The 72089-nt window shown below is 44.8% G+C and overlaps 1 protein-coding gene across 1 annotated transcript; it reads left to right on the plus strand.

Moving 5' to 3' along the window:
* Positions 1-9195: 9195 nt before the first annotated feature.
* Positions 9196-56348, plus strand: MEX3C (mex-3 RNA binding family member C). The gene is made up of 2 exons (XM_069219397.1): positions 9196-9700; positions 53436-56348. The coding sequence occupies exons 1-2, from the start codon at positions 9307-9309 to the stop codon at positions 54662-54664; spliced, it is 1623 nt and encodes a 540-aa protein (XP_069075498.1). The 5' UTR covers positions 9196-9306; the 3' UTR covers positions 54665-56348.
* The last annotated feature ends 15741 nt before the right edge of the window (positions 56349-72089 follow it).

Consider the following 72089-nt stretch of genomic DNA (forward strand, 5'->3'; position numbering starts at 1 on the left):
GGGTCCCTGATCGTACTGGGTTTGTGTGGTTGCCTGGGGTCCCTGTAGTGGTGGACACACTGCTGATTGACGTGTCCGTGGGACAGTGGCAAGGGCCCGCTGGGTGGGTGCTGTGCTGGGGTTTTTCTAAGGGGGGAGGCTCTGTGGTGGGTTGGGAGTGTGGCAGGGGAACCTACTGTCCAGAGGTCCCTGATGGATCAGGTTGGTCATCGTGATCCAGGCGTGCAGAGCTGCTGTTGTCACTGTGAGCCTCCTCTGTGAGAGGACTGGATGTAGCTGGCACCTCCTCTCTGGTGACATTGAGTAGATGTCCTGTGGGGATGCAAATGCAGTGTTAGTGTAGTTGCATGGGCCATATTGTGCATGGGTGTGTTTCCCTCTATGATTGTGATTTCCCTGTCGGCTTGGCCTTGTGGGAGTGGTGATTTACAGGGCATGCTGTGATGATGGGTATCCAAGCAGGTCTGTGATAGAGGTCCATGCATTGGTGTTGCATGCAGGGCATGATATTGGGATGGGTGGGGTGTGATGGGAGTATATGTGAGGTGATTGAGTGATGGGAGTGTGGCTAAGAGTGGGGATATGTAATGGCATGCAGGTAGGGTGGGGGATATAATAGTAAAGATATGACTTACCAGAGTCCAGTCCGCCTGCTACTCCTGCGAGGCCCTCAGGATGCATGATCACCAAGTCTTGCTCCTCCCATGTTGTTAGTTGTGGGGGAGGAGGTGGGGGTCCACCACCACTCCTCTGTACTGCTACCTGGTGTCTTGCTACCACGAACACACCTTCCCCCGTAGGTCGTTCCACCTCTTCCTGATGTCATCGCTGGTTCTTGGGTGCTGTCCCACGGTGTTGGCCCTGTCCACTATTCTCCGCCATAGCTCCATCTTCCTAGCTATGGATGTCTGCTGCACCTGTGATCCGAAAAGCTGTGGCTCTACCCGGATGATTTCCTCTAACATTACCCTTAGCTCCTCCTCAGAAAACCTGGGGTTTCTTTGGGGTGCCATGGATGTGGTGCGAGTGATATGTGTGAGGATGTATGGGGTGATGTGTTGCGTGATATGTTGTGGTGTATGTTGTGATGTGCGTGGATGGTGTAAGTGTGATTCTGTGCCTCTGATTGATTGGGTGCGCTTGCCTTGTCTCTCTTTGTGTGCTATCTTTTTTTTCGCTGTAAAGGGTTGTGGGTAATGTGGGGGTGTGTTTTATAGTGGTGTGAGTGTGTGGTGTGTGTATTTGTGTCAGGTGTCTGTAGTTTGAATTGTCCAATGTGGTGTAGTTTTGTAAATGTGTGTGTATTTTGAGCGTGGCGGTGTGTACCGCCAATGGTTTTACGCGTTTGAAAGACCACTGCAGTGATTCCTGGGTCGTGATACTGTGGGCATATTCCTGTTGGCGTAACAGTGTGGGTTTGGCTATCGCCAGTTTATCACTGACCTTTGGTCTGGCGGAATTGTGTAGGTGTCTGTATAGTGGCAGATTTCTCAGTGTGGGTCAGCACGGCGGTAGGCGGCATTTACTGCCACAGTTGTAATGAGGGCCATAAGGTGGTGCCCCAGGGACCTTAAGTATTGGAGGCATCTGATGTAAAGGAGTGGTGGTACATTGGGGATGATGCTGTCTGGCGTATTGCTGCCATATGGGCAGACATTTCCTCATGTAAGGGTAGTCCCAATCAGGGTCACCCTCACCATACAGAATGCAGTCTTCAGCATTTGCCATATCGTGTGGGTCACAGGACCCCTCTTCTGGCAGGGGCTCATCTGTGGAGCTAACTGCTCAGTCCAGGTTAGTAAGTTTTCTACAAATGGCACAACAAAATGTCAGCTATGTTCTTCAGCAATGGTCTCACTGGCAGTGAGGCCTGTGCTATGTTAATTTGCTCATTTGCTGGGTGGGTCTGTTGTGGAGAGCCATCCGTCCCCTTACCTTGCTTGATCCCATTCGGGGGTCCGGCTGGCCATTGGTGCTTTGGCATTGTAGCCGCTCAAGCTCTGTAGCTTGGGGCTTCCTGTTCCTAGGGGGCACATCTCATTCTCTTCTCTTTGTATCAATTGGGTTAGGCAGTCTCAATGTGCCCCTTGTGCAACTAAGATCAATGAGTGATCTTTCTTCGAGACCGTAACTATAGTGACTTGCTGCTTGGGTTTGGAGGAGTTCACGCATGCTTTTCACATTCTGGCATATGGATTCTATTCTGTCTCCTAATTTCCCAAAGCTCCTCTGAGTTTGCTCTGTACAGTCATCATCATGCTCTTCTCTCCATACTTTACTTTGGATGCAAGTTGTCCTGCCGTCTCTACAGTACCACGCACATGGTCGCTTCAGCCTGCATTCCCTGCATCTCTTCATTGTAGGGTGGATGCTTATTTCCTGAGTATCCTCCCTGAAGTGTCCCTTTTCTGAAGCAACTGTGACATTGTTGATTAAATATGTGACTGGTCATTGCTATCCTGTAAATTCTGCTCTCTGCTTTTCTCCTCTTGGGTAAAGGTAGGGTCCAGATACAGTATGAACAGTGCCTCTAATTGCCCTGAAAATTGTAGATCCCCTATCCGGGTTTGCTGTCTAGTAGTGCTTGCCCTCTTTGGTCTTAGTATTTGTGGGGTCACCTTGGGGGTCACTTTAAGTGAGTGTGAAGGGATTTCAATTTTAGGGTTTTCAAATCCTACTGTAGCTTCTTGGAGCTGCACTAATGGGTAGATGTTGGGCGCGGTGGGTGTAGTGCTCGTAAGATCATATGGGGGTGGAAGTACAGAAAGGGTACTCTAAGAATCTTTTGAATTTTCACAAAATAATTTCCATAACGCTAAGGCTTTTCTTTTCCTCCTGCATATTTACTTCGAAAGTGTGTGAGAACATGCAAATTGCTCTATCATTGAACGTTCATTCTTTTGGCCAAGGATATGTATGATTTTGAGTGGCTTTAAACCTCTCCTGGTTTATACTTTTGTAATTTATTTCTGTCGCTGGGGCATACCTTCTGCATATGTTGTAAGGGGGTCTCAATCTTCAGGTGTTCTTAATATTTTACCTCTTACCTTTTCTGCTACCAGGTTTCCATAAGTTTAAAGTGAACGCACACGACCTTTCTGGTGGGAAACAATGTCATCTACTATTTTAACTGTACCGTTTGTACAATAGGTTTTAAAAAAAAAATTTTTTGTTCTACCTACCCAGTCTCATGGGACACATTACATTTCAATTTTCCATTAAATGTAATGTACATTAAAAAAACACAGTTTGCATATTTATACAATATCTCACAAAACATCACACTGTGGTCACACTTCATTCTACTGCACACTGTCGCCTTCAGTCACTCAACAAACCAAAACTTCAATAAAAACAGTTTGCATGTGTTACCCTTACGGCCCTCCTGATTCACAAGGATATAAATCTGTTGACTGCACAACATATCCACGCAATCCTTCAACAATAAAAAACACACATCGAACGCAAATCGCATCTATTACGATTAAGGCCCTGCTGATTCACAAAGACATATTTCTGTTTACTGCGCAACACATGTATGCCATCCTTCAACAATAAAAAACACATATTGCATGCATTACACTTGTAGCCTTACTGATTCACAAAGAAAAAAGCACAAATTGCATACAAGTCACATGTGTTACCCTTATGACCTTACTGACTCACAAAGAAAAAAAATTAAATTGCACGCAAGTTGCATGCGTTACTCTTGCGGTCTCACTGTTTCACACAGAAAAAACACAAATCGCACACAAGTCGCACGCGTTACCCTTACGGCCTCACTGAGTCACACAGACAGAACACGAATCTCACACAAGTTGCATGTGTAACCCTTACAGCCTTACTGAGTAACAAATAAAAACACAAATTGCATGCAAGTGGCATGCGTTACCCTTATGGGCCTACTGATTCACAAAGAAAAGCATGAATCACACAAAAGTCGCATGTGTTACCCTTAAGGCCTTACTGATTCAAAAAGAAAAACACAAATTGGACGCAAGTCGCATGCATTACCCTTACAGCCTTATTGATTCACTAAGAAAAAAACCTGCAAATCTTACGTAAGTCACATGCGTTACCCTTACAGCCTTACTGATTCACAAAGAAAAAACACAAATCACACTAAAGTTGCATGTGTTATCCTTACAGCCTTTCTGATTCACAAAGAAAAAAACACACATTGCACACAAGTAACATGCAGTACCCTTGCGGCCTTACTGTGTCACAAAGAAAGACATAAACTGCATGCAAGTCACTTGCATTAACCTTACTGATTCACAAAGAAAAAACACAGATTGCATGTAAGTCATATGCTTTACCCTTACAGCCTCACTGATTCACAAAGAAAAAAACACAAATTGCATGCAAGTCACATGCGTTACCCTTATGCCCTCACTGATTCACAAAGAAAAGAAAAGCACAAATCACATGCAAGTCGCATGTGTTACTCTTAAGGCCTTACTGATTCAGTTCACAAAGGAAAAAAACACAAATAGCACGCACGTCACATGCATTATCCTTACGGCCTTACTGGTTCACAAAGAAAAAAACAGAAATTGCATGCAAGTCGCATGCGTTACACTTATGGCCTTACTGATTCACAAAGAAAAAAACACAAATGGAACGCAACTTGCATGCGCTACCCTTACGGTCCGGCCTCACTGATTCACAAAGAAAAAACCCACAGGCTACACGCAAGATGCAACCTTTACCCTTACAGCCTTACTGAATCACAAAGAAGAAAACACAAATTGCACGCAAGTTGCATGCGTTACCCTTATGGCCTTACTGATTCACAAAGAACAAACAAAAATCGCATGCAAGTCGTATGCCTTCCCCTTACGGCCTTACTGATTCACGAAGAAAAATACACAAATCGCATATATGTCACATGTCTTAGCCTTACTGATTCACAAAGAAAAATCACAAATTGCATGCAAGTCGCATGCGTTACCCTTACAGCCGTAGTGATTCACAAAGAAAAAAACTCAAATCGTACGCAACGCCCATGCATTACCCTTATGGCCTTACTGATTCACAAAGAAAACAAAAAACACATATAGCACGCAAGTCGCCTGTGTTACCTATACAGCCTTACTGATTCACAAAGAAAAAACACAAGTCACATGCAAGTTGCCTGTGTTTCCCTTATGGACTTACTGATTCACAGAGAAAAAAACACAAATCACACGCAAGTTGCATACATTAAAGTTCCATGTGTTACCCCTATGGCCTTAGTGATTCACAAAGAAAAAAACTCAAATCACATGCATGTCCCATGTGTTACCCTTATGGCCTTAATGATTCACAAAGAAGAAAAAAAACAAATCGCATGCAAGTCGCATGCATTACACCTACGGCTTTACTGATTCACAAAGAAAAAACACAAGTTGCATGCATGTCGCATGTGTTACCCTTACGGCCTTACTGATTCACAAAGAAAAAAACACAAATTGAGCACAAGTTGCATGCGTTACCCTTACAGCCTTACTGATTCAAAAGAAAAAACACAAATCACACGCAAGTTGCATGCATTACCCTTACTGCCTTAATGATTCACAAAGCGAAAAACACAAATCGCATTTACTTTGCATGCGTTACCCTTACGACCTTACTGATTTACAAAGAAAAAACACAAATTGCCCGCAAGTCGCATGCGTTACCCTGGTGGCTTTACTGATTCACAAAGAAAAAAAACACATTGCACTCAAGTCGCATGAGTTACTATTACGGCCTTACTGATTCATTAAGAAAAAACACAAATCGCACGCAAGTATCATACATTACCCTCACGTCCTTACTGATTCACAAAAAAAAAAACTACACAAATTTCATGCGCTTACATTACAGTTACTTCTGCATTTAGGGGGTCATTCTAACTCTGGCGGGCGGCGGAGGCCGCCCGCCAGAGTTCCCCCCTCCGAAATACCGCACCGCGGTCAGTAGACCGCAGAGGGTATTCTAAGTTTTTCCCTGGGCTGGCGGGCGGTCGCCAAAAGACCGCCCGCCAGCCCAGGGAAAAACTCCCTTCCCACGAGGATGCCGGCTCGTAATCGAGCCGGCGGAGTGGGAAGGTGCGACGGGTGCTGTTGCACCCGTCGCGTATTTCACTGTCTGCCAAGCAGACAGTGAAATACTTGTAGGGGCCCTCTTACGGGGGCCCCACGACCCCCCTACCGCCATCCGGTTCCCGGCGGGCGGACCGCCGGGAACTGGATGGCGGTAGGGGGGGTCGGAATCCCCTCGGCGGCGCAGCTAGCTGCGCCGCCTTGGAGGATTCCAAAGGGCGGCGGTACACTGGCGGGAGACCGCCAGTGTTGCCGGTCCGACCGCGGCTTTACCGCCGCGGTCGGAATGCCCTTGGGAGCACCGCCGGCCTGTCGGCGGTGCTCCCGCCGACCCTGGCCCCGGCGGTCTTAGACCGCCGGGGTCAGAATGACCCCCTTAGTATTGCCAAGAAGAGCGTGCTTATTTAAAAGGAGGATCGTGGTTCACTTTGTCCTCACCATAAGGGGACAGCTGTTCAGGAGCCTTTCCAACCTCCCGTGCCCAGGCAGAACTTCAATTAACTCAGCTTCTGAACACCTCATCAAGTTTGTGTGTAAGGGTCTCTCTGCAGCGGGAGGCAGGCGGTCTTCCAGTGCCTGCCGTCAGGTGGGGGCACAGAGGAACCTCCTGGGGTGGCTCACCAACTGTTGCGAGGTGAACAAATACGCTCTCTTGACTCAGAAATTACCACACAGACTCTTCGTGGCAGTTTCAAATACAGTATTTAGTAGCTGTCGTGACAGGGAGAAAAACGCTGCAGACTACACCTCAGCCCTGCACAACCTGCCTTTACGTTTTTTTCTCAAAATTCTGTTCACACACAGGCTTCTATATACAAATCAGTACAATACTTTATTACACATGATTAACAATTGATAACTTGCCCGTTTACAGATTAAGATGGAAAACACTCAAAACCATGTGACCCCTATAACTCTGAATTTCTAGGTTAAGACATTACTGGATCTTTATTAAACATTCAACGAAGGTTTTTGACCGAGCATTCTTTGACCTATTAATGTGTATGTGCTCTTCTGTGAATGTTATTCAATTGAAGTATGTGCTGAGAGCATTGTGGTGTCCAAGACTCCTGAACGGCTGGAAGTTGGTTTCTTCCCTGCACCCACTATAAATCGTGCACCTGTGTGCTTTGGGCTAATTCAATTATGTGCCCAATATCTAATCAGTCCACGATCTGTTTATAGGCACGGATAGTGTGTCGGGGACTCGTGTGCTAATGTTGTAAATACCTGCAGGTTGGCCAGACATGAGATGGCCTTTAACAGATGACCTTTTCATGTTTCTTACTCCGCTTCATCCTTGAGTGAACCTTTCACTTTGCTTATGTCAGTGTTGGGGTTTGGCTTAAACTGCTTTTTGATTGGGAACAGCGGTGTAGCCTCTCTTGATGCTTAATGTTGTGCAATGTTTTCACATTTCGTATTTGCGGTAATGTTTTGTTTTTCACATATCCTACAATAGATCGATGAGTATTTCTGCATGTCAGGTCTTCTGTAAACAGGAGTTTTCTGAGTGCTAAGGTGACATATCACTTGGATTACTGAGACCTGGACAATGTTAACTCCTTTTTGTAGCCAAGTGGACTACTGTGTAAGCAACCCTATTCAGTGACAAGATTCAATCATTTAGCTAGGGCTCCAAATTGAGATTGGGTCTTGATAGTGAGTGGATGTGTAAAGATAACGCCATTCAGACATAGGGAGTGTGGGTTCTTTATTAGTAGCACCTCATGTCCACCAGTTTCAAGATCAATGTTTAACTTTCAACCTAGAATCTTACATACATCACCGCACAGGACCTGGAATGCCTCAACATTCTATTCCAGCATTCCAGGAAACCACCTAGATACCACAGGGAGTGCCTTGGTCCAAATAGCATCTAGCAGATCTACTTATGTTCAGTAATGTTAAGTTAATCAAGGTATTCCTGTCCCCTGGAGATAAGTGTTATGGGCTGTGCAAGGGTCCACTTATTGTCAGTTTCCTGGGGTTGAAGTATTGGGGCACTAAGTTATAGCACCAAGAGGCATCATGTACTAAACAATGTCTCTAGTGTGTGGTTGCCTTCTGCAAACATGTTATATTATGTTAGATTGATTTTTGTAGTGTACTAATCACCCACAAAAGTATCCAGATGCATGGGCAGCTGTGTAGGTTTGTGGCCCTCAAGGTGCTTATGCCAAGAGACATGATCCCTGTTGAAGACTTAGGTACTGTAGTGCTGTGCGCACTGGGCATACGTGCTAAGTAAATAATTGACACAGAGACATAGTAGGGATACTTGCAATTGGCCATGAGCACATGTGCTTGGACCCTTTTTCATTTGCAGACACAACGTCACTTGTGATGTCCGTGTTGGGTGTGTGTTGGTGAGTGAGGAAGCCAGCCCTCAAGGAGTGGCTGGTGGAAACACTAGTATGTGTCCAGCAGCTCACTACAGGTACCACTAGTGGCATGGGGGACTACCAAAATGCGCTCGAGGTCAAATGCTAGCATGTGCCAATCCGCTGCCATCAGGCACTCATACCATCTCCATCTTTGATAGAGGTGTGGGTTATAGTTGAACAGTTATGCCACAGTAGGAAAGAATCTCAAGAGGATTTTCAATTTCGCCCCCTCATTTTAAATATCTCACAAAGGATCCTGACAATAGTATCAGTTTCGATGTGTGAAATATGTCAATGAAATATAAAAATGTATTCAATTTGTTACCATTTCAAAAATATTTGCTTAACATACCTCTCGGGTTCTCTAGGTCGATGCTGAGTAGCGCATTCCCACCCTATTATTAACATGTATTATGGACCTGTATGCGTAGTCAACTAATTATTGAACTAGGACTACAAGTCCCACAATCCAAAGTGAAATCTAGACTGGATGTGTCCGGCAGAAACGTGTAAACTACTCGGCCACATGTCTTTGGCTGAATCTGTGTGAATGTGTTAAATAGTATTCTGATGGTGTTTCTATTCATGGTTATAAATTCAAAATCGTTTCTAAATGGATTTGCATACGCATTTTCTGAGGATGTACACTTTCCCCCGTTTGCGTGGATTGTAGAGGGGTCTCAAAGAAGCAGTTTTCGCTTGATATCTTTGTTGCCATATCCACGTCTTCTTGTGGGCCAGGCTTGTTTCGGGCATCTTTCCCCGGTGGTTGCGCATGTCCCCCTCCCGGCCTGGCAGCGCCGGTTCCGTCCGAGAAGAAGTCCTAGGCCGCACTGTAAGCCCCGGCGGGGATGCCGAGCGGTGCCGGGCCGCTGCTGCCCGAGGAGGGGGGCCACGGCCTAGACATGGAAGCGGCACTGCTCCGGGAGCGCCTTGTTGGACTCAGCCTGGACGAAGGGGGCGGCCAGCCGGAGCCACCCCGGGCACCAGAGGAAGCCGAGTCGGGGGAGGAAGAAGATGAGGACGGGCCGGTACTGCTGCTGCTGCCCGGGGAGAGCCTGGGCCAACCAGAGACCCCGCTGCTTTACCCGGACGGGCGCCGCGGGGGTATGGTTGCCGCGCTAGCCCAGGCTTACTGCGGGGAGCAGGCCTCGCTCATCCGCAGTAGCCGGCGGAGCGTCAACACAAACGAGTTCGTCCCTGTGCCTACCTCGGAGCACGTCGCCGAGATCGTGGGCCGCCAGGGTGAGTGTGCTGTTGATTGAGAGTGGGACATCCACCAAGAAGGATCTTTTGATGTGCTTCTGAATAGTGGGTTAGTTGCTTGAGGAGGCTGGGAGGGTCGAGAAGGATGGACGAGTGGCTGAGATCAAGAGAGGTGGTGGTGATTTTGGTGTAAGATTGTGGGGTTATAGAGCCATATGTATGAGCACGTTTTCCCATAGACACAGAATGGGCAAAACTGCTTGATACATCTGGCCAATAGTTCGTAAAATTGTGAAGGATTGTAGATTAAAGAACAAAAGGTGGGAGAGGCAGAGGTGTTAGAGCAGTGGTTGTCAACCTTTTGACTTCTTTTGATCCCCACTTTAACATTACTGGAACCTGGGGACCCCCACTGAATCATTATTGGAATCCGGGGACCCCCCTCCCCCACTGAGTCATTACTGAAAGCTGGGGACCTAACATGTTACTGTTAGTTAATTTTCCAAGCAGCAGTGGACCACCTTAGGAGGCTTCGCAGACCCCCAGGGGTCCCTGGACCACAGGTTGGGAACCACTGTTAGAGGATGGAGACTAGTGGAAAGGTCTGACCTGGAAGAAAGGAGTACAATAGTACTCCTTCATTGAGAAAAGGTGTGGTTAATGGATGACCTGGAACAGGGAGAGGATCTGCTGGACTGTAGTATGCAGTAATTGTTTGTTTATGGATCTTAACTCGCATGCTTATTTGACACCTCTATTCCCTTTATTTTGGTAGTGTTACCTTCCTTTTACATTGCTTATGGTAATTACATGTACTCATTTTTAGGGTCGAGCACACAAAACACTCTGTCCTAGTTGTAATCTCTCCATGGGCTTGTAACCACAACCATCAGTTTGGTTGGTTTGTTGGCTTGCTTTTTAAAATTCACTTGATTTCATTAGTGAGAGGCATGCATACGTCATGCCTTTTCCCGTGTTTAGCCCTCCTCGAGCACACCGGCCAACTACTGAAAACATGAGGATCCATGTTTTCTGTATGGTTTCTGGACTACTTTTTATCTTTATTTCGTAGGCAGCGCAATCTCGCTGGGCAGTAGTAGAGCGCTTTCCATGACGTCGACCCTGTTACATGGATAACTGCACTTTAGGTGATATATTTCACTTCAAGCGAACTTCCGTTTTCTTTTATGGGTCTGCTTCGCGCTCATGGCTGCTGTTTTACTTTTTATTTTCAGTTTATGTGGCAAGAAAAGTCCTGTTAGGAGTTTACAACACTAATCGCTCTAACTCGAGAAAACACAAGACCCATTGCATTGCAAATGCCTGTTTTTTTATGTATACTTGGCAGCTGAAGATGGGTTCTGGAATTCTCGGGTAAAAGCTGTTACCTGTGGATTGAGAGCCTGCTAGACGCCCCATAAGTTGTGGGTCTGGTGTAGCAATAAACTAGTTATCACAGTCTGGACTTCTCAGCATTTGGTGTGCTTTGACTGTGACCCCCCTACTACGTTTGTTATCAGAAGTGGGGTGTTACGTTATCTACAGACCCAGTAACGAGAACAGACTCTGGCCTCTGATGGACAATCGTGTCCTGGAAGATCAGTTTGGCCTTCAAAGCATATCGCTGCCCTGGTTTAGGGGCATTTCATCAAAGTGTATTTTGGTGATTGTCGGTGACTTTGGCCCTTTCGGACGTGCATAGCTCCACAAGCCCATCTGTGTGGTGAGTGGAACCCTGACCATGGAGCAGCACACAGCTGTCCTTGTGGCACAGTAATCATGGTGGCGGCTGCCTTCAACTTACCGCCTCGCTTAGAAGGTATTTCTCTCTCTTTCAAGGCCATTGTGAAGACCAGCAAATCAATTGCAGTGGCATTCCATATGCTTGCGAAAGCAGGAGGAGCCGCACTGAAACTTGTTGCCCAAGAACCCAGTGCGGTCTTGCATGCCACGCAATCCACTGCAATTTCACTGTTGCCGAGGGAGAACTCCATTTTGGATTGGTTTAGGTTTAGTCTTTCAGCCTGAACTGCGCACCATTGACATTATTTGAAAACGTTGCCATTTTGGATTGGAACTCTTTTACCCAAAGAGCTTTCTTTGTTTCTATCTTAGATTGGACCGGACAGTCTTAAGCCCATTGTACTTGTGTCTTTGAGGTGTGAGTATTTTGCACAGTCTGACAGGATACCTTGCAGACTACCGAACACACCTGTTTATCTACCTGTTCCTGGAATCAGGTGGGTGCATACATGGGCACTAGAGTTAAGATGTGACTGTGGATGGAGAGGTTTGAATTGAGGTACAGGGAACACGTGACCAATTGATGATCAAATGAGTTGTGACAGTGGACATCAGGATAGAAGTATCAGTGAAATAGGACGAACAAGAACAATCAGGAATTATGTTGAGGGAGAGAGTAGAAGTATCTATCAAGAGAATTTGTTTCATGAAGAACTGGTTATAGACAAATAGTAGAGTTAGGTGAGTAGGTGGGACAAGGAGAACATTGAGGAATTGTAGATAGAATAATCTGAATTAACAGGGTGGTAAGCTGTACAAAAATGTGAGATTCTAAAACGAGTAAATATGAAACAAATAAAATGGTGTGCGGCAAGTGATAATATATTAAAGGCTCTATTAGAAGGACCGCTGCATAAAAAGGTTGTCCTAAAGAAGGAGTAGTTAACATGAGATAGATGAATAGAGACAAGGTTTGGATCTAGACAGATGAATTTGCGGTCCAGTTTTTGATAAGTTAATATTTTGTTACAGCTAGAAAATGTGATAGGGATCTAATAGTAGTGTATACTGAATCCAAGTAAATACAGGCACTTCCAATCAGTAGTCAGTCTCGCCATCCTGTTTTCCCACACTTCTCTCAATAAAAATGCTTCCTCCTCCATGCCTGGATGGACCCAATACATGTCATAATAATGGATCAAAACTAGAGTCATGTGAAGACCACATTCACACTATATTGACTTCACACATTCAAAGTTTTGACCGGTTCCTGTTGTTGGCAGTAGGCCTTTTCACACAAACGTGGTAACATTTTTCTCCAGAGAAGCGTGGAAATGCTTGCCGGTAGGACCTTAGTTAATCTAAGAAAATTCCAAAATCTTCACCCAGAAAAACATGAGAAAATTCTGTGATGTTAGCCAAAGTTTAGTATTTGCAGGGCATTCGGGTAGGACAAACTTGGAGTACTTACATAAGCCCCACCAATCCAGACTCATGTGGGTAGCTTTCACAAATGTCTGAGGTTGATAGGTGTGTCTAGATGGTTGCTGATGATGGACCCATATACCACAGCTACCCACATCCCAAAAAAGATAGAAATTTCAAGGAAGAATCTTACTGTCTCTGTATTGCATTTTGGTGCATTAGCAGTCGCAAGTTTTATGCCCACCTACACAAGTGGGAGATTCTGTTTTTATCCAAGGAGACAACATAATGCTGTGTGGTAGGACCATTGATGGTCCTGCTGATTTTGGAACTTTTCCTCTTTGATAAGTGCAGAAAATCTGTGATTTTTGCTAACGTTTTCTTTACAGGACATTCTGGCTTATTAGATGTAAGAGTAGCTGCATAAGCCACACTACTCCAGACTCTACCAGTTATCTAGCTTTCAGAAATGACTGAGGACCAGCAAAATCCCCCAAAATATTGAATTTTGGGTCTTCAGTGGCTGGTGATAGACCCACACACACAAGGGTAGTTTTTATCTATTTATTTTTTGGTTGAGCCTGTCACGCTGTCTGTTTGGCAAAAACCTATTGTGAACTTAAAGTTGGCTTACAACTTGCCCATTGCTTAACATTTGTTGATTTTATTGTCACTCGTTTGCTTTCTTATTTTTCAGTGGCTTGCCTTTTTAGGATCAAGCCTGTGAGTGCATGCGTCTCGCTTGCGAGACACTGTTGTGTACAGTAAAGGTACTGTCGCTTTCCATTTGTTGGCTTGCATGGCACTCTTCTGTAAAGCCTCATAACTTCTCACTGCAGGACAAGTATAATTTCCGTTCTCCTCTGTGGAGCAGACACCAAGCACTGATTGAATCAATTTAATCAATGCCCATCCCCTACTCCCAACGTGATGGAGGTACTATTTTGTTCTTAAAGTGTCCTGCAAACAGAAGGCTTGTGACTGGCAAAAACACGCCCAGTAGGACAAAACAAATTGCAGAGTTTTATTTTTTATAGTTCACTTTCCTTTATTTTGCCAAGTTGTCCTTTCTCACTTTGTACTCATATTTTTTTTGTTTTTACTTTTGGGCGTTGTTCTCAAACAATGAGGATTATCTTGTTCTAAATATTGCAAGTGACCTTGTTTCTATATTATGTGTAATTTCCAAAATGATGTTCGTGCAGTACACTTCACTACAATCCACCCCACATCAATCTAAACCTCTCACCCCAATCCACTCCTCCCAACCTACCCCAGTTTAATCTGCCCCACTCCAGTTTGTCCCAATCCACAACAAGCTGCACTACTCCAAAACAATCTGCCCCACTCCAGTTCAAAACAGTCTGTCCCATTCCAGTCTGCCTCACTTTAATCTAAAACAATCTGCCAGGCTGCAGTCAGCCCCACCCCAATCCAAAACAGTCTGTCCCACTCAGATCTGCCCCACTCCAATCCAAAACAGTACACCCCTGTCAAATCCAAATCACCTCACCCTAGTCCAATCCACCGCTCTTCATTCCACCCTTATATAATCTGCCCCACTCCAAATCCTGTCCACCTCATCCCAGTCCAATCCATCACACTCAATACAATCCACTTTAATCCACCCCAGCCAATCCAGTCCACATTAATCCACCATACTCCACTCCAAACCACCTCCATCTACCCCATTCCAGTTAATCCACCCCACAGCGATTCAGCCCACCACAATCCACTCTACTCCAATGAACCCCATTCCAGTCCATCCCACCACAATCAACTCCAGTCCAGTCTACCACACTCAGTCTAATCCACCCCACCTACTCAGTCCAGTCCACTCCACTTACTCCAGTCCACCGCACTTACTCCAATCTACCCCGCTCCAATCAGTCCGCCCCACTCCAATCCATTTCACCCCAGGCCATTCCACCTCACCTCAGTGCAATCCACTCCAATCCACTAGTATGGGAACAGGGAATGTAGAACATTTGTAATTATTTCTTTCTATTTATGACATCTAAATATAAGTCTGTGTGATATAAAGAACATCTTTTGCAGTTGCCCTCTGATTCACTTGGGTAAATCATATTGGTAACACTCAGTCATACGAATAACCAGTGGTCCTGAACACACATTCTTGGACTTATTTCTGAAAAGCACACCTTTTCTTCATATTTATTTGTCCTTCAGTAGAATTGTATCTTGTGAATTGATGCACTCTTAGTACACAGTGCAAAATCATAAGCTGTAGCTTGGTAGATTTAATGTAATGCGTAATGTAAAAGGATTTGTGGAGCATGAGATAATCACCTGTGAGGGTCTCTAGGCACTGAGTAGGAAGGTTTGGGGCACTAGACAAAGAGCCACGTCTTATGTTTCGTGTGAAATGTTTTGAGCATGGTAGCATTTCTGATGTTCTGGGGGAGGGCGTTCCAGGTCTTTGCTGCTGGATAGGTGAATGAGCGGCCTCCTGCCCTGCTTCTGCAAATGTGGGTAATGTGTGCAAGTGACAGTGATGCCGATCGGAGGTTGGGGTTGGCTGCTGTAAATACAGATGTGATTAAGGTAGATGGGTCTAGTCTGATGTGCTGCTTTTTAGGCGAGGGTCAGTATATTGAAGTGGCAGGGTTTTCTGGATGGGGAGCCAGTGATGTGGGTGCGGTGGGGTAGGCTGAGAAAATGTCTTGCAGCGTTTTGGATGATTTGGAGCTTGTGTTTGAGACAGACGGGTATTCCGTAGTAGAGGGCGTTGCTATAGTCTAACCTGCTTGTTATCAAAGCTTGGGTGATGTTTTTTCTGGTGTCCGGGCGAGCCATTTTAAGATTTTTCTGAGCATGCGGAGGATGATGAAGCAGGTGGATGACGTTACCGACTTAACTTCATGGGCCTGGTGGGCAGTAAGCAAGGATTCCCTTGATGGGTGAATTGTTGTCTGTTTGGCCCTTAAAGTGAATGTGCTCGGTGAAGGTGTTACGCAGGTCATTCATGGCAATTTGCTGTATGTTGTCTTTGTGGACTATTGCGTCGCCGGGTTTTGAAATTCTGTGTTAGTGCTGGATCTTGTGGCCTGCTGGGGTGGCGTTGGCGATGTCTGGGGTGGATGACAGGTAGAATCATGTTTCTATGAGGAAGGCAAGGTCAGGTGGTGTGTGGGTGAAGTCCTGAACCTCTGTGGTGTGTTTGTGGAGGGAGCAGGTGTTTAGTAGTATGCATGCCAGTGTTTGGATATTGGGTGCATGGATGTGATGGTCAGGAGTGGAGCTGAGTGCTTGGGTGCGGCTGGAACATGGATGAGATAAGAAGTGGCAGTGTGAGCATGGGGAAAGACCCTGGTGTGGAAGCAGTGGTCAACTCTACATCCAGAGTTCAGGTGATGGAGTTCTGTGGTTATGTGAAGGAGCAACTGTGGGTGGTCGGGGGACCAGTGTTTTTGGTGCTGGGCGTGGTCTGGGTGCAGATAGGCTTGCCTTAAGCTCTCCCGCTGAGTGGTTGCACTGCGGCCGCCTTTAAGTAGGTCCTGGTGGGGGGCAGAGCTTAGGAGGTAGGGTGAAAAATGTCAGGAAGCAGCATTGACAAGGACGCAGCACCTGACTCCAAAAGTGCAATAGTTAAATAAAATAAAATACAGCAAAATCAATGAAGCTTCAAGCGCAAAAGCGCTAAGAGGCAGGCAGACCGAGCGGGTGGCAGGCGAGTGTCCCTGAGTTGGCTGGAGCCCCAAACACCTACTTAATGGCTCTTGGTACTATTACATGTTTTTGGACAGCCAGCAAGCACTATGTACATTTGTGGCTGGAGGAGTCTGTTGGATGTAACATTATATATAACTTTTGTAGAATGGGGCAAAAAAGTTCAGCTTAAAACACAGGGGTGTGGAATTCCTATAGTCCAACACCCAAGACATATTGTTTGGGGTCAACAACAACAATTTTTCATATTTATTTTGTCCTTTGGACAACTAGGCCCAACCACCTGCAGAACAAATCCTTTGGCTGCCATTTTACTGTAACACATTATGGATCAGGGAAGGGCATTGTCTATAGTGAAGATGACATTTGTGTCCACATGTCAGTGCTGTTTGAACTTGTAGGTATGATTCATTAATGCAAAGCGTTTATTATTAGGGTGATTGCGCTTTGAGGAAATGTACGTTCGGACAGCACTACTGACGGTAGTTTCAGTATAAAAAATGTGCACAGATGTTTGCAAAGTTGAACAATATGAGGCTACTTAAAATGTTTCCAGAATGCTCTCTGATTAAATGCATATACTTGCAGGAACTTGAAAGCAATATTGAGGATTCTGAGATTTCAAAATCAAAACGTTCATGGAACAAAAATGCAATGAGGGGGGAAAAACCTTTTGCTAAGCTGCTGTGAAGATTAGGCACCATTTCTTTGAAGCATCATTTAGTGTAATGTTAATGTGTGCTAGTATTTCTAAAAATATATCCATAATGGAAAAATCAGTGTGACCAGTTTCAACAAGATTATAGGAAACATGAAAATAAACAAGCACTGTCAAAGTCGGGAGATTCGACATGGATTGTCAGCACTCACTATTATAATAAACATTGGCAAAATAAAAAATATTTTTTGTTCTCAAAAGGCACACATTGCCACAGTAGTTCCTGGCATTGAACAAAACTACTTTGTGTGCCTATATGCTCCTTGTGAAAGATCACAATGCTGTCACTCATATTGAAGCCAGTCAGTAGAAAGACAGAACAGTAATAAAAACAAAAGTTCTTGGACATCACCAGACCTAATTAGGGGCCCAAGAGCTGGTAAACACTCCTAAAACATGTGCGTTTGTAGGTTTGCACAGCCTCAGCAGGGCATACCGAACCTGGAACTATATCTTACTGCAGCCTACAGCCTCAGTATGTGCATTTGTGGAAAGAAAGGTGGCAAAATAAGGGATTTGCTAGTATTCAAACCCTGCTATAGTATGAGCCCTGGCATAATCAGAGAGGCTATTATCAGAGCTCTTATATAGGGAGATTGCTGCCCTGCCATAATTTGATGCAGCACTGAATGGCACCAAAAGGACAAGTGGATTTTGTTACAGGACAAGTAGATATTTGAAGCAACCTGTCCCATGGACAAGTAGATATTTTATTAAATTCCACACCCCTGAAACATCACCTATATATATTTTCCCTTTTCATTTCATTATTTCTTGATTTAAACAACTCTTTGATGTGGAAGAACTGTGACCAATCCACTTCAATAGCACCTTTCTGTAATCTGAAATATATCTACGGTTCAGAAATATACAGCTTTCTGGGTTCGATTGGTTCTCACCTTTCCGTTACAACTGCAAGTATTAAAAAAAAGCTGCAAAGTTAAGAAATAAGAGTACCACTGTTTTGGATTTTCTTTTTCTCCAAACTTTGCCTACCCTAGAGAGTCGCAAAGAGGGCGATCTTAGCACATCAAACCTTTTGTTGAGGCAATTAAAAACACATACACTGCTTCCACAGCGCTTCTTCCAGTTTTTCTTTAAAAATACATACATTTTGCCACATGTTGGCTATTTTCTTGGTTCTCTTTAGAGCAGCGTCTGCTTTCTGTAATAAGAACTACCTATCAATTGAAAATCATGGCAAGCTACTTATATTGTTAGTGTTGTAACAGGACCACATCACACGATTATATTAGTGGCTACCCCATTCATGCCTGCCACTGGTGATTACCTCTGATTCAGGTAGGGTTGCCAGTAGTAATGCAAAAAAAGGTTTTATCATCTTGGAATGCCTCTGCAAAACCCCTATGTACAATGTCTCTTCCACTAAGATTGTAATACGGGTAATAAGCCTCCCCTGCGTCACAGGATTTATCACTCAAATGTCCGCTTTAGATTTATTTTGGAGCTTCAGCTATTGTCTTCAGACATCAGCTTATGAGTCCTGAAAATACACGTTTCTTTCATCGTGAATGCACAATTTTTAATGTTGGTATACTTATTTTAATCCATCCAAGCAAAAGCCTCTAATTAGCAGATGGGCTGTACACTAGAGAGCTACTTACAAGTAGCTGGAGAGGTACCAGTAGCTCACGAGTTTCTCGATGGTGAAGCCCAAAGAATCCACCAACCCTGGGTATCTTTAGACTGCCCAACACACGGGGAAGAAAAAGTAAGTGAATTGGGTTAAGCTATCTTTTACGGAAAGAAAATAATACAGACTGAAGCATGAACTGCTCCAGTTATGTAAAACGGCGCTCACCACAGGAGGCGAAAAGCCTCCTCATTGAAGGGGTTAAATCGTCAAGAGGGAGGGGATGTTGAGGCAGAGTTATGGAAATGTTTTGGGAGGAAAGTTAATGAGGGAATTAGAAGTACAGAAATTGATTACTGGTAGAGGACTATGGACCAGGCTAGAAATGGAGAGTTGACAGAGAGGCTGCATGAGCTTAGGGGAGGCCCGTGCAAAACTGTTATTTTTTTGTTTGCTTTACATTGTAAGTAAGAGGGTCAGTAGAAAGTCAGGAACATTTTTATAATAGAATAATTTTGACGAAGTATATTACATGAGGCAAATTTGAGGTTTTGCGAAATACATTCTGTACTAAGATATGGATTCATGGATGTGGTGCCTCTGGAGATTCGTTTGCACAAAAAAAAAAAGGTAATCTGCAGTCCAGTATTTTATTTTTTGTTGTCTTGGGTTAAATGCAAAATTGGTGCTTCGTTAAATAAACACAGTGCATTTTTTTCTTCAGTTGCACTTTGGCAAAGTGTTCCCTTTGAATGAATATCAAATATCGGCATGTTGAAAAACGAATGTCAACGTTGCCATACAATTACTAGTAGGGAATGATTATTGAAAGTGCTCTACTCGACTCAGTCTGTTGGATGGCTTTGAAAGTGTACCATTTTCATCTGCCATATTGTCTGGCTGGCTGGTGGTATTTAAGACGAGTTGTGAAGCCCTAAATATATGCTTACATACCGTGCTCTCTTTGGTGCAGGGACTACTTGGGAGTTCGCCATACCACCATTATTTAAATGACTAGGCTCTAGTGAACATGTAGTGCAGGCCATCCTCTGTTAACATCGCGCTGTTATGTTTTTACCAGTTCATCAAAGAAACTTGTCAGCAAACTCCATTGAAGTAATTTGGCCAGCAACTATTTTGATCTTTTCACCCATCTAAGTTCTGTCCCTTGGATTCATACCGTAGCCAGCAGGGCATTTCAGAGGGTTCCTCGGAGGTCCTCGCCAATATTTCAAAGCCATAAAAATCTGAATTCCTTTGATATTTGGCCCTCAACAAAACAGTCATATCGTATACTTGTCCCCCACATTGAAGGAATTAGTCATCACCCAATTTTTGGGTACTGTATCCCCTAGGTTTCTTAATACCATGATTACGTCACTATTAAAAAATACTAATATTAAATGTCCTAATTGTTTTTCCAGGCTGTTTTCTGGCAATGGACTGTCACTTTCCAAATCTGGTGTTTGTATGGTGACACTTTTTTAAAAACGTACCGAAATAATGTATTTAAACACTTGATTGACCTACATTTGTCATTAATAACCAACGTGTCAGACAGCAGGTGAAGTCTGCTATCTGATGTTGTCTAAAGTTTTCTTGAGATAGATTGTGCTATTGCTCCTCTCCCCTACTTTCAAACCCCAGCCATGAAACTTGTTGGCTGGAGTTCTTATCTGCTAAATTCTGGTCTTCGCAGTGTCTGCATACAAACTCAATCTGGTGTTGTGCATATGGTGGATAGCAGACCTTAAAAAAGCATTTGCAATGCAATAGGTCTCGCATTTGTGAGTTAGAGCTATTGGCGTTGTAAATGATAATATCCTTTACCTATGTGTTTTGGTTTGGAGTGTAGTGGATGTATGCTTGGTGCCACAGCATCCTTCCCAGGCCTGTCGCTGCAGGAGAGAGTACACAACAAGGCCTCCATCTTAGGAGTGTTTTTGCCTCATTCCTACGGACTGGCTGTCATATTATACACAGGAGTCCAGAGGGTGAATGTGAAGCTCTCTGCGTCTGTGACAGCAACTGTGGAGGGTATTGGAGGTGGGACCTCTTCAAAAGGGAAGCAATGCTTTTCAAGTGCTTCCGGAAGTGGCATCTGCAAGATTGCAGTAGTGGGTGGGGGGGGGGGAAGGGGGAAGGAGATTGTCAAAGTCATGAAACCAGTGAATTCTGAGAGGATGAAGTGATGGAGTTTGCTCCACATTTGTGCCCTATGATACACTGCTCCTCTCACTATGGCACCCTCGTGTTAGCTTCTTTGCGCTATAGGGTTAGCAAAATGGCTGCCTCTACTAACTGAGCTCGGTTTGAAGAGGCCCAATTTACACCCAAAAGCGAGATGTTTTTTGCTATCAAGCTTGAGGTTGTGAAGTGCTTGGGTTTGGAATCATGACTTCTTTTACACTTTTTGCCATAATCTTGCCTAGAACTAACCTATGTACTTGGTTAGTGACCCTCCGGAGGTTATCAAGAGCACGTGCTATCGCCTACTCAAGCTCTATTCAAGTCAGTTGGTTTATGCACCCACTGCAGTGGTCTTAACAGAACGAGAATGTCACAGATTACAATCCCGAAATAGCTTTTTTACCTCTTCATCTCTGCAAAGTTGATACAAATGAATTATAGCGATTTTGTTAAGAATGGCTCCTGCTTTGCAGCGCTGTGAAATGGCAGAACCTGTATTTCCAAGCGCTATATAAAAAAAAAAAAAAAAAGTTATTCCCAGACTGCCGTAACACACACCAGGCAAAGAACTCTAGGGTAGAGGATGTGGCGGAAGGGTCAGAGCTACTGACCTTGGAGCTGGGGAACACGGTTCGAGACTCTGCGCCGGCTGAACATCCTGTGATTCTGGGCAAATCACTTGACCTCCCCTTGCTACCAAAAATTAATGTGTTCTTGTGTAATGTAACCGGTGCTCATGTGAAGCGCTGTAATACTTTTGTATTGAATCCGCGCTAACTGAACTCTATTTGAAGAGGCCCAATTTACATCCAAAGGCTAAATGTTTTTTTTTCTATCAATCTTGAGGCCGTGAAGTACTTGGGTCTGGAGTCACAACTCCTTTTCCACCATTTTGGAGACACCTTTTGCCGCCATCTTTCCTAGAACTAACCTATGCCTGGTTGGTGACCCTCCGGGGGTTATCAAGAGCACGTGCCATTGCCTAGTGTTAAGCTCTACTCAAGTCAGTTGGTTAATGCAACCACTGCAGATGTCTTGATGGAACGAGAATGTCACAGATTACAACCCTAACATAGCTTTTTCACCTCATCTCTGCAAGGTCAATGCAAATGAATAACAGCTATTTATTTATTTATTTTTTGCTCTCTCGACCTAAAAAGATCTACGACATCCACTGCCATTATTCCGTGACTGCGTGTGTGAGCTTAAATAAAGAAGTCGAGAGAACAGGTCATTGTTTAGCAGGATATTAGCCCCTTCGCTGCCAGGCCTTTTCCTCCTCAGGTGCCAGGCCTTTTTTTGGCAATTTCGAGCAATTCGCGCTTAGGCCCTCATAACGTTTTGTCCACATAAGCTACCCATGCCAAATTTGTGTCCTTTTTTTTTTTTTTTTCAACATCCTAGGAATTCTAGAGGTACCCAGAGTTTGTGGGTTCCCCTGAAGGAGCCCAAGAAATTAGCCAAAATACAGCTAAAATGGTGTTGTTTTAAAAACAGGAAAAAAGTGCTGCAGAAGAACGCACATGGTTTTTCCCCTGAAAATGGCATCAACAAAGGGTTTGTGGTGCTATAATCACCATCTTCCCAGCATTCAGGGACAGGCAGACTTAAATCAGAAAAACACATTTTTCAACACAATTTTGGCATTTTACTGGGACATACCCCATTTTTACTATTTTTTGTGCTTTTAGCCTCCTTCCAGTTAGTGACAGAAATGGGTATGAAACCAATGATGGATCCCGGAAAGCTAAACATGTCTGAAAAGTAGACAAAATGCTGAATTCACCAAGGGGTCATTTGTGTAGATCCTACAAGGTTTTCCTACAGAAAATAACAGCTGAAATAAAAATAATATTGAAATTGAGGTGAAAAAAAACAGCCATTTTTCCCCATGTTTTACTCTGTAACTTTTTCATGTGAAGTCAGATTTTTTTAAAGGCATATACTGTTACGTCTGCTGGACTCTTGTGGTTGCGGGGATATATAGGGCTTGTAGGTTTATCAAGAAGCCTGGGTACCCAGGGCCAGTAAATGAACTGCACCTTGCAATGGGTTTTCACTGTGTACCAGGTTTACAGCTATTCATTTGGTGAAATATAAAGACTGAAAAATAGGTACCAAGGAAACCTTTGTATTTCCAAAATGGGCACAAGATAAGGTGTTGAGAAGCAGTGGTTATTTGCATATCTCTGAATTCCGGGATCCCCATACTAGCATGTGAATTACAGGGCATTTCTGAAATAGACGTCTTTTTTACACACTGTCTTACATTTGGAAGGAAACAATGCAGCGAAAGACAAGGGGCAATAACACTTGTTCTGCTATTCTGTGTTCCCCCAAGTCTCCAGATAAAAATGGTACCTCACTTGTGTGGGTAGGCTTAGTGCCCGCGAAAGGAAATGCCCCAAAACACTATGTAGAAACATAAAAATGATCAAATACAAAACTACTGTTTTTCGCAGGGGGGAGGGGCACCTGCGTTTTTGGTCCTGGGCTCAGCAGCCGTATAGGGAATCTTACCAAACCCAAATATTTCTGAAAACTAGACACCCAAGGGAGTCCAGGGAGGTGTGACTGACTTGCGTGGATCCCCCTGTGTTTTTCTTACCCAAAATGTGGCCCAAAAAATATATTTTTCCTCGCATTTCAGTAACAGAAAGTTCTGGAACCTGAGAGGAGCCACAAATTTCTTTCCACCCAGCGTTCCTCCAAGTCTCCCGATAAAAATGATGCCTCACTTGTGTGGGTGACCCAGGTGCCTGCAACAGAATGGCGAAAAACCTGTAGAGATTGAGGGGATAGCACAGCGAGTTGATAAGCACATATTTTTCTTTTATACATCTTTAGGCTGACTCTGTTTTGGGGACCCACACAAGTGAGGTATCATTTTACTTGTGAGACTGAGGGGAATGCTGGGTGGTAGTAAATTTGTACCGGAGCGATGATCCTACCGAGAAAAGTGAGGAAAATATGCTTTTTTAAGCAAATGTTGAGGTTTGTGGAGGAGTCTGGGTAAGAAAATGTTGGGGGATCCATGCGGGCCACACCTCCCTGGACTCATTGGGGTGTCTAGTTTAAAAAAAATGTCTGGATTTGGTAGGTTTCCCTAGATGAAGGCTGCTCCCAGGACCAAAAACAAGGGTGCCCCCTCCCCAAAAACACAGGTAGTTTTGTAATAGATCATTTTGATGTGTCCACTTACTTCTGTGATGTTCCAAACACTAAAATTGTGAAAAGAAACGCACCTCGGTTATGTTAAAAAGACCCCTCACCCACCCACCAAGTTGGTGCCATGCTTCATCATTGGGGTCCCACCCGAGACACCTAGCATGTCACGGGTGTGCTGCGACACCTGATTACAGCAGAGTAGGTTTTGAAGTTTTTACCACACATACTGGTTGGATTTGGCACAAGGGTGAGTGATGGTTCAGTAGATCAAATTTTATAAACAAGAGATTTCACAAAAATGAAATGCACTGTTAATAACTGAAAGGCCAAAAAACTGAACCTGTGACTCACAACTTGTGAGCTGTAAAGCCACGACAAGGCACCAACCGCTTTACAGTCCATTCACACACCCTTCATACATGACATGCACAAGAACATTCACGCTGCCAGCCACGGGCCCAGCACATTACAACATTCGCATTGACAGACAACGCCACTCAAGGGCCCACCACTTACATACGCCCACATGCCTGATACAGCAGTCACACCAGCTGATGGGAGTGTGTGGGCTGACGTATGGCTGGCACCGCCAGCCAAGCCCACCCCATGCACACCGCCAGCCAAGCACCACCCCTCGCACACCACCAGCCAAGCGCCACTCCATGCACACCGCATCACTTTTTTTTGTTTTTAAACAACCAAGAAACCACTAACTAATTATAAATAAGCACAAAACTACAAAGACAAAAGCTCTAACTGAATACATGACAGAAATGCTAACTGTGAAACTAAACATATGAAAATATAAAACAGGCAGTTTACGCTCACGATATTACCCAGAAATTGTTTTTGGGCACAGACTACATTTCTTAGTGGGCTAGTCTTTTTTGGGAGCAGGAGGAATGTGATCAGGAAAGTGGCGATCTTTTAATCAAGCCACATCCTCCACCACTGCTACTCTAGGAACTCTTTCCTGTTCCACCACAACAAGGCTCTCTATCACTGACTCCTGAAATTTAACAAATTTCATCCTTGACTCAGGGGAACAATCCTTGAACACAATAAAAGCATTAAAAGTTGCAAAATGAAATAAATGTATGGCCAACTTTTTATACCACACGTAAGACTTAGGAAGAGCAGTGTAAGGTTCCAACCTCGTGCTCTACCCTATCAACACTACCCATGTGCTTATTGTAGTCCAAAATGCACACAGGTTTGCACACTTTGGCAACCTGACCCCAAACAGTCACAGGGGAAGTAATCTCATCATGAATGGTAGTTAGCATGTACACATCCCTCCTGTTTGAAAATGTCAGAGCTAGCAGCTCATCATTCTGCAAGGCACTGCACTGTCCCCTCTCAAGTTTTTTAGAGACAAGCTCCCTTGGATAGCCTTTCCGGTTAGAGCGGATTGTGCCACAAGCAACAGTGTCCACTCTGAACAACTGCATTCCAGTGTAGAAATTATCTACGTACAAATGGTGACCTTCTGTTAGTCATCTACCAAGTTCCCACACAATTTTTTCACTAAATCCAAAAGTGGGTGGACAACCAGGGGGGTCAATACTGGAATCCCTTCCCGTGTAGACCTGGAAATTATACACGTATCCTGTATTACTTTCTGACAGCATATACAATTTACTTCCATACCGTGCCTCTTGCTAGGAATGTTCAGATTAAAAACCAAATGCCCCTCGAACAGGATCAATGACTTGTCCACTATTATTTCTGTCCCTGGAACATACACCTCTGAAAACTGATCTACAAAAAGATCATGGACTGGCCTAACCTTAAAAAGACTAACACAATCAGGGTGATCTTGTGGCAAGGCTAAAGTATTGTACACAAAATGCAGCATCCGAAAAAAGAAGCAAATAGTGATTACGAGTCATGGTTGTAGGAAATATAGCTGTTGCCATCAAGGGGCTAGTAGACCAATAAGAAGCCAGTGACAGCTTGCTTATCAACCCCATCAAAAAAGTCAAACCTAAGAACTTTTTAATGTCTTCCAGACTTGTGGGAACCCACTGGGTAGCTCTAGACTGAGCCCTTAGTCTGGGAGCATTGTCCCTCAAATACTGCTCCGCATACAAATTAGTCTGCTCAACAATCTCTTCCAAAAATACATTGTCCATAAACAACTCAAAGAAATTGACAGGCAAAACGTTTTCTGTATTTACTCTACACCCTGGGAGACCAGTAAAGGCAGGCAACTGTGGCTGCTCCATGTTTGGGGCAACCCAGGTGTCTGGTCTTCCGAAGGGAAGCCCCAGGCTGCTGCACTACTGGCACATCAGTGCCCTCCTCTAAAGCAGGCCCTTCATCTGCTCTGAGTGGCTTCCTCCTCAGAAGATTCCTCTCGGACAGAAAACTCACTGACAGAATCTCTCACTTCCTCCTCTGCCTCAGATGCAGAGTCAGTCTCATAATCATGGTCAGAAGACGACTCAAAAAGCATGCCAACAACCTGCTGAGTGGTCCTCTGCGGCTAGTCATGATCCTTTCTAATAACAAATGGATTGCCAACAACCACCAGCACTGTCTAAAACAAGTAATAAACAAAAGTGTGGCTTTATCACAAAGTTATGTACTAAAACACTATATTGTATTGTATTGTAATCATATTTATATAGTGCTTACTACCCCTGATGAGGCGTCGGAAGCGCTTTTCGATGAGTAGCACGCTACTCCGGAACCCAACAAGAATTAGTGATGGATTAGTATCGTTAAATAATGAGTATAGTTTTAGTATTATTATGAGTTAATTTGAGCTGCGGATATGAGAGTTTGTTAGTTAGATTGACTGGAGTAATGGAGGGGTGGAGGAGGAAAGAAATCCAGAAGTGTTAATTGGGAGTATATCCTTCATTTACTCAACCCAAAGGCTTGGGATGAGTAAAGGGGGGCGGAGGGGGAAGAGTATGTGGAAGGGTTAGGGAGAGCATAGTAGCAGGGTGAGATGAATGCAGGAGAATTTAGTAGGGTTGTGTGGGAGGTCACAGAGGTAGAGTGAGGTTTGGTGAGTTAGATGTGGAAGTGGAGGGAAGAGCTTAGGCAGAGATATTTAGGAGATGAAAGTGGTATAAGGGATTTGGGATGAGTCAGAGTGAGAATGGAGGATAGTTTGATAGACATGACATAAGAGTGATGAGTAGATAAGTGTGATAAGATGAGAGCAGGAATTCATAGATATCTAGTATAACAACCCACCCAGGAGCCATGCAATTATCCACAAACATGCCAAGCACAGAAACATATATATATATATATATATATATATATATATATATATATATATATATGCACATACAATACATAATTAGAATCATGGGTAAAAAATACTTAGACAGGTTTAAAGAGTGTGTGTGTATTTTATTGTGATGACATAGTAGCAATACATATTTTCCAAAGAAACTATAAATAAATAGAAATATACATATAATATGAAAGAAAAAAAATTATCCACATAGGCATATGCAGTTCATAGTTGTTTGAAAAAGGTGGTTATGAAGGAAAGAGCCAACTCTTGAGTAGTTTTCTGAAGACAAGAAAGTTATCTGTGGCTCTTATAGTTGGGGGTAATGAATTCCATAGTTTGGCTGCTTGGACGGAGAAGAATGTACCACCTATAGTCTTTTTCTTGTATGGTGGTGTTCTAAGGCGGGGTGCCAATCTTGAGCGGAGGGTTCTTTGTTGGATGTATTTGGTAATTTTCTTTCTGATAAAAAGCGGTCCTGTTCCATGTATAGCTTTGTGGGTGATACAAAGCAGCTTGAAAGTGCATCTTCTGGCACCGGGTAACCAGTGTAGTGCTCTCAAGGCAGGGGAGATGTGGGCTTGCGGCTTTATATGTAGTAGTAGCCTGGCTGCGGCATTGTGGATACGTTGTAGTTTTTTCATAACAGATAGAGATGATCCATGGTAGAGGCTATTGGCATAATCCAGTTTGGATAGTACAAGCAAGATAGTAGCTTGCACCTTGTTTGGAAATCCGAAGTGGGGGAAGATGTGTCGTAAAGTCTTTAAGGTGATGAAGCTTGTGCGTGCTAATTTGTCTACTTGGGCATTCATAGTTAACTTGGGATCCATGGTGATTCCTAGGTTTTTAACTTCCTTGGATAATTGAGGAGGTGGTCCGAGATCGTCAGGCCAGACGCACAGAGGGTCATAATTTTTCCAGTCACCACATATGAGTATTTCTGTTTTGGAGGTATTTAGTTTGAGATGGCTCCAGGTCATCCACTGATCAACGGCTCTGAGGCAACTGAAGATTTGTGAGTTTTCAATGTTTTTGGGGCCTTCTAATTTAAGTAGTATTTGTGTGTCATCTGCATAGTTGTAGCATGTGAGATGGAAATCATTGATCAGTTCTGGTAAAGATATCATGTAGATGTTGAAAAGCAGAGGTGAGATGATTGACCCTTGGGGGACCCCTGCTTTTGTGAGGTAGGGTTCGGACGAGAAGGGGGGCGAGTGGATGATATTCGCTCTTTTTTGAAGATAGCAAGTAATCCAGTCGAGAGCAATCCCTTGTATGCCGGCTTCGTGGAGTCTTTGAGTTAGGGTGTCATGGTCAACCGTATCAAAGGCAGCTGAGCGGTCCAAGAGAAGTAGTGCAGCAACTCCATTTTGGTCGACTGTGTTTTTAAGATCGTCCCAGATTGCCATGAGTGCCGATTCAGTGCTTCTTCATGGGCAGAATCCAGTTTGGAAGTCTGAAAGTATAGAATTGTCTTTAATGAATTGTGACATCTGGTCGAATGCTGCTCTTTCTATCAATTTGCCCAGGAAAGGTCCATTTGAGATTGGTCTGTAGTTGTAGGGGTCTTGCTGGTCTAGGTTTGTTTTCTTTAATAAAGGTCGTATGTATGCCTTTTTCAGGTCTGCAGGAAAAGTTCCTGAAGCTAAAGAGTTGTTGATGATTCTTCTTACAGGTGTGGCAGCAGAAGTAGATAGCAGGATGTTCTTGAAGATTTGTGGTGGGCAAGGGTAAAAAGGGCAACCAGAAGGTCTGCTTGCTTTGACCAACTCCATAAATTCATCCTGGGATATTTGTTTGAAGGACTGTAGAGGTTGGGATGGTTTATTCTTAAAGGGTATTTTAGGAAAGGGGTTGGTGCTGATGGTTTTCTTCTGTTTTAAATAGGAGTCCAATGTGTCTGCCTTGGTTGTGTAGTGAGTTGCCAATTTGTTTGTGAAATCTTGAGTGGTGGGATAACTTCCTTCCATGCATGTAGGTTTTCGAAATTCATTGAGAATTTTATAAAATTCCTTGGTTGTAGATTGAGCATTTTGAATTCTGTCTGAGTAGTATCTTTTTTTTGCTTTTTTGATTGATGATTTGTATATCCTGTTAAGTTTGTGTAGCTGCAGTTTGTCTTGACTGTTGTTTGTTTTGAGCCAGGTCGGCTGCAACTTTCTGATTTGTTGCTTTATCTTTTTAAGTTCTGTGTTTCTCCAAGGTGTTGGTTTTCTTTTGTTGTGTTTAGTTTTTCTGAGTGGTATTAGGACATCAAAAGCTTCCTGTAGCCACTCATAAAGTTTTGGTACAGAATTCATTGTATCTAGATCTGTGTTTGCTGTTAGTTGTGTTTCTAAGTCATCCAAATTGAGTTTGCTCCATGGTTGATAGGTGTATGTATGTAAGTAGTTGTGGGGTGTGTTGATTTCTGGAGTTGTATGTCGGAAAGTTATCATATGGTGGTCTGACCAGGTGGTTGGTGTGATGCTATGAATAGTAACGAGTTCAGGCTTAGCAAAAATGACATCGAGGATGTGACCAGCGATGTGTGTGGGATTGTGTACAATCTGATGTAGGTTCAATGCGAGTAGGCCAGTGGGGATAGCTTTTGGATGGGGCATATTGGGTTTGTTCAGCCAAATGTTTAGATCCCCAAGAATGCATAGATTGGAGTATAGTGTAATAAGGTTTGAGACTGTGTCAAGAAAAGCATCTGGGAAAGTGGAGTTGTTAGGTGGAGGTCTGTAAAGGAGGAGAAAGTTACAGGAGGAAGTTGGAGTAGGGTGGCATCTGGTAAGGAGGGCTTCACAACCTTGTATGGAGATGTTGTCTGTTTTACTGAGGTTCATTGCCTGTTTGAATATAATAGCTAGTCCACCGCCTCTCTTGCCTATACGGTTTTGTGTGATGGTTTGATAGCCTGGAGGAACGGCTTCGTGCAACACTGGTGCCATGTCATCTCCCAACCAGGATTCAGTAATGAATAGTAAGTCAGGTTGTGTGTCTGTTAGCAGGTCGTAGATGTGGTGCTTGTTTTTTGAGAGTGATCAAGCATTTATGAGCTGGCAGTTTAGAAAAGGTGTGTTAGTGGTAGTGTTGTTTTGTTTAGTAGAAGGGTAAGTAGTGTAATGTGAGCTTGAAGCAGGAGTGTTACTAGTTGTGATAACTGTTTGAGGCTCACAATAGTCTTGCTTTTCAATATAGTGTTCCTCGTCCAGCAGGTTAAGGAGGCATTTTGTTGGGTCTGTGTGTGTGGGTGGTGGACTTGGTGGCTGAGAGAGCCATGAGGAGTGTAGTGTTTTTTTGTAGGGTAGTTTTATTATGTAACAGACAAGGATGCGAGGCTGCTATGAGTGGCATGTTTATTATTTTGTTTGCGTTTGTTTAGTGTGGATGGAGTATGGGTTAGGGGTGGTGGAGGAGCATGTGGATCATGATGTAAGGCTCTAAATTGTGCAATGGAGGAGAGGCGAGTGAATGAAAGTTGCTGGGTTGGGGTGTTTGTGGTAGGTGTTTGTGAAGAATGGGGGGTAGGGGTGGAGATAGGATGGAATTTGTATTCTTTGTGTAGTCCTGGGGGTGGGAGTGGGTATGATGATGAGTGTAATGTAAGTTTGTGTTGCTTTGATGTGCTGATGTTTGTGGTTGGTATTGTTTTTGTGGAATAATGAGGGGATATTGGTGTAGTTGTTTTTGGTGAGGGATTTGTATGTGAGTTAGTGCTGCTAAGTGGAATTTGAGTGTTAGATGGGGTATTGATGTGTTTTGGAGATGAATGTATGAGGTGTGTAAGAGGTGATGGGTGTGTGTCAGGGAAGTAAGTATTAGTTGTGATGACCGGAAGAGGTAAAATGTGTGGTGGAGTGAAATGTGGAGATTGTATGGCTCTGTGTAATTGGTGAAGAGAGGGGAAGAGTGTTTGTAGATGATGTGTTTGAAGGCAGGGTTTGGGCATTGTTATGATGACAGGTGGTCTGTGTGGAGCGAACAGTGGATAGTGTTGTTGGTTAGTATGAGCAGAGAGTGTGTATCTGGGAAACTGAAACTGAGATAAATGTATGTTGTAGTTTTGTATTGTGTGGGTGGTGGCAGGTTGTGTTAGTGGGAGTGGACAGAGTAGTGTTTGCTGTGAGAATGAAGGTGTTTGACTGTAGTAGTTGTGGTGGGTATGTGTATATGTGTTGTATGTAGGGTATTGTGTTGGGTAATGTGGCAATGCAATCTGTCTGTGGTCAGTTTGTGATGCATGGTTTGGATGCCTTTGTAGAATATGTGGTTGCATGTTGAGGGATGTGTAGGGGCTGACACCATTCATGGTCATATGTGAATTGGGCAGCATTTTTGGCCCTAGTCCCTAGTCCCTTCCTGTCCCGAACAGGCCCAAACAGACAACTGCCCTTGTCCTCTCCGCCCAAACAGACAACTGCCCTTGTCCTCTCCGCCCAAACAGACAACTGCCCTTGTCCTCTCTGCCCTTGTCCTCTCCGCCCGGGCTGAGACACCCTGAATCCTAGCCTTTTACAGCCCTACTGGCCAATACGAAGCTGGTCCTAACCCTAGCCAATCCAATTTCAAACCCTGATTTAGCCAACTAATGGGAGACCCAGCCCTAATCACCAGTCATAGCCCTATTACTGACCACCAATCACAGCCCCAGCCCTAAAACCAGCAACCAATCAGAATCCCAGCCCTAGCCACCAATCACAGCCCTAAAACCAACAGCCAATCAGAATCTCAGCCCTATCCACCAATCACAGCCCTAGAACCAACAGCCAATCAGAATCTCAGCCCTATCCACCAATCACAGCCCTAGAACCAACAGCCAATCAGAATCTCAGCCCTATCCACCAATCATAACTGCATCCCTAGAGCTAGTAACCAATGAAACACCGTCTCCCAACAACCTATCACAACAGCATATGCAACAACCAAAAGGAACTTTTATAAGGAGCAAGTTAACTAAACTCCAGTCCCTGTGGGCAGGGGGAAAGGCAACGGCTGCTCTATTCAGAATCTCCTTGGATACAGACAGGCTGAATCCACACTTCCAAGCTAGCAGAGTCTACTTCCCAGGTATGGGGGAGATTGTTTAAGAGACAAACACTGCAATAGTGCTGGGCGCACACTCTAAAATCGGGCTTTTTTAAAGGCAAAAATACAGGGGGGCAGACAGTTTTTAAGCACAATTTAAATCACACAAACAGATTAAAACAGTCTCCTAAAACCACACTCTGCAAGATGTATGGAGCCTTTTTACTTAGAAGAGGGTGGATGAAGGGGGGGGTGGAGGAGGGTGCCACAAACTAGCAAGGGAATTCACACAGTCATGGCAAAAACGATTTAAAAAAAAAACACCACTTTAAAAGAGGCCAGGCTGCCTGAAACACAGAGAGTCCACAGTAAAACAAACACTTGTGAACAAATAATACTATTTACCCAGAAAAATCTTTGGGCTCCTTACCTAGGTCTTTTTGCAATCCTTGAAAACTGGGCTGTATCAGGACACAGGGGAGATGCACAGAGGAACACAAAATGGAGGTGCCTGTCTTGGCCTTCCCTCCACAAACTTAAGGAGCCAGAGCAGGTGGGGGGGGGGGGGGGGGTGCGGATCTCAGGTGCAGCAGAGACTCAGGGAGCCAATCAGCTAAGTCCAGTCCCTGTGGGCAGGGGTAAAGGCAACTGCTGCTCTATTCAGAATCTCCTTGGATACAGACAGGCTGAATCCACACTTCCAAGCTAGCAGAGTCTACTTTCCAGGTAAGGGGGAGATTGTTTAAGAGACAAACACTGCAATAGTGCTGGGCGCACATTCTAAAATCGGGCTTTTTTAAAGGCAGAAATACAGGGGAGCAGACAGTTTTTAAGCACAATTTAAATCACACAAACCGATTAAAACAGTCTCCTACAACCACACTCTGCAAGATGTACGTAGCCTCCGAATGCCACGTCCACCCCCTCAAAAAGCATCACCAATGAGTTCACCTACAACTGTGTGCCACCAAGTATAGACTGCAATACAGTGCTGCATCATTAATGGAACGCAGCATCTGCACTTAGGCAAGCTCGTCACTCATGCAATAGCATAACAAACGGTAAGGTGAAGATGGCAGGACCAGCAGTACATACCACTCCCGCGCTTCGCACTCTTCTCTCCTGTGTAGTCTAGAAGAATTGACCGCCCATCAACTTCAGCCCCTTGCTTCTCCTCTATAACTTTATCTGCCTCGGCTTCAGTTTTGAATTCTAAGTAAGCAATTCCCCTGCTGCTGCCATATCTCTCACTTGCTTGAAAAAGCCAGACACACCAGCAACTACTCTGCACAGACACAACAATTATCAATGATATCCCAATAAAAAAAAAAGCTAATTAGACATAAGACAATATCATTGTGCACAGATTTAAGGACAATATCACACACAATCCTGCATTTAGTACACCACCTACAAACATGTCATTCATGCATGTCAACAATACTCCTTTGGAGTAAATTGCTTTTACGCAAACAGCGGGTCAACTACTGCCAAAAAGGCAAGAATACACAGCAAAGGAAGCAAAAGCTTTGAACTAGAACAAAAAGAAGAAATAAACTGTTATAATCACAAATACAAATACTTCACCATTTGACAAACACCTGCCACCAAGAATTTACAAATTTTCTCTGCTACTTAAGTGGGGCAGATGAGCCTAAAAAAAAAAACATAAGCCGATCTTTCCCCAAGGGGGCAGAAATGGCCATCAGTAATGTTTCCCCTTTGGGGGCCGCTCCCCCTCCCCACCTCCACCCCCACACACACATATACCATGATCCCTGGTGCCTAAGTGGATTCTGCCCCCCGTGGGGGCAGATGGGCTTAAAAAAATAGGCCGATCTTCCCCCAAGGGGGGGGGGGAGGCAGAAATGGCCAACAGTTCTGTGCCCCCTTTGGGGGGGGGGAACCCTTGCCAAAGGGGGCACCCCCAGCACAAAAAAACCAAAGGGGGAACAAGAAAGAGATTCCCTGGTGTCTTGGTGGCTTCTGGGGCAGATGGGCCTAAAAAACAGTTGCCATCAGTAAGTTGTCAAAGGGGCCACCCCCCACACAAAATACACACACAAAATACACACACAAAATACACACACAAAACACACACACACCGTGGTGTCTAAGTGGATTGGGGGCAGATGGGCCTAAAAAAAAAATAGGGCAGAAATGGCCAACACTAATGTCCCCCCTTTGGGGGGGGGTGACCCTTGCCCAAGGTGTGCTCCCAAGACACAAAACATACACACACACATCACAGTCCCTGGGGCTTAGTGGTTTTCCAAAAACATGGGCGATCTAGCCCCAGGGGAGGCCGAAACATAAAAAAATATTGCCCCCAGGGCAGCAACACTTGCCTAGGGGTCGCTGCCCTAAAACATAATAAGTATAATCCCTGGTTTCTAGTGGGTTTTGAAAAAACGGTCGATCTGCCCCGGGGGTGGGGGTTAGGGTGGGGGCGAAACACAGATATACTTGTGCCCCCAGGGGAGCGACCCTTGCCCAAGGGGTCGCTCCCCAAAATAATCCTAAAACAATCCTTGGTGTCTAGTTGGTAGATTCCTGCTCCACGATCGCGGGCCTCGCCTGCAATCGTGGAGCAGGAATCCTCTCAAAACAGTCATGGGGGAAAGGAAAAACTCTTTCCTTTCCCTCTGTGTCTGTTTTCCCCTCTACAAACCTTCCCAGGAGAAGGACTTTCCTTTAGAGGGTCCTCTCTCCACTTGCGCTGGAAGACATTTGCTTGCAGCGCATCCTCAGCAGCATTTGATGACGGCGTACTGTGAGTCCGCTGAGGTCATCAGATTGGCGGGGGGTCTCGAGGGTGGAAGGGGAAGCAGTTCCCCTTCCATCCCCGATTGGGGGTGTGTGGGAGGGAGGCCAACAGGGGGAGCACTAGCCCTCCCCGTGAGCCCAATGCTGTACAAGCTAGTCTCGTCCCCGGCACACGGGAACGTGTGCTAGGACGAGACTAGCTTGCCCCAGGCGCAGTGTGGGTTAAATACACTGTTGCAGTGAACTTGCCTTGCCCTGTCCTACATTTGTGTTCTTTTCTTTGGCTGACATTCATAGGTACAGACCACAGCTGTGGATCAGGGCAGAAATTCGGCATTAACATGTTGCATCTACATTATTGACAGAGAAATATGGTACCCATCTGAGGGCACACATTACGTGTTCTTGAATCTTTTAAACAGACGTCAGTTAATAGTCTGATTAATTTTATGACATTTTTCTCCTCAGGGACTTGTGCTAATGTGAGAAGCTTACAGTAAATCGTGTTGCCACACATTTCTATGTATCTTGCAGAGTTTTACTAATGAAGTACCACATTACAAATGTGTAATCCTGCATTAAAGCGTAGAAATACGGTGACACGTTACCACCAGGGTGGAGCTGGTGCCGAACTCTGAACGTAACCGCAGTATAAGATGTACTAACTGCTAAGTTATTTCACATTTATGAACAAAAGAATGTACTTTACTATAAAGCTGCATCTCCTTAAGTACGAGTGTACTCTTATCTTTGTAAAAAAAAGTACCGAAGTCCTCCTTCCTCTTCACTGATTTGCTTCTTGCTCTAACAGTTTTGTTCTGCGCCTTCTACAGGAGACAATGTAAACAGGGCATCCATTGTACAGTAAATTGCAGTACTTTAATCTTGACAACATGGTAACCGGAATCAAGGCCAGTCTGCCTTGTGTGTTGAAAATGGAATGATGTTCATAAACACATACATTATAGCATTATAGTCACTGAAATAATGGAATCAAGTATTACAATTGTTAGCTTCCATGTGTGCACAAAAGCATGAATTCTTCTTTAGCTGTGATGTAAAATAGTTTGCAATTTCCATGTTTGATTCCCTATATTTCCCCCCATTTAATACCGAGTAATCCGATGACTCTAATCTCACTTTCGTAGTCCACTGTCCCTTTTTGGTGCCATAACTGCTGTCCTTTGTATTTTTTCATTGTTTCTCATATTGTTTCCAATAAATTCCGCAATACCCACAGAAACTGAAATAATGCAACTATACAGGACCAAATTATGCAGCAGCGTTGACTGAGTAATGTGACATTTCTATTCAATCAATCAATCAATCAATCAAAGGCATTTGTATAGCGCACTGCTCACCCGGAGGGTCTCAAGGCGCTGGGGGGGGGGGGAACGCTACTGCTCGAACAGCCAGGTCTTGAGTTGCTTCCTGAAGGCGAGATGGTCTTGCGTTGTCCGGAGGTGGATGGGGAGGGAGTTCCATGTCTTGGCTGCCAGGTAGGAGAAGGATCTTCCTCCGGCGGTGGCTCTGCGGATGCGGGGGACGGTGGCGAGAGCGAGGCTGGCGGAGCGGAGCTGGCGGGTGGGCTTGTGGAAGGTCAGGCGGCTGTTGAGGAACTTGGGGCCCAGGTCGTGGAGGGCCTTGTGTGCGTGGGTGAGGAGTCGGAACGTGATTCTTTTGTTGACGGGGAGCCAGTGCAGGTCTCTCAGGTGTTCGGAGATGTGGCTGTGTCGGGGGATGTCCAGGATGAGTCGTGCTGAGGCGTTCTGGATCCGTTGGAGTTTCTTCTGGAGTTTGGCGGCGGTGCCGGCGTAGAGGGCGTTCCCGTAGTCCAGCCGACTGGTGACGAGGGCCTGGGTGACCGTCTTCCTGGTCTCGGTGGGGATCCACCGGAAGATCTTTCGAAGCATGCGCAGGGTGTTGAAGCATGAAGATGAGACGGCGTTGACTTGTCTGGTCATCGAGAGGGAGGAGTCCAGGATGAAGCCTAGGTTGCGAGCGTGGTCCGTTGGCTTGGGGGTGGCTCCCAGGGCGGGGGGCCACCAGGAGTCGTCCCAGGCGGATGGTGATGATCCCAGGATATTTCTCTCCTGCTAAGGGAAGTGTGTTGTAATTATTCTTTACCTTACCTTGGTCTAGTCCAGTGCCCCCTTCTTTTTCGTCCCTTGGAACGTTCCCTCCCAATTGTAAGATGCACATTCTACAGACGACTGGAACCCTGTGATGGTGTAAAAAGCTTAATACAGACTCTCTACTTATCATATGGCCTCCTCGCTTTATAACTGACACATTATAAAATATATGCTGTTCAATGACAGGGAATTTATGAAGCACATTTAATAACACTGTTATTAAGCCATTTTTACATATTTAATAACATCATGGAAATGGGTCTTTGGGCTATAAAAATAATAGAGGGCATTATGTGCGAACTAACAGGTTGCTAATAGTTGATACAGATTGTGCACCAGCTTTTTGCGACCTGGTTCTAATTTTGCCATCCAACTTATGTACTGATATGTTGCATCACAAAAATCACAGTCAGGGGGTTGCAGAATTACCTACTTACTACAAGCGACCCTCTGTGATTGGCTACAAACAAAGGGATGATAACCTGCAGATGGCAGTAGACATTTCTCCCTGTGTCCGCATTCCTAAACTGATTTTTTTTTTAAGCAGCCCATGTTCTTTAAAGGGACCATTGCTGCTTTATATGTATGTGTTTGTGTTTCCTGTTTGAGAAGACTTTGGAGGAGGAGGAGGCAATGGTCCACTGGTCCAATGGATTGAACAGATTCCCAAAAGGAATGCTGCCCATTTGGACAACTTTGCCATTGTAAACCAGTTACCATCTCCTATGTGGAGTTCGTAATTTATCTGTGACTTACAATTGCAGCTGAAGTCACTAACTATTGATGAATGTCTTTGCAAATCTCAGAAGTGATACTCTCTCCGAATTACACATTGATGTTTTACAACCTGTTTACAATGCCACCTATATACTAACAGCTCACATCACAAAATTCCCAAAGCAGGGGGTAGCAAACGATCTCCCAAATGATTATTAATTAGATAGGTCACTGAATGTGACCCCCGTCGTTGGCTACAAACCTAGATTTAAGGATTATGCCCTCAAAGTGATAGCAGTCTCTCCCTCCCCCCCCCATCCCTTTTCCTGTTCTCATCCCCATACAGGTTTTTTTGGTTGTTTTTTTGTTTCAAAGAAGCCCATGTTCCTTAAAGGAAGTGCTTACCTTTTGGGGAAGACATGGCAGGTGAGAAAGGCGGTGTTGGTTCCATTGACCACTGCTTGCGTCCCTTCACCCTTCCCACAGACTTCCCTATCCGAAACAGTTCCTAAAGAGACAGATGTCCAACATGGACACCTTCCAGTTACTGCATCCTATGAGTAGTCAATAACGTTTCAGTGGTTTGCAACTGTAGCGGCAGTCACTGAACATTGTGTTGTTGTGTTGCAATTATGTTGTGCATACTACCCCTGATGAGGAGTTGAAGCGCTTTATGGTGGGTAATGGGTAGCCCAAAAATAGTAGTTAATTCAGTGGTTATTATTGTTGTAGGTTAGATGATTATTTGATTAATTATATGCTGTAAGGAAGCTGAAGGCTTCCCTCTATTTTCAGGTGGTGATGTATTACGTTAATAGGATTCAGAAGTAATTAGTAGAGTGGGTTAATGCAAGAGCAAACAAGCATTGGCAGAGCCAGCAGGTCTTGCCTATACAAGAGCTATTGGCTTTGGCAATGTGTTTTGCCATGTTGTACACCACTGCGGCTGCTGTTCAGCATGTCTAAGGGTTAGTCAGAGTTGAGTGAGGGAGTAAAGTGTTATATAGTGGATGTGTTGGAATGTTGTAGAGTAGGAGGAGTAGTGTCATTGAGTTAAGGGGAGTAGAGTCGAGTGGTTCAGTGGCAGAGTGTCCTGGAGTTGAAGTGGGGTGGATTGGAATGGGGTAGAGTGAGTTTGGTTGATAGAGTTGGGTGGATTGAAATGGGGTGAGGTGGATGGGATTAGGGTGGAATTGGGAGGGGTGGATTAGATTGGGTGGGCGGTTTGGACTGGATTGGGGTGTGGTAGATTGGATTGGGGTGTGGTGGGGTGTGGTGGGGTGGATTGGGGTGGGGTGGATTGGGGTGGGGTGGATTGGATTGGGGTGTGGTGGGGTGGATTGGGATGGATTGGATTGTGGTGGGGTGGATTGGATTGTGGTGGGGTGGATTGGATTGTGGTGGGGTGGATTGTGGTGGGGTGGATTGGATTGGGTGTGGTGGGGTGGATTGGATTGGGGTGGGGTGGATTGGATTGGATTGGGGTGGGGTGGATTGGATTGGGGTGTGGTGGAGTGGATTGTGGTGAGGTGGATTGGATTGGGGTGTTGTGGGGTGGATTGGATTGGATGATGTGGGGTGGATTGGATTGGAGGATTGGGAGTGGGGTGGATTGGATTGGAGGATTGGGGGTGGGGTGGATTGGATGATGTGGGGTGGATTGGATTGGAGGATTGGGGGTGGGGTGGATTGGATTGGATGATTGGGGGTGGATTGGATTGGGGGTGGGGTGGATTGGATTGGGGGTGGGGTGGATTGGATTGGATGATTGGGAGTGGGGTGGATTGGATTGGAGGATTGGGAGTGGGGTGGATTGGATTGGAGGATTGGGAGTGGGGTGGATTGGATTGGATGATTGGGGGTGGGGTGGATTGGATTGGATGATTGGGGGTGGGGTGGATTGGATTGGATTGGATGATGTGGGGTGGGGTGGATTTGATTGGATTGGATGATGTGGGGTGGGGTGGATTGGATGATGTGGGGTGGGGTGGATTGGATGATGTGGGGTGGGGTGGATTGGATGATGTGGGGTGGGGTGGATTGGATGATGTGGGGTGGGGTGGATTGGATGATGTGGGGTGGGGTGGATTGGATGATTGGGAGTGGGGTGGATTGGATGATTGGGAGTGGGGTGGATTGGATGATTGGGGGTGGGGTGGATTGGATGATTGGGGGTGGGGTGGATTGGATGATTGGGGGGGGTTGTAGGAGGATGGTGCCAAGCATCTCATAAGAATCACCATAGCATGCAGGGATGTGGAATTCCTATCGCCCGACGCCCGGGACATATTGTTTTGGGTCAAGGGCAACAAGTTTTCATGTTTATTTTGTCCCTGGGACAAGCAGGCCCAACCCCTTGCAGCACAACCCCATTGGCTGCCAGTTTACAGAGAAGGGAATTTTCTGCAGTTGAGGTTGTGTGTCAAAAAATGAATTAAAAGCCTTCATTGTTAGGGTGAGCGCTGTAAAACGTTTTAAGGTCACACTGCACTACTGACAGTGGCTACAGTAAAAAAAGAAAAAAACGTGCACACACTTGTTTGAGAAGTTTAACAGTATGAGACTAAGTATAATGCTCCAGAATGCTCTCTGATTAGATGCAAATGTTTTCAGCAGCTTGTAAGTAATTTCTGCTTTCAAAACTCAATGTTCTGAAAAAAATGCAAGTAGGAAAAAAAACATTTAGCTTCTATGAAAGATGCTATTTCTTTGAAGCGTCATGTAGTAAAATGTGTTGATGCATGCTAGTATTCCCAAAAAAATAATCCTAATGGAAAGTCAGTGTAACTATTTTCAACAAGATTATAAGCATAAAAATAAACAAGCACTGGCAAAGCCAACCGATCTGACATTTTTTGTGAGTCTTTTATTTTTGTCAATGCGTGCCTTGTTTTGACATGGCTTTTGTAACACATTATTGTTGTGGGAGCTGCCAGGCCCATACAATTATAACAAACACTGGCAAAAAGAAAAAAAACTTTTTGTTCTCAAAAAGTACACATTGTCACTAGTGGCATAACAGAGGCCCCGCGGCCCCCTTCCAGGGTGCCCCCTCATCACAGCACCTGACCTGAGTTAGTCTGGAGGGAGGGGCCCTCCATCTTCTTTGCAGGGGGCCCCCTCCAGTTTCATTACGACACTGATTGCCACAGTGGCTTCTGGCACTGCACAAAACTGCTTTGTGCGCCAATATGCTCCTTGTGGAAGAGCAGAATGCAATCACTCACAGTAAACCCAGCCAATAGATAGAGAAATAGATGTTTATTAAAAACAAAGGCCCGAATTTAAGGATGGCCTTGCGCTATCTAAAATTAATGTCATTTTTCTGACGTTAATGTGGCATTAGTTTGCCAAAAACGCTGCACCATATCACTGCACTGTGCCACTTTATGATTATCTGTGCCACATTATGCATGCGCCATGCATAAATTATGCAAAGGGTGTTCTGGCACAAGGAGGCCTGCAAAAATGGTACAATTAAGTCTACAAGATTTCATTGTGCCATTTTTGGTGTCATTTTTAACACCTGCTTAAAGCAGGCATTAAAAGGACGCACCCTTTATAATCAATAGGCCTCCTTGCAATTTGCTCCACTAGTGTCAGACGTTTTGACGCTAGTGGAGCAAAGCGCCACAATAGCATAAAAAGTTTGTCACTATTTTACCTAATTCTGCCATGGTGCGCCGTATCTTAAATAGTAGCAAGAAAAGTGGCGTTTTACGATGTGAAGCACCACTTTACTTGAATCTGGGACAAAATGTCTTTGTTAACGCCAGACCTAATTAGGGACCCAGTTCTTAAAGAATGTCACTAAAGTACACCCATGGTCTATGTCTTAGAATTAATGGCTTTCATAAATTCACAAGAACTTACAGAAGTAGACCAGGAAATCATACTCCTAGAAAATATTCGTGAACTGTGTTTTAGCACAAACAAATATACATGTGTAGACTTGTTCATGTGAAAATCTATTGAGCGTTTACAGGTTCACTTTCCCTCTAAACTTTTTTTTTTTTTTTTTTTTTTCCCCAAACCTGGAAGAACTTCTACTTCTGCCCTTGTCAGGAGTAAATTTCCAACCTTTCTTATTATGAGAAAAGATTAGAGAAGAGCTGGTGAAATCCTTAAACGTGCAAGCTAGTAGGTTTGCAGACTCAAAGGCATTCCAGCCCTGGAGCTATTGCTTACTGCTTCCTCTAGCCCCAGTATGTAGCTCTGCTGGAAGGTGGCAAAATAAGGACATTGCTATAGTAGGGATTATAATTGCAAGTATTCAAGCCCTACTATAGTAGTAGCTCTGACATAATCACAAAGGCTATTATCAGAGCTCTTACATAATGAGATTGCTGCTATAATTTGTCGCTGCACTACATGGCACCAAAGGGACAAGTAGATTTTTTTACAGGACAAGTAGATTTAAGAAGTAACCTGCCCCATGGACAAGTAGATATTTTAATAAATTCCACACCCCTGGCATGTAACACAATAGCAAGCATTGCCATTGCACTTCATGAGAAAGGGCAAAATGCATTCCCCCCTTGATTTGAATTTAGTGAATACCTGCATGTCCAGGCCATTTGGGAGCGATCGAATGGTTGCTAGCAAAGCATCCTGAGGCCAGTGAGGGGTGTTTGTGTGTTTCTGTTGATCAAGCCACAAAACGTCACTGAATAATTGGAAGTTTGGACCTCGCAAAGATGGAGCTTTGCAGGACGGAACACCTGAGAAAATACTATAAAATTGTTTCCACCACATTTCTTTTGTTACCATTGGCCATTCATACATTAGCATACACATTGTGTCACCCAGTGGACATTTATCATTGTTCAGTGATTTAGTTGACTGACCTCTACACAGACAGCTGTGAGATGTACGTGTGGTTACTGCTATCTTGGCAAATGCCACTATTCTTCCAGTATTCCTTCTTAAACTGTCTCATTTTATTCGACACACAAGACACTAACACTGTTGGGTGGGTTTGATACTGGTGAGTGTGGAAATCCCGTCACCAAATGACTTGGGGAATATTGTTTGGGTGCAAGGACAACCCGTTTTCATGTTTATTTTGTACACATGACAACAACCTATCCAGAACAACTCCTTTGGCTACCAAATTGCATTATAACAGTATACATTTCTTAAAGAGCATTGGCTTGCATCTAAGACCAGATGTTCAACCATATGTATAAGTTGTTTGGGCCTATATACATGTTTTTTAATGCAAACCCTTTACTATTGCGGTGAGTGCTCTAAGAAAGTGCTGTGAACTCAGCTTGCAATATTACTAACAGTGGTTCCAGTATAAAACTGTCTGCAGTTGTCCGCATCTTTTTAAACAAGTTTGAAAACATAGGAATGGAGCCTATAAACACCTTTGCACACACAATCGATCACAAGTGGGATCTAACGCATCATCCTAAAAGGCACTATTCGAATCCAGAACTTCACCTTTCATTTTTTGGTTCCTCCCTCAATAACTGTGAGGTAAGTTTTTCACTTTAAATGTGACGATCCTTCCTTTTATAGTATTTCCTGGTGCGCTTTCTATAGACTCAATGTTAGAAATGGGGTCTTTGGTTGACAGTCAGGTTACCCCCTGTTCAAGCAAGGACCCTCACTGTAGTCAGGGTAAAAGGGAATCACCATCGGCTAACCCCTGCTTACCCCCTTGGTAGCTTGGCAGAGCAGTAGGCTTAACTTCAGAGTGCTAGGTGTAAAGTATTTGTACCAACACACACAGTAACTTAATGAAAACACTACAAAATTACACAACACAGGTTTAGAAAAATAGAAAATATTTATCTAAACAAAACAAGACCAAAACGACACAGTCAAGTTATCAATTAAAAAGCAAAAAGAGTCTTTATGTAGTTTAAAACACACATTAACACTGTTAGCATGAAAATGTACCTTGGGTGCGTCAAAAATAACCCCGCAGGGGCGAGTGTGTGTCAAAAATGGCTTACGGTGCGTCGATTCCACTCACAAGCGGGGCCCTGCGTAGTTTCTCCTTTCGGCGGGGCGCGTCGTTCTTTCTCTCCGCAGGAGAGCGATGCGTCGATCCGGTGCGCACTCAGGTCCGGGCAGGCCTTGCGTTGTTTTTACACGCCCAGCGGGTGCTTGCTTTGGAAATCCAGCCGCACGACGATCCAAAAACCACGCAGCGTGGCTTGCGATCTCCCAGCCTCTGTCAGTGATGCTCTGCGTCATTTCTCCTGCTCCGTGCGTCGATTCTTCGGTCGTGTTTCTGGCGAGCGTCGATTTTCAGCCACGGAGCCGGCGGCGCATCGTTTCTTCAGCCGCAGATTGGAGTTGCGTCGATCTTTTTCCCGCATGGCGCTCTGTGCTTGGATTTCCTCCACTTAGGCTGCCATCTTCTCCTTTCAGGGTCCCAGGAACTGGATGGGCACCACAGGGCAGAGTAGGAGTCCCTGTAGAGACTCCAGGTGCCGGCAGAGAGAAGTCTTTGCTATCCTTGAGACTACAAACAACAGGAGGCAAGCTCTAAATCAAGCCCTTGGAGATCTTCACAAGATGGAAGGCACACAAAGTCCAGTCTTTGCCCTCTTACTCTGGCAGAAGCAGCAACTGCAGGATACCTCCACAAAGCACAGGCAGGGCAGCTCTTCGTCCTCAGCCCTTCAACTCTTCTCCAGGCCAAGGTTCCACTTGGTTCTAGAAGTGCCCTTCTTATACCCAATTTCTCCTTTGAAGAAGGCCTACTTCAAAGTAAAGTCTCTTTTGAATGCGAAATCCTCCCTTGCCCAGGCCAGGCCCCAGACACTCACCAGGGGGTCGGAGACTGCATTGTGTAAGGACAGGCACAGCCCTTTCAGGTGTAAGTGACCACTCCTCCCCTCCCTCCTAGCACAGATGGCTCATCAGGAAATGCAGACTACACCCAATCTTAAAAATCAACTTTACTAAAAGATGTATTTTTAAATTGTGAGCTCAGAGAACCCAAATTCCACATGTCCATCCGCTCCCAAAGGGAATCTATACTTTAATCAGATTTAAAGGTAGCCCCCATGTTAACCTATGAGAGGGACAGGCCTTGCAACAGTGAAAAACGAATTTTGCAATTTCACTATGAGGACATATAAAACACATTACTATATGTCCTACCTTAACCATACACTGCACCCTGCCCTTGGGGTTACCTAAGGCCTACCTTAGGGGTGTCTGACATGTAAAAAAAAAAAGGGAAGGTTAAGTCGAATTTACAGTTAAAACTGCACACACAGACACTGCAGTGGCAGGTCTGAGACACGATTACGGAGGTACTTATGTGGGTGGCACAACCAGTGCTGCAGGCCCACTAGTAGCATTTGATTTACAGGCCCTGGGCACCTCTAGTGCACTTTACTAGGGGCGTACTAGTAAATCAAATATGCCAATCATGGATAAGCCAATTACATACACATTTTGTAAAGGAACACTTGCACTTTAGCTCTGGTTAGCAGTGGTGAAGTGCCCAGAGTAACACAAAAACAGTAAAATCAGAGTCCAGCACACATCAACAACCTGGGGAACAGAGGCAAAAAGTTAAGGCAGACCACGCCAAGGATGAAAAGTCTAACACTCAATATGTTTTTCCCACTTTTTCTGACATCCTTGCCCCTCATCGCCTTCATTATACACCAGTCCATATTAGTTTTCTGTGTGCCCAACTCTGGTGTCCCCACTGCCTCCCAACGTGTTGCTAAAATTTTAACAATTTGAGACTGCAGTGCTCCCTGGTTATATGCAAATACTTACAGAAGCCGAGTGTTTGCCTTCAAAATGTCAGCAGAAACTTTGCAACTTGAAAAAAAAGTTGATATAAAACGTGTGCAACTTTAGATACCATATTTAAAAGGACTCATTTACTAAACAGTTTTAATTCATGTCAAAGTTTAAAAACAAACCATCAAAAGATTCATTTGGCAGTGTAAAACCAAGATGGGTAACTTTACATGTAAATGAAAATAAATTAGGAGCCTAGTTTGCACAGAAAGTCATAAAAGTATACAAACAGTGGCAGGTACTTGCCTTGATGCAGATTTAGGACTGAAGAATTCACAAAAGTTTCCAGACGTAGTCCTGGAAACTAAACTATATTCCTAGCGAACTTTTGTGAATTTCATCCCTGCATAAACAAATGTACGTATGTATATTTGTACGTGAGAAACTCTGCTGAACAATGGCACATTGACTTTGCCCACTCCCACTTTTTTTCCTCACCCTCAAAAGTTTCACTCCTGTCTTTGTCAGAAGTAGAGTTTCTATTTCCTCCTTTTTGGGGAGAGATAGGTGAAGAGTCAAATACCCTTAAAATCTAAATCCGTGGTGTGCACAGACTTGCGTTATTTCAACCCTCAAACTGATGGAACTGCACTGACCTGGTCAGCGTCTGCTGCCCTCCCCAGCTACTCTGGCTGCTGCTGCCTCTGCCTCTTGCCTGGGATGAACTGAGAGTCTCCTGACTCTCAGTTCGAGGCCCTCCTCCACCTGCAGGCTCGTCCCTGTGCCTCATCCCTGGTGGTTCAGTGACCATGACTAGTAAGTATTTTCCTTTTCTTTTCTCTGTCACTCTTTCATTTTCTGCCTTTTTCTTCTATCATCCCTTGTTGTTCCCTAGTGCTTTTTCCTTTCTTACCTCTTCCTCTGCTCCCCCACGAAGCACCTTTCCCGCCCTCCCACCTCCCAGCTGACTGCTGCCCCTACCCCGTCCCCTATTTAATGGCGGCCGCAGCGCTGTGAGAGGGCAACTGCACGGACCTCCTGGTCAGCATCTGCTGCCCAACCCAGCTCCTGCTGCTGCCTCTACCTCTTGCCTGGGACAAACTGAGAGTCTCCTGACTCTCAGTTCGAGGCCCTCCTCCACCCACAGGCTCATTCCTTCTTCATGGTGGCCGTGCCACTGGTGTGACAGTCTGCGCCCGGACCACGCACCGCTCCAGGAACCCTGGATCAAGGTTAAACCACTCCCTGGACTGCCTCCGTTATGACTCTGAGACCCTCCTCCACCTCAACACTGGACGTCTCAACAATTGCTGCATCATCCACGGACCTTTCAGGTGCAGGAACTGCAACTTCAGTGCCAACCTCAACAAACCGAAGGTACTCTCCGTACACAAAGATACCAACAACATCCACAACTCCATCAACTGCCTGCTCCTGAACATCCTCTCCCTCCACAGACACGCCACTGTACTCTGGGACCTGATCGACACCACCCGACCGGACATCACCGTCCTCACCGAGACCTGGACCAACCCCACCTCGGGTCCAGACATCGCCATCGCCATTCCTGACTGTTACAGCATCCTAAGGAGGGACCGGCCCTCCCGCCCAGGTGGAGGATTCGCACCAACAAACCAGGAGGAGTTATCACCATAATACACAAAAACACCATCAAAATTTCCACCAACAACACCCTAGACAACGCAAAACATCTACACTTTCAAATACACATCAATGCCAACACCACCCTTCGAGGAACCCTCATCTACAGACCACTAGGTCCCCGCCCCCCCTCATTCTGTGACACCATCGCCGATACCATCAGCTCCCACGCCCTCACCTCCACAAACTACATACTCCTTGGTGACCTCAACTTTCACCTGGAAAACACCCACGACTGCAACTCCACAGCCCTGCTGGACAACCTCACGAACCTCGGCCTTAAGCAACTGGTCACCTCATCCACCCACCGAGCGGGACACATGCTAGATGCCATCTTCACCTCCAGCAGCCACATCACCTTCACTCACACCCCCGAACTCCACTGGACTGACCACCACTGCATCCACTTCTCCTTCATGAAACCCACCACCTACACCCTACTGCAAGTGGAACAAGATCTCCAAAGAACACCTGATGTCCAACCTCGCACAAGCTCCACTACCCATCACCAATGACCCCAACACCGCCGCCCACATCCTCACACGATGGCTAGAAACCTGCGCAGACTCCCTCGCCCCTTTGAAAACAAACAACACCCTCACCATCAAGACCGCCCCCCCTGGTTCATCACAGAACTCCAGTCTTCCAAACGAGAATGCCGAAAAATTGAGAAAGCCTGGCACCAAGAATCCTCAATGAGCAACTTCTCCGCCCTCAAAACAGCCATGCGCAAACACCACCAACTCATCCGGACCACCAAATGGTCCTTCAACAAAGAACGCATAGACAACAACACACACAACAGCAAGGAACTCTTTGCCATCATCAAAGAACTCAACAAACCCAAATCCTGCACCATCGACCCTCCACACTCCCAAGACCTCTGCAACTCCCTCTCTAACTACTTCCACCGCAAAATCCCGGACATACACGACAGCTTCACATCATCCGCACCCACCATCACCACCGACACAACCAAACACAACACCCTGCCGCACCAACCGACTGAGCACCTGGACCCCCACCAACGACGAAGAAATCTGCAAAACCATGAACTCCATCCACTCAGGCTCCCCAACAGACCCTTGCCCCCACCACATTTTCAACAAGGCCAGCCAAATCATCTCTCCCCAGCTCCGCGCCGTCATCAACAGTTTCTTCAACACCGCAACCTTCCCAGATATTTGGAAGCACGCCGAAGTCAACGCTCTTCTCAAAAAACCCAAAGCAGACCCTGAAGACCTCACAAACTACTGACCCATTTCTCTTCTCCCCTTCCCCGCAAAGGTCGCTGAGAAGATAGTAAACGCACAACGGTCTCGCTTCCTAGAAGAAAACAACATGCTTGACTCCTTCCAGTCTGGATTCCGCAAGAACCACAGCACTGAGACCGCCCTAATCGCCTGCACAGACGACATCAGGACCAGAGTGGACAAGGGCGAGACCGTCGCCCTCATCCTCCTAGACCTCTCTGCAGCTTTTGACACTGTATGCTCCCAAACCCTCCGCGCACGCCTTTTCGATACCGTAATTCACCACAAGGCCCTAGACTGGCTCACCTCCTTAGTCTCCGAAAGAACCCAAAGAGTTTGCCTCCCTCCTTTCCAGTCAACAGCCAGCAAGATCATCTGTGGGGTCCCCCAAGGATCCTCCCTCAGCCCCACCCTCTTCAACATCTACATGGCTCCTCTCGCCAACATCCTCCGCCCTCACGGCATCACCATCATCTCATACGTTGACGACACCCAGCTCATCTCCCTCACCAGGAACCCAGCCACCGCCAAGTTTAACCTGCACGCCGGACTCCTCGACATCGCCAAATGGATGACAACAAGCCACCTCAAATTGAACTCAAACAAAACCGAGATTATCATCTTCGGCCCCCACAAGACCACATGGAACCACTCCTGGTGGCCCACCGCCCTCGGAGCACCCCCAACACCCACCACCCACACACGCAACCTTGGCATCGTACTGGACTCGTGCTCTCTCCATGACCCAGCAAATCAACACCATATCATCCTTCTGCTTCAACACCCTCCGCATGCTATGCAAGATTTTCAAATGGATTCCTTTAGAAACCAGAACAACAGTCAACCACGTCCTCATTAGCAGCAGACTGGACTACGGCAACGCTCTCTATGCAGGGACCACAGCCAAGCTTCAAAGAAAATTCCAGCGAATCCAGAACGCAGCCGCACGTCTCATCCTCAACCTCCCTCGCCATGAACACATATCCACTCGCCTCAGATCCCAACACTGGTTGCCCATCAATAAAAGGATAATTTTCAAAGTCCTCGTCCACGCTCACAAAGCCCTCCACGACAATGAACGAGTAAACTTCCACATACCAACTCGACAGCTCCGCTTCGCCGACCTAGCCTTTGCTACAGTCCCCCGCATCCAACGCACCACCTCCGGCGGCATATCCTTCTCCCACCCCGCCGCCAAGCCCTGAAACTCGCTCCCCATCAACCTACGAAAGACCCAGGACCTCCTAACCTTCAGAAAGCACCTATAAAAGGCTTTTGAAGCAGTAACCGCCCCCCCCCCCCCCCAAGAGACTTGAGACCCTAACGTGTGAGTAGTGCGCTTAAGAAATTATTTGATTGATTGATTAATTGATCGTACACAGGTCCTCACTACGTGTCAAGGCCATCAAAGAAGATCACTACAACTTCACTTCCTGGTCCACTCCCACCACAACTTCTCCATCCGTGGCACCCAGGTGTACAGGCCACCCGGCCCCCGCCCAGATTTCATAGATGATGTCGTAGACATCGCTACTCACCAGGCCCTGGCCTCAGTCGACTACCTCCTTCTCGGCGACCTGAACTTCCACCTCAAGGACTGCACTGACCCATACACCACCTCTCTACTCGACAACCTCGCCACCCTCTGCCTCAGACAGCTGGTCTTCACACCCACACAACACAGGACACACACACAGGTCCCCATCTTCACCTCAAGTGACTGGATCACCATCAAGACCATCTTCACCCCAGACTGGACTGACCACCGCTGCGTACACTTCACAATCACCGCACCCAGCAGCCGCACCCACACCCCCAGGACCCTCCACAGGAAATGGAACAAAATCACCAACGAGCAACCCACCTTATTGCTAGCCAAATCCCTCCCCCCTCTGAGGACGCCAACACAGCAGAGCACAATCTCAACTCATGGATCACCAAATGCGCCGACACTCTAGCCCCTCCGGCTGACATCGGCCAAATGCACTCATAAGAAGGCCAGCTGGTTCACCACTGAACTGCAAGAATCAAAGCGTGCTCGCAGACTTTTAGAGGAAAAAATGAAAGAGCAGCCAATCCAGCAAAGACCTTGCCTCATTCAGAGCCGCAGCCGCCGCCCAGCGACAAACAATCAAGAAGGCAAAGAGGGACGCACTCCGGGAGTGCATCAACTCCTCTGCACGCAACTCGAAGGAACTCTTCTCTGTCATCGAGTTCAGATTTCCCCCATCCCCCCCTGAAGCCACCAGCATCCCCCTGTCACAGGATCTCTGTGACAAACTTGCCTCCTTTTTCCACTACAAGATCCAGGACATCTTTGACAGCTTCCTGGCACAGGTACCTGCAACTGACCTACCCCCTCCCTCCAACCCCCCTCCCCAGAACCCGCCCAGACCATCCATGACTGGTCCACGCTCACCACAGAAGAAACAGTCAACATCATGAACAGCACCCACTCCGGAGCCCCCTCGGACCCTTGCACCACATATACATCAGAGCCAGTGCATCCATCACCCCTGAGCTTCGTAACACAATCGGCTGCTCCATCAGCACGGACACCTTCCCTGAGGATTGGGAACATGCCCAAATACACCCTCTCTTGAATAAACCTTCGGCCGACCCATCAGAACTAAAGAAGTTATGGCCCATCTCGCTGCTACCCTACCCCGCCAAATTACTAGAGAAAGCAATCAAAGCCCAACTACGGAATTTCATTGAGGCCAACAACTCCCTGGACAGCTCCCAGTCTGGCTTCTGCAGCAATCACAGCACAGAGACAGCACTCCAGGCAGCCACGACGACATCCGATTTACTCCTAGACCACACCTCCGCGATCGTACTCCTCTGCCTCTCAGTAGCACTCTGCGCACCAGACTCCAGGAATCCGTGGAAGAGCCCTAGAATGGATCCACTCCTTCCTCTCCGGGAGGATGCAGAGGGTCATACTCCCGCCCTACACCTCCAGACCCATAGGAGTCAACTGCGGAGTCCCCCAAGGATCCTTGCCGAGTCCCACAGTGTTCAACATATACATGGCCCCTCTTGCCATCGTCGAAGCCACGGTATGAACATCGTGTCATATGCTGATGGGACACAACTCATTTCCCTCACCGAAGACCTGGGCACAGCCAAAAGGAACTTTCATGCAGAAATGGAAGCTGTCGCCCCCTGGATGAGAGAAAGCTGCCTCAAGCTCAACTCTGACAAAACAGAGCTCATCATCTTCGGGGAAACACCACCCCAGCTTGTGATGACTCCTGGTGGCCCTCATCCCCCAGCACTCCCCCCTTGCACCGACCGAGCATGCCCACAACTCGGGAATCATCCTCTCTCCTCCCTATCCATGACCTGCCATGTAAACTCTGTTGCCTCCTCCTGCTGGCACACACTCCGCAAACTACGGAAGATCTTCAGATGGATCTCAGCAGACTGTCGCAAGACAGACACCCACGCCTTAGTCACAAGCAAGCCCGACTACGGCAACGCCCTCTACGCCAGCATCTCAATTAGGAACATAAAAAAGCTTCAGCTCATCCAGAACACTGTCGCCAGACTCATTCTGGCCCTCCCTCGATGAGAACACATCTCCCAACACTTGAGGATCCTCTACTGGCTACCGGTCGAAAAACGAATCATCTTCAAGCTTTTCACCTACACATACAAGGCCATACACAACAGAGGACCAGCCTGCCTGAACCACTGTGTCTCCTTCCACACCCCCACCAGATCCCTCCGCTCCGCCCATATGGCCGTGGCCACCGTCCCTCGCATCTGCAAAACCACCACTGGAGAACAATCTTTTACCTACACTGCAGCGGAGAGCAGGAACAACCTCCCCCTGCACCTCAAAGCCGTCGATCACTATCTTCAGGAAGAACCTCAAGACACGGCTCCTCGGATGAGGCCCCTCCCCTCCAGCGCATTGAGACCCTCAATGGGTGAGTAGCAGCGCTTTACAAATACTGATTGATTGATACCCAATATGTAGATTTGCGGAATCAGACACTTGCTCGAACCCAAACCCTGATTATAATATGAGCTCTGGCATAACCGGAGAGGCTATTGACTGGCCTATGATATAATGAGAATGCTGCCATATTTGTCAGCTCACAGCATGGCTCCTGAAGGGACAAGTTTTTTTGTTGTTGTTTTTTAAAATATTTTATAAAACAAATGGATTTGTGACGCATTCTGTTCCTTGCACAAGTACGTATTAAAAAAAATATATATAATCCACACCCCTGACCATATGAATCACTATTTTCCTCTCTGAAACATGGCTTCTCATTTAGCTTTTTTGTCACTCCATTCACTCTACCTGGTGGTTACATAACTCACCCTTTCTCTGCACTGTCCATTTCCTTTCTACGGCTCTCACCAGTTGTTTATTCAGTAAATCCGTAAACATCCTAAATATGTTTCTGCTGCGCATACGTCTCTGATTTACCTGTCTTTTCAACCAATTACTATTACAAGAGTACTCTAAATGCCCTACTGAAGAAGTTTTGCGATGCAAACTTTGCCGTTTTTTTGCCCGTGCTCTATCCGTTGATAGTTTTTGTTGTACAAGATTTTTGCTGCCTGAAAGTATGGAATGTCTTGAAAATATGAATGTAACTCTTCTTGCCACTTCTAGCAAGCCATTTGGTAGATTTGTTATGCCATGTGTTCTAAACTACTTCTTACACTAAACTTTATTTTTCTGTTTTTACCAAGGTTGCAAAATTAAAGCACTAAGAGCAAAGACAAATACTTACATCAAGACACCTGTTCGTGGAGAAGAACCTATTTTTGTTGTCACTGGTAGAAAAGAGGATGTGGCCATGGCTAAAAGGGAAATCCTTTCAGCTGCTGAACACTTTTCCATGATAAGAGCCTCTCGCAACAAAAACGGGCCTGTTCTTGCCGGCAGTGCCCCTTCGACTACCAACCTGCCAGGTCAGACCACTGTACAAGTTCGAGTACCGTATCGTGTTGTTGGACTTGTAGTTGGCCCTAAGGGGGCAACAATTAAAAGAATCCAGCAGCAGACCCATACCTATATAGTAACTCCAAGCCGGGACAAGGAGCCAGTCTTCGAAGTGACAGGAATGCCTGAAAATGTAGATCGGGCACGTGAGGAAATTGAAATGCATATTGCTATGCGCACTGGCAACTACATTGAGCGCACCGAAGAAAATGATTTCCATTATAATGGTACAGATGTAAGTTTTGAATCGGGAAATTTTGCATCTGCTTGGATTCCCTCAAATGCAACTGCTCCAGTCCGCACTAGAATGATTTCCAGTTACCGAAACGACAGTTCCAGCTCTCTCGGCAGTGGATCTACAGATTCCTTTTTTGGAAGCAATAGATTATCAGACTTCAGTCCAACAAGCCCATTTAACGCAGGAACCTTCTGGTTTGGAGAAACACTCCACTCTGTGGGCTCAGAAGATCTTGTGGCTGGTTCTCCACCGACCTTTGATTCCTTACCACCACCTCAGACTTTCTGGGCATCGTTTGAATCAACAAATACCCTTGCAGGTTATAACGGAGATACAGCAGCTAATATCAAAAATCAGCGTGCAGAAAGCCTGTCACCTACGTTTGCAGAAGGCCTTGAGCAGTCTCTTACTCTGAGGGTAGGTAGTAATCCACGCAATGTGCATAGCCAGGCTGGCCTTCCAATATACATCCCTGCGTTTTCCAATAGTTCAAACAGCTATTCTTCTTCCAATGGAGGATCTTCATCTAACGGCGGATCTACATCCAGTTCACCTCCAGAATCGAGAAGGAAGCACGACTGCGTAATATGTTTTGAGAAAGATGTCATTGCCGCCCTTGTTCCATGTGGCCATAACCTTTTCTGCATGGAATGTGCTAACAAAATATGTGAAAAAGAAATGCCATTGTGTCCTGTTTGCCAGGCATCAGTTACTCAGGCAATTCAAATCCTTTCCTAAATTTAACTCAAATGGTACCGTTTAATGGTCTTCCTAGTAGTTTCTCCTCACTGTTATTGAGCTTTCTTAAAATTAGGCCGTAGTTGGGTATCTTCTTTTTTTTTTTTTTCTTTTTTTTTTTTAACGCTGCTACATTAACACTAATTGCAGACTAGTCTGATACATTTAGCAAACCGATGTATCTGCAATACATTTTAATGATGGGACAGGCAAGGAGAAAAAATATTGTGATAACATTGGATGTATATGAAGTTAAGATGTAAGGAAACTTTATTGAACAATTGTGATTATGGTTTGTTGACCATTGGCCTTAAAATTTTGTAAGATAAGATAATGTATTGTGAACGGTTTTGGGCCCCGATGGATTTACCACAACATGCTTTTATTAAGTATTTTAATTTGCACCAACTTTGGCCTAATTCTGTTGCGTTGCAAGTAACATTTTAACAATTAGTTTATTTATCAGTTTAAATAGTATAGTCTGCCATTTCATATTAGCTGTAATTCATTTGGGATAAAACACTTATTAAATTGATATTCCTTTTTCATAATTTGCTTGCAGATTATGTGTTCAGAGAACAGAGCCGATCACCTCATTCATACCAATGCAGGCTGTGCTCTTCCCATTTCAATGATTTCTTTCATTTGCATATAAATTGACTAATAGTGAGGATGCAAACATTCCATTCATTAGTCTAATCAAGTAATTATAAAATTGCGTTTTTAGATAGAACATGGTGTTACGTTTTTAGTTTGGAACACATTTTCCTATGTTTTCGTAATCACAGGGAAAAGTGATGCCCATTGTCTCTTAAAATATTGAAACATGGCAGCTGTTGAGAGGCATGTCATCAACTGATTGTTTCCAAATGATATTTTCTCTCCAAAGGATCAGTACAACTGTATTTGTTACTAACTCCTTTTGTATTCTGTTCACAATTCAACCTATGGATAACTTTCTACTTATTATTCATAGGGTCCCAAATCTATGTTGGCACAGCTTAGATGCCCCGCTGGAATTTTGTACTAATTATTTTTAAAGCGTTATTTTCCCATGGCAAAATAAATACTTTTCTCCGTGTAACACATTTAAAGAAATGTCTATTGAAATAGTAAAATATAGAGAATTTTTATTTTTTATTTCCACTTGAAAAGTTACATTTCGTAAAAAAAAAAAGTTTACAAATGACGGTTTTTATTTTGACGTTGCCTGGATGGCACAGTATGATGTAATGCAGAACTTTATTGCTACTTGCTTGTAGATTAGTTAAATGTCAGTATTAAGACCTAATTTTATGCTGCCGTATTGTAGGTATGAACGAATGTTCACCATGCATGTATTTTGTATTGTATATGCATTGTACACTGCAACTAATAAGCCAAGGAATCAACATACATTAGATGCGTGTACCGTATTTCAATAATCCACAACTGCGAATGACAAACTATCAGTATAGTGTAGAATTTACTAATTTTACAACTTATTTGTTTTGTATATGTAGGGAGGTTATATGGATTATAAATTCAATTTGAGTAAAGTTCAAAACGATATATTTTATGATAAAGGGCCTTTAACGTATGATGGCCAAAGCACTGATATTATATATTTGCTGTAAAGAGAATTATAAGAGTTTTATTTTTCTGATATTAAAAGTTACTTAATAAAGTCGTTTCCATTAATTTACCATGCCTAGATTTATTTATCCATTTCTTTGAATTTTCAGAAAGTTCGTTGGTTTTATTTTTTTTCACCCATTGATTTCCCCAAGATGTGGTATTTGTCAAGCACTTTTACTGATTTTCGTTTGAGGAGAACATACAGTAAAGACCAGCTAAAGAAATAGAGTAACTAACAAACCTGTTGCAGATATCTCACCTTCAAACAATCCATTAAATCAGTGTTATCACATGCAACTGTGAGCGTAAACTTACCAGAAGTCATTATATTTTGAACATCGTATCCTCTACACTATGACCAAAGTGAATGCCTTATAGCCCTAGTGCTTCTAGGCTCTCTAGATGTGCTTCAAAGCCCTGTGCTATCAGCTAGTATGTCCGCTGTCGATTATACCAGTTCCCCTTCTAGCAGTTCATACAGTCTTCTGTTGGGACTGAATCAAGCCTATTATTATTTTGCAAATAGATGATACTATTTTAGTTATAGTTGAAAGCATATTTAGCAACTGTCACTGCTATTTATCTTTGCTTAAGTTGTCAACAAATAGCTACAAAAAATGCAATTTACTTCAGGACTTCTTTCCTACAGGTTCGTAAAAAAGGACATTCACATTTATTTGTGAAGGATGGCAGTGACCAGCTCAAGTTTATATTCGGGTTCCCAGTCAGACTACCACCCCTTTTAATGTGAAATGTTGCCTACATTATAAACCTACATGTTTTTAACAGTCCGTATGCCTTAAACACCTTTTTTTGCAGTTTTTAAATACTCCGCGATTTCTGCCAAAATGCATTGGAGCACTTTACATGAACAGAAGTTACATTACCCAAGATCAGATTCATATTTTTATCTTAGCCACGCGAAGAAGTTAAATGATTTGCCCAAAATCCGCAGGATTGTAAACCGACGCTGGGATTTAAACCTGGTTTTCCAGTTCTAAAGTCGGCAGTTCTAGCCCTAACGCCAGTTCCTCTCCCTACCTGCCAAAGTGCTTCTAAAGGAAACCTGGTAAGTTGTCTTAGACATTTTCTTTTCGCTTTAGTTAACTCGTATGCCGCCCCCCCCAACCCCCCCAAAGGCATTCACGGGTCAGATATTTTCCTTCTCTCATGTAACATGCTTGGCATACACGACACCCTACTACCACCAGAGGTTAGGTTTACGACTGACCATCTTTGGGTTCCTTCAATCAGGGACTCCAGAACTCTTGTCCTTGATCTCCTAGATGCCCTAAAAGTTATTAGCAAAAAGTACAACACAGTGTTTGTGTTTTTTGATTTATTTGATGCTACATTGGTGGTTATAACATGCGAGAGTCGTGTCTCATAACGGCTTGTATAACATGCATGCAACCTTTTAGACGGTGCATCTTCCTACAGCTCTTAAGCAGCTACTTTAAAACATGAGCCTTGTGAGCCTTTTTGCAGACGACCTCAAGAGAACCAGGGTACTACCGTATCATATACACCAGTCTTCTTAAGCCCAGAGCTGAAAATGGAATGGTCTGCTAGATTAAATGCAATAGACTTATCAAATTAATGCCTACTAAATAGGTAATCCATGATGTTCCTACCTTCAATCAAAGGCAATGCTGAAGCAGTATGTGTCCGTGCGGGGTCGGAAGCCTTGTTGCCATGTATATTAAAATCTTAGTATCATCGAAGTAAGTAGCTAACTGCTTTGTAATAGTTTGCTTAGAATATGTAGTAAGGTGATTGGCCTATAATTCTCCTTGGCTATGCTATTAAAGTGGGGTTTCTTGAGTAACGATGTGACAGTTTCCACTTTTAGTATTGTGCCCACTGTTAGAGAGATCTCTACGCCAGGGCTAAATTGCAGGAGCAAGTAATTAAAAAAGCACAATAGTACGTATGTCATTGTAGGAATCGGATGCAATAGAGGATTGAAACTTGCTAACCACCTCTCTTCTGCCAAACAAATCTGCAAGTGATATGTATGAAGTTCCACCCCTCACTGATAATTCAGTATATGCACAGAGTAGTAGGTATTTTATAGTAGATGGTTATTTATTATACACTTTTCCTGTGCAAATCTCGTGCAATAGGATGGTTGTATATATTATGCACAACTCGGCAATTACTATTCAAATTAGCGGAAAGAAGGCGCCAGTCTTATGTCGTCACATATCCCTATCCTACTAGTCTAAAAAAGACTACCCACGTTGTAAGCAGCCACCTAATGGCAATTTCATATTGGTTCTGGAAAATATGCCAAGTTCTATAAATCATCCTAGTGTACCTTTCTGTGCTATCATGCCTGAAGTTGGTACTTCATCATTTTTTCAGTAGGTGGTCAGTATCTAATCCTGCCTGAAAATAAGTGTTTTATATACATTTCTTATAGAAGGTATTCTGTGGAGCGAGGAGGGTTTGGATCATGCTCTGACCCTGTTTAATTACACAGGCTATTTGAGCCGTGTTTCTTGTTCATCTAACTGCTATTTTTACCCTTGTGTATCATACAACGTCATCTTTCCTTGTAGCCACATCTTAAGTGTCACGTTTATAAACAGTCCATGCATCAGAGAAGACAAATGTTCCTTTTCTGCACACATTTTACCCTTATAAAAACATTAAAACCTGCTTTCTTTACCCTGCACTACCACTGCACACCATTTGTTTTGCACAAATAGTTACCATGGTATCTTCCAACCAGGCCTGTATCTTACGTAACATGCATATAGGAGCCGTGCTATACCTGTACATCTTGTTAACATATCACAAGGAGCTCTACTGGCTCCAGACGTGAAAGAGGGGAAAAGGAAAGAGGATGGGGAAAGGGGTTTGACCCCGGCCTGACTCGCAAGAAAAACAAGTCTTTAGGACACCAAGGTTGTCGGCATTTGACAGACCTCTTAAAATTGGGCAGCTCAGGCTGGTCTACTGAAGCAACAGCAGGGTAATAGAAGAACAAACAGTAATACAAGTTAGTTGAAGAGAGGCCGTGTGTTAAGCAGGCAGATTCACCACTTAGCTCACCCATACTTGTAGTTGTCTTGAGAAAACTGTCTCTGCTGAGGTGCGGAGAGGATTTGAAGGCAGTATGCCCACCTTGCTGAACTTAATGTGCTTGCTGTGAATGGAAGAGATTACAGCAGCCAGTGCCATAGTAGTCTCCACAGCCATTTACATTATGATTTAAACCACCCCGTAAGCTACCACCAAAACCACTTATTTCTTCAGTAAAGGTTTGAATGGTTCCCAGTGGCAGCAAATAACCTTGTAGAACTATGGAAACAATGCTTAAATAGGTCTGGATTGAATGATGGTATGCAGATTGGCATATTCAAATGTGCATAGCCTATCCAAAAGGAGATGCTGGGCCATTGTGTTGAACACTGCAGAGATGTCCAACATAAGCAAACAGCAGCTGGCCTCTTTAGTCAACGAGTGGTGAGGATCATTCTAAAAACAAACCAGGTCTCCATCTGAGGTTTGGGTCTGAAAGCAAACCGTATATGAGAGGCAGCAGTTGCAGACATTTCCTAAATTGCAAATGTTTAAATTACAGCGGGAGTGATAAAGGCAAAGTATTTCAGATTTTTTCAGCTACAGTTTAAAAAAAAACAACAATCTGTCCCCACACCTAGTTCCCATACCTAGTTCTTGGAATACTTTACATGGGAGTTCTTGGAAGATTAAGCAAGAAGAAATGAGATTAACGCTGAGCTCTGTTCGGGGCATCGAAAGTACATTTATGAACCAAATAGTTTGACGGTCCCGTCTTTTGAATAATTACCGTAAATGTAACTATCGCACTATATTTCACTGAACGCCAGTGTAAGTGACCTAGGATGATTGTAACACGCCTTGTAGTGGCATTTGAAACCAACTGAGATTGGTAGAGATGATGAATCGGAAATGCTAGATTCCATAACGCAGCCTGGATTGGATCAGCAGGTTTAACACTGTAACATCAAAATAGAGGAGTTATTAAAGGCAGTACACATTGCAACATTTTTACCTGAATAGAGCAAGTTTTAGAGACATTAACTTACATTTTCATTTAAGTCGGGTTTTCATCGATCTCTGTTACGAACTGAGGAAGACTTAATTGGACAACTGTCAATTGTCACAGGCCAAACGAAAATTAAACCAAGCCGCCAACTTCCAACTGTTGGGTCAGATCGTGGGCCGCAGTTGGTGCATATTACACATAAATAGCTAAGGAAGGTATACAAATAGGATAATAACAACCAGTCAAAGGGAAATTAGACTGCAAAGTGTTTGATAGCATAACTACACAGACCCCGTCTTACTTTCACAATTTCATCAGTGAAGTAGTTTAAATCGTAATAAAGATGAGCCAGCTTGTCCTAAGTGTGGATGATATATTGTTGCCTTTTAAAATAGTGGCACTAGTGTTTTGTTCGCCCCTGGGACTGTTCTTTGCTAAATCTTTAGAAGATTGTATTTCTGATGGATACTTCTAACAGTAAATTTCTTCACCTTTAGAATATTCTGCAAGCATCAGGTGGGATCCAGAAACGTTTCAGCAGTATTTGTGTGTGCTACTAGTTTGCCCATGTGGCTCTGTTCTGGCTGACACACAGGCTCCCAAGAATCCTCTTCCAGCCCATACACGTTTCAGGATACAAGAATGCACAAATTAGAGTTCTTACGCGTGGACTCCAGAATTTTACAGACCTCAAACTTCCATTTTTCCTGGACTAGGCTGGGAGCTGGACATGTTTTCATGTGTGATGTAGCCGGTTTTAGAAGTGTGGTGTGAAATACAGGATGAATCTTCAAATGGTTGGGAAATTGTAGTTCCAAAGTTACTGGGTTGATCTGTCAACTTTTACAGTATAGGGACCAATGAACTGTGGATGAAACAGTGATTTTGTTTTATACAGTTAGGGCCTGATTAAGAGTTTGGTGGTCGAAAAAACCCGACCGCCAGACCCGTGGTGAGGAGACTGCAGTTGAGGTGACGGTCTCCCCACCAGCCCTATTATGACTTTCCCACTGGGCAGACAGACTGGAACCAAGGTTCATAATTGAGCCGGCAACAAAGCTGCCGCACGAAGGGTGCACCTACACCGTAGAAATGCGCACTGTCTGCAGAAAAGATAGTGCGCATTTTAAGGGTGCTGGGAAGGGGGCACCCCTGCACTGCCCATGCCATGGGCAGTGCAAGGGCCCACTTATGGCCCCCTGCACTTGTTCTCCACCAGCCTTTTCATGCCAGAGACTTAACCTTAAACTAAAGAGTAACTTTAGAAAAAATTACATTGCCTTACTATTTGTAAAAAATTGCCCTCACCATTCGAATAGACTTTATTACCTATTATAAATTGTAATTTCATTATTTTTCTAGCTGGTCCCATTTCCAAGATACTGTATTAGTATTGTTATTTGTACTCTGATTTTCTACATAGGACAGCTAGGCCTTCCACAGTGAAAATCGCCTTTAGAGCCTTATCACAGAAGGGAGATGGTAACATGAGCTTTCTAAATGTTTGACTTTTAAGTACCATGCAGCCTACCTTGTGGGCAGCAAGATTTACTTCGGGGTGATAAAATAGTATTTCAAAGGGAGGTTTCTGTCTGTCACAAAGTGTTTATTTTAACAGAGCGCAGTGCATGTTTCATACTGTTACAGTCAAGCTACGGTGGTAGGCCTGTAACCATGCTTACACTGCAAGTATAGTGAATGGCACAATAGATGTTGCAGTCCACTAGTAGTATTTAATTTCCAGGCCCTGTGGTACATTTTGTACAATATACTACAGACTTGTGTGTGAGTTAAATATGCCAAGTAAGACTATGCCAATTCGACCAGGTTTAAAGGGGGAGGCACAGCGTTAGAAGAGGTAAAGTGCATAGAGTTCTAAAGCCACACAGAAAATGTGTTTTTCCTACAAAGAACATCCAATCACTCCGTTACAGGGCCGGCAAAATCTTGGCCAGTGTAAGTATTTCAAATTTTGATTTTGCCCTTCCACATGCATAAGGAAATAGCAAGATTAGCAACCCTGTCCTGTTTCAAAGTCCAGATGCTTCTCAATGGCTTCTTAAAACTTGCAGCACTTGCAACAGAATGGGCATGTGTTGATTTGAGATTCACTCTGATAAGGGGGCAGGGGGAAGATTCAGTGGAATGGAAACAAGAGGTTGTTCATAGCCTTGCTGAGCAATTTGAAGGACCCATCTGTCAAAGGTGATGGATCACCAGCCTGGGAGAGAGTATTGGAATGTACTAATTTTATTGGCTTCATATCACAACTGAAACAATCATTAACAAAACTCAGGGGTGCATGGCCTGCGTTCAAGTGCAGTGCAACATACAAGGTATCAATACATTTCACCTATGCAAAATACAGTACCTGGTCCAATGACAGGTGATTACATATAACTGGGAAAACAGGCCCCTATACACCTGGTTTTGCGATCAGTCCATGGGTCCCTTAAATCTAGTCCAAGGGCCCCAAATTGGCTCATATCTGCGGGCCCCCCAACACACTAAGCACCCATTTTTCTATTGCTGCATAATTGTCCATGGCCAGGACCAATTCTCTCCAGTGCCTGGACAGGTCTCGCTTGGACATCAAACTAGCTGTGGCAATAAGGACTCGCATGGCTTGTGTTTCCCCAAGTGTATCCATAATCCTCAGCAGTATAACCGTGGGGTCCAGAGCCAATGACAAACCCACCACCAGCCAAACCCGCTCATTAACCTCCCTCCAATATTTTTGTGCTTCTGGGCAGGACCACAGTACGTGATAGATGGAGCCCGGGGTGCAGCGGCAGTGCAGACACGCCAACCCCATGCCCCACAGACAGCCGGGGAATAGTAAATCGTATGGTCGTCCTTGGGGTCTGCTGGAGACCAGTGTGTTCACAACCCAAGATTTATATAACTGCTTAATACCACCCCTACCCAGCTTGTCTGTTACCAATGCACATTCTTGCACAGGGTACCTCATCTCTTTGTAGCCCTCTAGAGCATTATGCATATAAAAGTATCAATAGAACTGCAGGAGTGCAGCTGGAACTCAGTCACCAGGTCCTGAAATGACTGAATGTGCCCCTCCCTTAATACATCTCCCAGCATAGAGGCACCTATGATGTCCCAAGATCGAAACCCAGCAAAGCTTGCCGTCTTTGACAACCACATTCTGTGCCAGAAAGGAGTCACCCCTGTGTACCTCTGAGATTACTATAACACTTCATATGATGGAGGGCTGTGTACCAACAATGGACTGGGACCTGTGAAACAGGTGGCAGTGAGTTGGGGGAGGGGGAGTTCTCTGCCATACATCAACTGAAGCAAACTGTATGGGTACAACAGGTCCAGCTCCAACATGTGAGCAGAGTCACCTCTGTCCTCATGGAAGCAGTCTGTGATGTTGATGAACTGTGAGGCTCAATAATATAAACAAAACACACCACTGCCTGGGATTGAGAGAGGTAGCTTACACCATTCCTCCATGTCCCTCCAATCCCTGGCCAGTGGCAGGGCTACATTATGTTCTCAATACCTTGTTGGAGCGAGGGCCACCGTCGGGCTGAAATAGCAAAAACCATTTTCTGCTACACGTAAATGAGGGTCTATAACCTTCTGATCTATCGCCTTCCCTTACAAGCACCAGTGTTCACTTCCCCCTGTTGACTCTAAGCATGCCCATATAACTCCAGGATCTCCAAAAGCCACAGGATTGTGTCACTAGGTCTGTGGAGGAAGAGAAGCATATCTGCACACAGAGAAATCCAGTCCTCCGCTGCTCAAAGCCACCTAGCCTGGCATCAATCTGAATGAGCTCTGCAAATGGCTCCATCACCAGGACAAATAATAGAAGCGAAAGGGGGCAGCCCTCCTGAATGCCTGGGCCCACAGCCCAGTATATATTATAGATGTCCATCTCCTGATTCAAGATCCAAATTTCATTTTCTGACGTAAGGCTGAGAGAAGGCCAATGCACCATATCAAAGGCTTGCTAAATATCAACCGGGAGGAACGCCCCATTCCCTGGCAGTTCATCAGCGCAGGTTAGCCCCAAATGTAGGCGGCAGTATAAAGCCATCTGGTCAGCACGCAAAACTGATTGGATCACCTCAGCTAGGTGTGTAACCAATAGTTTGCTTAAGGGTTTTATCTCCAAATTGATTAGGTAGATGGGTCGTTAATACCCACAATCCTCAAGGGGCTTACCAGGCTTAACAATGACTAATAGTTACTCCCTGGAGGTCCGAGAGGAGCACCCTACGGGTATAGGTATCTACATATAACTTCAGCAGATGAACAAGGAGGAGTATATCTTATACAGTTCTAGCAGGAACCCACTTGGACAGGGGGCTTTCCCAGAGGGCAACATTGAGATCACCTGCTATATATGGTTTACTGTAATCGGAAGATCCATATCGCCGCGCTCTGATGCTGAGAGTGATCTCAGAGGGAGGGTATGTATGATGGGCCTGTGGCGCTCTGGAGTGGCTGGTGCTTGGCTGGCATATACGGCCTGGAAGTGAGAAGCAAATCCATGCGCCAGGCTGTAAGAGCCTCTCAGCATCACACCTGCAGCAGTCTGTCCATCAGTCAATGGGCTACATGGGTGGCAGCTGTTGCCAGCCATTAGATCAACTTCCCTGTCTTGTCTCCCATCTCATAAGCCTGACCCTGGTAATGAAGCCAGCTCAGTTTCGCCAAATCTAAGCTTCTAGTGAAGCCTGTTCGAGCCCTCACTCCACAGATAAGGAAGGTGAGCTCTGCACCAACCTCTGAGGCCTGATATCTCTAGTCTGAGTAGCTCCCCCTCTCTACGCCTAGTAGACCCACCTATAGACGAGAAGGCCTGTCCTCGGAGGACTGTTTTAAATGCCTCCCAGAGGGTAGTGGAGGAGGAGGTTTCTTTATTGAAGTCAAAGTTTTCAGTGATAGTCTCTGTTAGAAACGTTAAAATGTCCAAATAGGAAACTTCACTAGTCAGGGTAAGGGAGTCACCCAGCTGCTTACCCCCTTGGTACCTTGGATCAAGCAGTTAGGCTTATCTCAGAGGCAATGTGTGAAGTATTTGTACATACACAGTAACACAGTGAGAACACCACAAACGTACTCCACACCAGCTTAGAAAAATAGCCAATACTTATTGGAGTACAATGACTAAAATCCAACATACGCAAGTCAAGATATCATGTTTTAAAAGGTTTAGCAAGTCTTAATCCATACTAATCAATGGGTGTATCTCTTTAACATAAAGGACCTTGGATGTGTCGCAAAAACAAAGAAGATGTGGGCCACAGAGTAGGTGAGTCACTAGAAAATCAAAGCGATGTGTTGGTTTCTTACTGCGCAGGGGAGGTGGTACGTTAGTTCTTTCCTCGCAGGTGAGACGATGTGTCGGTTCATACTGGCAGGGGGAGGAGAGGAGTCGATTCTTTCCTCGCAGGAAAGGTGATGTGCTATCTGGGCATGGACCTCCGTTCCTTACTGTGGTGCAGGGTTGATCAAAAATGTATGCCTAGGAACGATGCGTGGAATATCCAGATGTGCTGTGTTGATGGGACTGCAGTGAGACAGGCGCTGCATCAATACTTCTGACTCATTGATGCGTGTATTTTCTCCTTCAGATCACCAGCTTGCTCTTCCAAGGGCTCAGGGACTGGAGTTGGCACCACTTGGCAAGTCAGGACTCTCAGCAGATGAGCCCAGTCCCTGACAAATTAAGTCTTTGAAGTCCCTGAGACTCCCAACAGGAGGCAAGATAAGTCCAAGCCCTTGGAAAACCTTTGGAATTAAACAGTGTATATCTCTCAAATTATCATAAATAACACTTAAAGATACAAACATATACCATAATATAATTCATTAAAGGGCACTATAAGTCCTAAACTATTTCAATGGGTGTTAAAACTGATCACTTATTCCCAAAGTGTTTCATGGTACATGGCCAATAATGCTACCTGGACAGGGTGTGTCATGTAACCAGAATGTCCGCGGACACATTTCTCATACTCCCAGGCCTCATTGATCCTGACCGGAAGAAAGGTGGCAGCCATTTTAGGTATACTGGTGTTAGTGAACAATACTCTATCTCCCTAGTTGGTCATAAATAACACTTAATCATTCAGAAATGTACCATGTTAGAGCACTAATGATAATAGACCATTTCATCAAGCATTGAAACGAATTGCTTGTTCCCAGGGTATTTTATTCTTCAAGTCCTGCACATGTGTATTCAAATGAATATCCAAAACATTTCCCTCATTTTGTGTACTGCAAAGGGGTCCAATCCAGGTTTTGTATCAATTTTCTTCAAAATGAGCCATCTAATATCCTTAGGTTCATGATTATGTTGGAGCTAATGTTTAACCATTGGTGCAGCTAGTTTTTAAGTCCAAATAGCTGAACAATGCCAGGAAAGTGTGTCGCTGCTGCTGTACCTTCAGAGTGTAGTCAGGAAAGAGCGTGACCTTAGCCCCTCCACAGTGCAGCTTGCCCAGCATCCGAGCCTCCCGGGGCATAGCACCTGTCAGAGTCACCAGATCCTCGGGGTCTGTGCACGTTCCCAACACGTCCACCACAAGACAGCTCCAAATACTCTGATTAGATTTATCACAGAGTCTAAGAGAGTGCAAGTGGGGAAAAGGGGATTAGGACGGGAACAGCTGGGAAGGAGACCTGTAGGAAGCAAAGGTTAAAACACAACATCAAAATTACATCTCATGAAATCAGTACTATGCTACAACTCTAAGCTTCGTCTTTTCCGAAAACAAAACATGAACAACCCTAGAATAGTCCTAAAACTGACTAGGCTTTAGATGACCGAATACCTGAGGAGGAAACAGGAAAAGTTAAATAGGACTTTCAGATTCAAGTACTTTCTTTAGCATGCGAATCAGGAAACACTCTGAGCAATTTCTAAACAACCATATGAATCTCCTTTTAAGAATACATATCAGGAACACACAGCATTACATCTAGAACTCTGGTATTGTTGTGTTCATCTCAGAAAAAACATTGGAAAGTGAATTGCGCAAATTGCAGATTTTTATATGAGTGTTAAACACCATAAAGGATTGTGCACCATGAAATCACACAACGTAGATTCAAGGAATAAATCACGCGACGTGTCAACTTGAAATGCTACCAAGAAAATGTCTTAGAATGGTAGCGCACAGTAATTTACATTATTTATACACGAGGAAAGAATTGCACGTCTTGCTGATTCAAATGCCACCATACAAATGCCAAGAAATGGTAGCGCACAATGAACAACATGAAAAGCACTCAGGGAAAAAATCGTGCGTCTTGTCGATTCAAATTCCACCATGCAAATGCCAAGAAATGGTAGCGCACAATGAATAACATGAAAAAACACTCAAGGAAAGAATTGCACGTGTTGCCGATTCGAATGCCACCATGTAAATGCCAGAAAATGGTAGCGCACAATGAAGAGCATGAATTACACACGAGAAGTGAATCGCACGTTTCGCATGCCACCATGTAAATGTCAAGAAAAGGTAGCGCGCAATGAACAACAAAATTAAATGCTCATGAAACGAGTTGCAAGTCTTGCCAACTCGTAAAACATCATGTAAATGTCAAGAAATATCAGCGCGCAATGAACAACAATGTAATAACGAAGTCAAATCTTTATGGAATAAATTGCGCGTCCTCCCTATTTGCAAACCACCATACAAATGTAAAAAAATTGCAGCGCACAAGTAATCTGTAATTCATTTAAGAATTAAAATCAAGAATATGAAAATTCTCAATTACGGTGTTGGGAAAATGTCCAAACACCGTCTTACCGCCTGGAAACAGTGATCACCAATGAGAGATGAGTGCAGAAGACTGGAAAATCCAAATAGGCCGCCGGGACAGGAGCTCAGGAAGAAGCTGCTGCTCTGCACCGGGACCTCTGAATAGTGAGCACTGGAAGTTGGGCTGACTCTCTTTTATAGAGTCTTGGCCCAGCCTAGAACCACGCCCAGGCATGTTGCAGGGAAAGTCTCTAGAAGGCCCTGGAAAGGGACCACACCCTTACACACTCTGAATGTCTGCAGCAATACATTGCAAATGTACAGTATTTATAAGCACCTTAAAAATTAATCTTTTGGATGGAATTCTGCAATGCAAAAGGTTAAACAATAACATCATCACAGTGCATAAATTACATTATCTTGCGAGTGTTGGGTTTTTGCATTCTAGATGCCCGTAGAGCGCGCCCTGTCCTGGTGTTGACAGCACCCCTGCGGGAGAGGAGATATGGGTGTGGGTCTGGTCTGGTGGCAAGGGACCAGTGTGAACTCTTCACCACAAAACCGCTTGACACCAACTCCTTCAGAATCCATGGACGGTTCCTGTATATGATGGGCAGTGAGCTGGAGCCTGTCAGCTCCCTCCAGAACCCCCCCCCCCCACAACCCCATACAGACATTGTTCTGTAGAGACCTGCCCTCCTCTTCCTCAGCACTGGGGTCCAGGATGCACACTCTGTGCTGTAGGGCCACTAGTGAGGCCTTCAAATTCTTAGTGTCCTCAACCTCAGGCAGCCACCCCTCTACCTCTGAAACCCCTTCTCCACTGTGTTGGGAAGATCTTGGTGGAGAAGAGTCAGGCCAATACTCAGTTATCCTATTTAGCCCTCCAGTGACGCATGAGATTGAGTGATACCTTCGAGCATGGAGGCTGTAGATTCTGGCGGGGTACCTCCCAGCAGAGTCCTATCTCCACCTCGCTCCCTCTGATCCGCAGCAGGTCTGGTGAATGTGTTGATCTTCCCCTGGACAGGTTCTGCTTCCCTGTCCTTGCCCATCACACCTCATCTGCGCACCCCATATGATTTGGGGAAACCAGGAGGATCAGTAGGTCTCACTTTTCAGCCCACAGGGCACGGCGGGGGGGGGGGGGAATGCTCCTGAGCACCACTGCACCAGCAGCCAAATTTCCAGAGCAACCAATTTACTCAGTCCAGTGGCTGTCACAGAAATCCACACCTTGTTGTCTAGACCCCAAAACACTTGGGGCCCTTTGCTGTCAGCAGGCTGTGGTCCCAGTCACTCCAGAGACCTAGCTGCTGAGGAAAGGCCAGTACCTCTGATTGCACCCCTACCTGCACCTGGCCTCCAAGCTGATGCTGCCTACCCTGGGGGTGTCCTCTCCACCAACACCCCGAAGCATTAGGAATGCCGATCAGCACTCTTTTTCTTTTGTCTCCCCCCACCACTTTTGGCACTGTTGGCACAGCTGTCTTTACCCCAGCAGGCAGGCCCTCAGCGTCTGAATAAAAATGGATCGTACAGGTGCTGGTGGCCTCACCCCTTCACTTGTTGCGGTGCTTGACCACTGCTGCCACCCTCGCAAGCTGCACAACACCACCTTTCTTGGCTTCCCGGTCACCCAATGGGACCACCATGTGCCTGCCTCCTCCACCACTCACCAACTCGGCACACATGGCTTCTTTGGTGCTGCTTTGTGCTATTGCCTCGCATTCACTTCTAGCGCAGGCCCTATGGGGCCACATATAGCTTGGCATCCCACCCATAGGGGTTGAGACAATTGTGCAGAGAGATGGGAACCCGCACAGCTGTCTCAATCCCTATGGGTGGGCCCAAAGCATTGGATGTAGCCGGGTTATACGAAGGCCAGTAGCGGAGCATTTATATGGCCGCCATCTTAGCCGCTAAGCCACGCCTCCTCTATTTTACATTGTTAATTACTTTTCAAACCCACTTTATAAAATAATTTTAAGTGCATTTGCATTAATCAACCTGTTACGACTGTGTGCATCATTAAAATCACCAATTTATTTTTTATTTGCACATATAAAACAAAATTTAACAGGTGTAGTTGCTACCCATCTTTGTAGGTCAGAGATACTAGTACTCCCCTACATCAATGGCTGACTGCTGAAGGCAGGCTTGCCACTCAGTCATACACCAGCTCCAGATGACTGCAGTCCTCCTGACATTGTTGCAGTTCACAACCAATTAGCCGAAGTCTCACCGACTCTTTCGGAGAGGCTTCCTTTTCATTGGGTTTGTCCTTAACACGGTACAGTTCGGGGCCTAACTGCAGTCGCAACATGTTTGACATTCTAGGGTATGAGTCAGATGTTTGTTTCTACCTCGATCCTTCATGTCTGTGAGGCTTCTTGGCCTTTTAGCCACCTGCATCTTCCTTGTCGACTACGCCAGGTGGCATATGCAGATTCTGCTGGAGACTCTAGTTTTAGTATGTCTAGCAGCAAGGAGACCTGTCAGATGCTATTAATGTATCAGAGAAAAGTGAGCACGATCTGCAGTTTCAATCACAATTAAACAGGTGGCAGAGCCCTCTCCTGTCCCCACCCAGAGTTGACGGTGGTGATAGATGTCACTGCTTGTTTGGAGATGTCATCTGTGGGAGGTGATGAGTTGGAGGCCTCTGGCAGAAACCCTGCTCCTTATCAACCTACTTGGATTGCAAGCCATTTTTCTGGCATTGAAGACCTTAGTGCATCCATCAAGAGGAGGCTGGTGCAGGTACTCAGGACAACACCACTACCTGGTGGTACTGTAATAAGCAGGATGCAGTAGGGTCATGAGTCCTATTACAAGTGACTTTGCACCTCAGGAGTTGGTTGAATTATCAAGGCATTTCCTTGATTGTGAACTACCGAGTGGGATCCTTTAATGCTAGGGCAGACAAGCTTAGGTGGTGGTGTCTGGAAGGTGTCAAATGATGCCTATACCCTGAGGTGCCATCTGGCAGTGGGGAGTACCCTGGCTAGATCTTTTCCTTACCATCGAGAACATGCAGTGTCAAAGGTTTTGTATGATGGAGTTTCCACTAAGACCCTCGAAGAAGATGCATACTAGCTGGTATGGAATACCTGCCTCTTCTAAAGACAGATCACCTGCAACCTATATTGTCAGATTTCCTGTTGTTTATTTTGTTTTGGCGTGGGCATGATTAAAGGTTTTTTTTGTAGGCCATTTCAGCCTTTTTACATTCCCCCACACCTGTTGTCAAATGATTTCTTAAAGGTTCCAAATGTTTCCTCCCAAACTCTTTGTGATGTGGCAGTAGAACCTTAACTTGATCTTAATGATTCTCATGTGCATGTCCTATAAGCCAGTGCACAGCTGCTCAGTGTATCTCCTGACCATCAAGTCTGTCTTTCTCATTGCAATCATTTTACATGAGTGAACTTGAGGCACTTATTTTTGTGGACAATCCGGACTTGGGTAGCCTTCTTGCCTGAAGTCATGACTCCTTTCCACGTTAGAGAATCAGTCATCTGTAAACCTTTTAAGCTCCAATGTTTATTTGAAAGAATCACAATCGCACCAAGTGATTGTGATGCTTTCTAATAAACATTGGCAATAAAAGGTTTATTGAGTGCAGCGAAATTTGTTGATGTTTCATATCTATCTATCTATCTCTCTCTCTCTCTCTCTCTATATATATATATATATATATATATATATATGTGTGTGTGTCTTTGTATGCTCATTTAAAAAACAAAGGTTAAAGTGATGTTCTAGTTAGCTTTCATTAATAAACCCTACAAATTGTCTGAAAAACCAAAGATAAAAGTAACATTATAGTTGTTAAGATGAGTTAAATGCTAATGTGTAAGAAACACTTTATAACTAGGATGTGCACCTCTGTCATATACTGCTTATGAGCTCACGTATTAAATCACTCATCACATCTTAAATGACATCATGACTGTTAGAGCTGTCATCCTTGGCGTGGTTCCCCCCATAACTGTTTCCCTTCAGGGCTCCTGTTTTG

Source organism: Pleurodeles waltl, chromosome 1_1 (genome assembly GCF_031143425.1).
Source record: "Pleurodeles waltl isolate 20211129_DDA chromosome 1_1, aPleWal1.hap1.20221129, whole genome shotgun sequence".
NCBI classification, from domain to species: domain Eukaryota; kingdom Metazoa; phylum Chordata; class Amphibia; order Caudata; family Salamandridae; genus Pleurodeles; species Pleurodeles waltl.

Excerpts from the sequence above, each read along its gene's own strand:
- MEX3C (XM_069219397.1), top strand. The coding sequence starts at position 9,307 with ATGCCGAGCGGTGCCGGGCCGCTGCTGCCCGAGGAGGGGGGCCACGGC. Across the intron at positions 9,701-53,435 it reads CGAGATCGTGGGCCGCCAGG|GTTGCAAAATTAAAGCACTA; the intron begins GTGAGTGTGCTG and ends GTTTTTACCAAG.